This window comes from Cibotium barometz, chromosome 29 (genome assembly GCF_041138505.1).
Source record: "Cibotium barometz isolate CiBa-2024 chromosome 29, ASM4113850v1, whole genome shotgun sequence".
NCBI classification, from domain to species: Eukaryota; Viridiplantae; Streptophyta; class Polypodiopsida; order Cyatheales; family Cibotiaceae; genus Cibotium; species Cibotium barometz.
Window position 1 is genome coordinate 12,307,815 of NC_141074.1, and position 72,089 is coordinate 12,379,903.

General features: G+C 40.2%; 2 protein-coding genes across 3 annotated transcripts; both read right to left on the reverse strand.

Moving 5' to 3' along the window:
* Positions 1–41,860: 41,860 nt before the first annotated feature.
* LOC147621853 (pentatricopeptide repeat-containing protein At4g18520, chloroplastic-like) lies at positions 41,861–46,380 on the reverse strand. Of its 2 annotated transcripts, XM_086822877.1 has the most exons (3): positions 45,779–46,380; positions 45,470–45,625; positions 41,929–45,335 (listed from the first exon to the last, which is right to left on the reverse strand). In XM_086822877.1, the coding sequence occupies exons 1-3, from the start codon at positions 46,186–46,188 to the stop codon at positions 45,326–45,328; spliced, it is 576 nt and encodes a 191-aa protein (XP_086679003.1). In that variant the 5' UTR covers positions 46,189–46,380; the 3' UTR covers positions 41,929–45,325. The 2 variants fall into 2 exon arrangements, with proteins under 2 accessions (XP_086679002.1, XP_086679003.1); XM_086822876.1 differs by having other exon boundaries at positions 41,861–45,335; positions 45,470–46,380.
* Positions 42,442–45,270, reverse strand: LOC147621854 (pentatricopeptide repeat-containing protein At2g03380, mitochondrial-like). Its single transcript, XM_086823511.1, has one exon. It carries the CDS (start codon positions 45,268–45,270, stop codon positions 42,442–42,444), a length of 2,829 nt encoding a protein of 942 aa, XP_086679637.1.
* Positions 46,381–72,089: the final 25,709 nt, after the last annotated feature.

Here is a 72,089-nt window from a genome sequence, read left to right on the forward strand (position 1 = left end):
TCCATTATGGATTAATAATCCAATTAGAGATTATTTTAATTATTCCTTAATGATAAGCATTATCCCTTAGAAAAATTGAGATTTATCAGTCATAGCAGCGGAGCTATGGCAAAATTTTTATAAAAATTATGCATAAAATAATCTCATTCAAAGCATAAAAAGAGGACTTCCTACCATATTCTAGGAATTATCATCCTAGATTAATTGAAAGAATTTCATTACAATCATGGAGAAATTGAATTTTAATATCATGCATAAAGGATAAGTTTTTATATCAAAAGTGTTATTTTTACCATTTTTATTTCATGCATAGAAGTATGCATAATGGATAAATTTTTATATCAAAAGTGTTATTTTTATCATTTTTAATTTTCATGCATAGAAGTATGCATAAAGGAAAAATTTTTATGTCAAAAGTGTTACTTTTATCATTTTTAATTTTCATGCATAGAAGTATGCATAAAGGAAAAATTTTTATATCAAAAGTGTTACTTTTATCATTTTTAATTTTCATGTATAAAAGTATGCATAAAGAAAAATTTTTATATCAAAAGTGTTACTTTTATCATTTTTAATTTTCATGCATAGAAGTATGCATAAAGGAAAAAAATTTATATCAAAAGTGTTACTTTTATCATTTTTAATTTTCATGCATAGAAGTATGCATAAAGGAAAATTTTTTTATATCAAAAGTGTTACTTTTATCATTTTTAATTTTCATGCATAGAAGTATGCATAAAGGAAAAAATTTTATATCAAAAGTGTTACTTTTATCATATTGGATTTCATGCATATAGGTATGCATAAAAGATATTCTTTTTATACTAAAAGTGTGATTTTCCTCATAAATGGATTTTATGCTTAACTTAGTTGCATAAGAGAAATTCTTTTATTCTAAAAGTGTAATTTCCTACCAAACTGAATTTATGCATAAGAAGATGCATAAAAGATTGATTTTAATTTCGAAAGTGTTAGTCTCCTTAAATGGAATTTTTGTATAAATAAATGTGTAGAGAAATCTTATATTAAATATAAGAATTCTCTTTTAAAAAAAAAAGATATGAAATGTGATAAGATGTGATAAGAGGTGTATGAGATGTGATAAGAATTGATAAGATGCGTATGGAAAGTGATAGGATGTGATAAGATGTGTATGGGATGAGGTAAGAAGTGTATGTGATAGAATAGGATGTATATGGTTGTGATAGGGTGAGAATGGATGTGATGTAAAAGATTAGATGTGAAGACATATGGGGTTACATGAATGGGAATGTGGATGTGGATGTATGTATGTGGATGTGTGGATGTGGAGATGGGAGTATGGATGTATGAATGTGAAAGTGGATGTATGAATGTGAAAATGGATGTATGCATGAAGATGTATATGCATAGATGTGAATGTGGATGTAGATGTGGATGTATAGATGTGAATGGGAATGTGGATGTGGATGTATGTATGTGGATGTGTGGATGTGGAGATGGGAGTATGGATGTATGAATGTGAAAGTGGATGTATGAATGTGAAAATGGATGTATGCATGAAGATATATATGCATAGATGTGAATGTGGATGTAGATGTGGATGTATAGATGTGAATGGGAATGTGGATGTGGATGTATATGAATGTGGATGTAGATGTGGATGTATAGATGTGAATGGGAATGTGGATGTGGATGTATGTATGTATGTGGATGTAGATGTGGATGTATAGATGTGAATGGGAATGTGGATGTAGATGTATGTATGTATGTGGATGTGGATGTATGTATGTATGTGGATGTGGATGTATGAATGAGGACGTGATAATGGATGTATGCATGTAGATGTGGATATATGGATGTGAATATGAATGTGGATGTGGATGTGGATGTATGGATGTGGATATGGATGTGGATGTGGATGTATGGATGTGGATATGGATGTGTATGTATGAATGTAGATAAGGGATGTGGATGTATAAATGAGGATGTGAAAATGGAGGTATGCATGTAGATGTGGATGTATGGATGTGAATATGGATGTGGATGTGGATGTATAAATGAGGATGTGAAAATGGATGTATCCATGTAAATGTGGATGTATGAATGTGAATGTGAATTAATGTGTCGTCGATATGAGGAAATGGATGAGAATGAGTACACATTGAATGGAATGTGGAATAAGTAATGTGGACTAAGGAGGGATAATGTGGAAAGACGAGAGTTTGATTTAGAAACTGTATTTTGTGACTGTTTGTAAATGACTGTTTTATGTCAAGAATGCTGGGGAAGCATTTTGACCATCTTGTGGATTAAGGTCATGAAGACCTAACTGTTAAAGTTGCAACTGCTGACGGAGAGTCAATGGAGGACGTCTCGCGTAGCAAGGTCGACCGAGGTCTTGACCAGCCTCGGTTCGATTTAAATGGTGAGCTTCCGGTACGGTGGATGAGGGACCAAGGAAGCGGCCTATGAGTGGAGCGCTAGGTCACCTGCGAAGGATCCTAGAGGGTGCTGACCATACGGTGCTCGGGCTCTGGGTCGCCCAGGATACCCACGCGTGCGTCGAGGAAGATATTGGAACAAGGAGTAAGAGTTGTTTTCTGGAACCGGGCATGGATCTGGTTGACTGACCTTGCTGGTCCTCAACGGATGAGTCCATGGCTCTTTTATATGGATCTGTTGGTTGATCTTGCTGATCTTCAACGAGAGTCCATCTTGATAAGTGATTATATTGTTGAGTATTATGGGCTAGGAACTATTGAAACGGCCCCTGTGTGGACAGGTGGTGAGCGTTCTAGTTGCCAATGATGCCATAGATACTCTGATGAAGGAATGATGGGAAATTATGAATCAACTGGATAATTTGGGAGATTGTGATCAGTGGTACTATGGTTTCATTAAAGGATTGTTTTAAAGTTAGCTGATGCTAAGAAAAAGGCAATTTTCATATTGGGTGTGTAAGTGGTGTGGCTAGTTTTATGTTTGCATGAAATTCCGGCTAGGGGGCCTTGGAACTCTTTTCCTTGGTACCCGGGACAAAACCTAACCAAATTCCAAATTGGATCCCATCACTACAGTGGTTGGGCGGTTGGCTAACCCATGGGATCGGATGGGGTTAGGCTGGACTGATGGATCCGTAAATCGAGACTCAATTTCTGTTATTACGATAGATAAAGTAAATCCCGGATAGTAATTGTTCTATGGATAGGAATCAATGGCTGTGCCTCCTTGGTGGGGAAAAAAGCGTTGATCCCAATGATCCAAGTGCAAGTTTCTTCCTTGATCTGACCAAGTATCTTTATAGATGCAGTCGGATCTGTTTGATCAGTAAGAGTTTTGACTACGTTAGAGTAAAAATTATCCTGGTGGAATCGCCCGTGCTTTCCAGATAAGGGAAGTTTTTCCGGGTCTGGTTTTGGAAAAACCGACGGATTAGTCTTTTGTCCGGATATCCGTGGACGAGGCCCCGAGTGTGGGACCCTGCCTCGCGCAAGAAGTGCTACTTCCGCTGCTAGTACCCCGAATCCGTTGCGCGGTGGGAACAGGGATCTCACATCACGGATGAACCAAAGCTTAATCATTCCACAAGGCAAAAGAAGAACAAAGAGTTAATCTAGAAAGACAGCGAAGCTAAAGTTGCAGCTAAGGTAGCTGAACAAAATCAGGAGCCAAAACCTGACTTGCGCCTTGCCTCATAACACTATAAATCTTTTACAATTGGGGACCACAAGTTATTGTTTGATAATTCCATAGGCAAACCAACAAGTGAGTGTTAACCACATATGGTTAACACATTTCTATGACAATTATGTCCGCACACTTATGTAATGGGCACCTGCAGTATATTGTAAATCCTATCATTTGATGAGGGAAATGCCCAAAAGATGCTCCCAACTCTTGAGCTTTGAAAGACAGAGAAGAAGATCTCGGTTAGTTAGCCAAACCATAAAGAATAGCCTTGTAACTATGTTTTGGGTGCCTCGAGTCACTTACTCCCGGGCGGCGCAGCCTAGTGGAAAAATGCTTGGAATTATAAAAGCCAATTTCTCTTGTTTGTAATTCATTCCCCCATTTATGCAATAGAAGTGGAGTGTTCTTTCTCCCTCTCTTGCAACTCTAATCTAGCATGTGTGGTGTGCTTAGGGTTAGGGTTAGGGTTTGAGTGTGATTAGTGCTAATCACTCGTTCTCTCATACTTCCCTCTTGCTTCTCCTCTCCCTCTTGCTTGAGTGATTAGGCTAGATCCCACACGATCTTTGCGAGAGAGGTTACATCGCCCGTAGGATTAGCAATTGCCTCGGTGTGACGACGAGTGTGGGAGGATCGCGGCCAGCAAACGAGTGGCTACAATGAAGCTCTTGAACATAGCTTGAGCTTTGCAAATTGGCAACTTCCCACCATGACACGCTAGGGTGAGTTTAATATCTTTGTTGCCGCTGTCCAGGCGCACCAATCCTCTTCTTGTCGAAGCCGTCCTTGTTCAAATTCGACAGAGTCTCCATTGCCCGGTGCCAAGTAACTATGGCATTCGGTTTTGGTTTGTTTGATTTGTTTTGTTAGTTTTCTTTGCTATTTTTGTTTTGATTTTATGCATAATAGCTTGTGGTTGCGAGTAGGATTAGCAAGAGTTTAAGCAAAAAAAAAAACGAGATTTGAGTGATTAGAGAGCTCAAAAGAGAGGGTTTTTGCTTAAACCTAGAGATTTTTTTGCTAATTTTTTTAGCTTTCACTCATGTTTTTAGTTAGATTTGTGTGCATAGGTAGCTTAGGAATGTAAGATAAAACCCTAATCAACCCAAAAACATAAAAAATCACAAATAATCTTTTAATTTTTATTAATTATCACTAATATATTGGTTAATGTGATTAGTGAGCTTAAAGAGAGCTAAAAACCAAAAAAATTTAGCCAAATTAGAGTGGCATTAGTGTTCTAAATACTTGCCCCATGCCTAGACCACTCCCATTAGGTCATAATTAGTGATAATTAGCACTAATTAAGTCTCAATTGCCTAATTTTTTCTCTTTTGAGTGGGCTAATTAAAGAATCAATTAGTAAGATTAATTGGGGATGATCATATCATTAGATTAGCCTTAACATTGCTAATCCACCTATCAAATCTCCATCTTAAAACTCCTTACCATTAGGGAGTAATTAGAGAGCAAAGAAGAGAATTAAAGAGTGATTAATAGTAAGATTAGGACAGATTAAATTTTAATTAAGTTAGAGTGTCTCTAGATTAGTTGAAAACCACTTATCTAGAGTTAACCTCTAACTTTAGCTTCTTCCCACCTACTTGTCATTAATGAGGAAATCTTAGTTATCCCTCACTCAAAAGTTCAAATCTCTACTCAACCCAAATTCAAAATTGCATGGCGTATGGACATACGGATGTAATCAACACCCAAAAAAAAATCTTAAGCCATTACCGTTCACACCTAAGCCATGATTGCTGTTCACACCTAAGCCACAGTCGTTCACACCGAAGCCATAACCGTTCACACCACCTAAGCCACGGCTGTTCACTCCTAGGCCCACCTAAGCCATGGTCGTTCACTCCAAGGCCCACGATCGTTCACTCAATAAGCGTACGGACGTACGCTCCCAAAAAAAGTTTTCTTGAAATAAAAATATCTCGAAAAAAAAAACTTAAGTCATTGTCGCCGTTCACACCTAAGCCACGGTCGTTCACTCCTAAGCCCACCACGATCGTTCACTCCTAAGCCCATGATCGTTCACTCATAAGCATATGGACGTTCACTCCTAAGCCCACGACCGTTCACTCATAAGCGTATTGATGTTTACTCCTAAGCCCACGATCACTCACTCATAATCATACGGACATATGCTATAAAAAAAACACTTAAGCCATGGTCGTTCATACCTATGGTAGGAACGACCATTTACTCCATAAGTGTATGGATGTATGCTCCAAAAAAAATCTCATAAAAAAAAACTTAAGCCACGCCATTTAAGCTACGATTGTTCACTCCTAAGCCCACAGACTCCTAAGCCCACAGTCGTTCACTCCTAAGTGTACGAACGTACGGTCCCCAAAAAAAAACTTAAGCCACGGTCGTTCACACCTAAGCCATGGCCGTTCATTCCTAAGCATACGAATGTACGCTCGTGGAAAAAAATTCTTTTTAAAAAAGTAAAAATTTCTAAATTTCTAAATCTTTAGAGGTGCTTAAGGTCTACCTTCCCGACTCACTAGGGTGGTTTTTACACACATGAAACACCTAAAAAGACCTTATTTCACCTTTAGGGTGCGTTATGCAAGGAAAAAGAGCACCAAAACTTCTATTTTTGCTCCGCGCGCGCATTGTTAAAGCTTTTCTAAGCCTCAATGCACACTGTGGACACTTTTTGGTCATGGTTGCACTAATTAAGTCTCAATTGCCTAATTTTTTCTCTTTTGAGTGGGCTAATTAAAGAATCAATTAGTAAGATTAATTGGGGATGATCATATCATTAGATTAGCCTTAACATTGCTAATCCACCTATCAAATCTCCATCTTAAAACTCCTTACCATTAGGGAGTAATTAGAGAGCAAAGAAGAGAATTAAAGAGTGATTAATAGTAAGATTAGGATAGATTAAATTTTAATTAAGTTAGAGTGTCTCTAGATTAGTTGAAAACCACTTATCTAGAGTTAACCTCTAACTTTAGCTTCTTCCCACCTACTTGTCATTAATGAGGAAATCTTAGTTATCCCTCACTCAAAAGTTCAAATCTCTACTCAACCCAAATTCAAAATTGCATGGCGTATGGACATACGGATGTAATCAACACCCAAAAAAAAATCTTAAGCCATTACCGTTCACACCTAAGCCATGATTGCTGTTCACACCTAAGCCACAGTCGTTCACACCGAAGCCATAACCGTTCACACCACCTAAGCCACGGCTGTTCACTCCTAGGCCCACCTAAGCCATGGTCGTTCACTCCGAGGCCCACGATCGTTCACTCAATAAGCGTACGGACGTACGCTCCCAAAAAAAGTTTTCTTGAAATAAAAATATCTCGAAAAAAAAACTTAAGTCATTGTCGCCGTTCACACCTAAGCCACGGTCGTTCACTCCTAAGCCCACCACGATCGTTCACTCCTAAGCCCATGATCGTTCACTCATAAGCATATGGACGTTCACTCCTAAGCCCACGACCGTTCACTCATAAGCGTATTGATGTTTACTCCTAAGCCCACGATCACTCACTCATAATCATACGGACATATGCTATAAAAAAAACACTTAAGCCATGGTCGTTCATACCTATGGTAGGAACGGCCATTTACTCCATAAGTGTACGGATGTATGCTCCAAAAAAAAATCTCGTAAAAAAAAACTTAAGCCACGCCATTTAAGCTACGATTGTTCACTCCTAAGCCCACAGACTCCTAAGCCCACAGTCGTTCACTCCTAAGTGTACGAACGTACGGTCCCCAAAAAAAAACTTAAGCCACGGTCGTTCACACCTAAGCCATGGCCGTTCATTCCTAAGCATACGAATGTACGCTCGTGGAAAAAAATTCTTTTTAAAAAAGTAAAAATTTCTAAATTTCTAAATCTTTAGAGGTGCTTAAGGTCTACCTTCCCGACTCACTAGGGTGGTTTTTACACACATGAAACACCTAAAAAGACCTTATTTCACCTTTAGGGTGCGTTATGCAAGGAAAAAGAGCACCAAAACTTCTATTTTTGCTCCGCGCGCGCATTGTTAAAGCTTTTCTAAGCCTCAATGCACACTGTGGACACTTTTTGGTCATGGTTGCATGCCCCAAGTTCCCCCATTCCATCGGGAGGCACCTCGGACATTGTCCATTCACATGTGGCCACCACCATGCCACATACGCCCGACTATGAAGGTGAAATGATTTATGAAGAGCCCTCATCTAGTGGTGCACCTCGATTTGAATAGATGCCCCGAGCACTCACACATGCCTTCTTCGATAACCACGGGCCTATTCCCACCCCCACCCACACACCATCTCCTCTTGATTCCTAAATTGTCATTATGAGCTTAGCACAAGCTATAGGAAGGGGAGTGGCACAACAATTACACCCACGGACATCACATACCCCAAGTGCTCCCATTCCATTGGGAGATACCCCAGCCATTGTCCATCCACATGTGGCCGCCATGCCAAACACATTTGTCTGTGAGGGTGAAATGATTTATGAAGAGCCCTTATCTAGTGGTACACCTCCGTGCATGCACCCCGATGTGAATCGACACCCCTCACACATATCTCCTTCAATAACCACGGGCCCATTCCCACCCCCACCCACATACCACCTCCCCTTGATTCCCACCCCCACCCATGTACCACCTCCCCTTGACATTGTGACCTTATCACAAGCTATAGGAAGGGGAGTGGCACAACAATTGCACCCACCACAAACATCACGTACACAACCAATGTAGGCGAAAATTTTCAAACTTATGCCGAAATTCCACAGAGTTGGAGACCCCGTATCCCACCTAGAGATCTTTAACCGAATCTGTCAAGCATTTGAAATTTTTGATGATGCAACAAAGGTCTATCTCTTTGGACTTAGCCTTGAAGGCAAAGTGGTACAATGGTACAATGGTTCCAAGCCTTGGACCCTTGGCACAAAGGCACCTTGAAGGCAAAGTGGTACAATGGTTCCAAGCCTTGGACCCTTGGCACAAAGGCACCTTAAAAGTAGTACGAGAGGCCTTCACTCTTGGATTCGCACCATACGGGCCCAAATGAAGCCCTGTTATCCAATTGTTCTAACTAGAACAAAACTAAAGGAAACCTTAATGTGTGGTGCAACTACATCATAAACATTAAGTACCTCGATTCGCATTACAAAGAAAGGGAAAAGTTGAGTAACAAGTAATTAATGGACTGTTTCCTCTCTTAGGTTTACACAATCCCTTTAAACCTTCATGACTATCTGTTAGTGAAGGACCCCTCAACCTTTGATCAAGCCTACAAATGGGCGATCTTTCTTGATGACAATATGCAAGAAAGTCATTCCATTCAATTGGCCATTGAGCCAATGAATACCCAAATCTGATTTGTAACATTACCCTCATCTCCTCCCGGGCACCATGCATTAATGTTGGCACCACTCCCAACCAACCACTCACACATAGAACTACCGTGACCTTCTACATTGCCCATCTTTCCATTCCTACTGTTGCCTCTCAAGGCAAACCCCAGTGATCATGGAAAGATCCAAACATGGTCCATTGCTAAGCCCATGGAGCCCATGCACTTTGACACATCGTATTCCTTTTCCTGTGCCTCACATGGACCCTAAACCAATTGTACACACGACATGTGCACCCATCGGGAAACCACCTCTTTAGTGTTTCCTCTGCCATCATAGACCCCATAGAGTGGTTGAATGCCCTAAGAAGAAAAGCCTGCCCCATTGACACCACAATGTCACGGCGGCTATGGAATCGACCATTACTTTAAAGATTGCCATCAATTTCACTCCACGATCGAAGGCATGCCATCTCTCAACTTCTTGAGCATTCAACATGGGAAGATATCCACTGTCGCATTGAATGTGGTCACATTGCAAGCCAAACTCAAGAAGGAAAAAAAATCAAAGCTAACCCCCAACACCTTAGCTATACTAAATGTGCCACATCCAAGAGGAAACAATGCTTTAAGCACATTGGCACAGGTGAAGATCGGGTTACCGTGAGAAGTGGCTCAACAAAGACCACATCATCCTCCTCCAAGAGAGATGATTATGCCAAAATGTCACTTCCACAAGTAGCCCCGAGGACTTAAGCCAAATTACCAAAGCGACTGACCGAATATCCCAACCCCATCTTGGAGAAGCAATGTCTTTAAGAAGCTAAAGCACTGGTTCAACTCGAAGAACAGCTAGTACACGTGTTCTATCCACAAATACTCAAGGACACACAATCCCCCATTGATCTATTTACTTGATGGCCCAGGAGAAGAATTTGAACTTCTGCCAGGTATAGATAGAGCCTGAGCTTATGCTCGAGGCTGAGGAAGATCCATTCACCTGACATTGAGACAAACAAAGATCTTGCCCCATCGGTGCCTCTCCTAACCCTCCATTGCCTATTCCATAGGAGGCCAAGACTAAATCCCACGTTTACATCAAAGAACTCGATGTGAAAAGTGACATAGAGTCCGACGAAGACTCACAAGGTGTCCATACAAAATTTGCTGAGGTATTTTACCCTCCTATGGCACCCAATTCTCGACCTCAACAGCCATCAAATTATGGACCACATTGAACTTCCATATACCATTGATGGTCCAACCTATGCACCAGGCCCTGAACATGAGGAAGCTCCTCATCAACACAACCTTGCCAGCCTATCAGCCTTTCTTTTATCCCAAATCTAAATGCCCATTGGAACCTTGTTAAAAGGACATCCAAATTTATGGAATGACCTTAGGGATTAGATGGAACAAAAACTACGAGCTCCCATAGCGGAGATGGATAACTCAGATTCCTCGAATGAATTTGAACCCCATCATCTTGAATTACCCCATGAGAAAAACCCATAACCCAAAGGCATAAAAGACAATTTGAGTAAATGAACTGGGTCACTACTTAAAGTGATGACACAAATGCAACCCTGCCCATTTTGTATGTGACGAACATGTGTTAGCCACATGTGGTTAACACATTCCTACGACAACTATGTCCTCACACTTATATAATGGGCACCCACACTATATTGTAAATCCCATCATTTGATGAGAGAAATGCCCTAAAGACGCTCCCAGGTCTTGAGCTTCGAAGGTCAGATAAGAGGATCTTGGTTAGTTAGCCAAACCATAGATAAAAGCCTTGTAACTATGTTTTGGGTACCTCGGGTCACTTACTCTCAGGCGGCCTAGTGGGAAAAGGCTTGGAACTATAAAAGCCAATTTCTCTTATTTGTAACTCATTCTCCCATTTGTGCAGTGGAGTGTTCTCTCTCCCTCTCTCTTACAACTCTAATCTAGCAACTCATTCTCTTATTTGTAACTCATTCTCCCATTTGTGCAGTGGAGTGTTCTCTCTCCCTCTCTCTTGCAACTCTAATCTAGCATGTGTGGTGTACTTAGGGTTAAGGTTTGAGAGTGATTAGTGCTACTTACTTTTTCTCTCTTGCAACTCTAATCTAGCATGTGTGGTGTACTTAGGGTTAAGGTTTGAGAGTGATTAGTGCTAATTACTTTTTCTCTCTTGCTTCTTCTCTCCCTCTTGCTTGAGTGATTAGGCTATCACCACGATCTTCTTCCATGGATATCCCACACAATCTTCGCAAGAGAGGATACACCACCCATTGGATTAGCAACCACCTTGGTGTGACAATGAGTGCGGGAGGATAGCGGCGAACGAGCGGTTACAGTGGAGCTCTTGAGCATCGCTCAAGCTTGGTGGATCGGTAACTTCACATGACATGTTAGGGTGAGCTTAATATCTAGGTGTGCCCATGGTCCTAATCACCTAGCGACTCTCTGTTTTTTTTGGGTTCTCATGTGGGTGAGGACTTACATGTGTTTATTGATCAGCACCCCAAAAGAGGGTTTTTAACTGATTAGCCTATTTGGCTAGATTGGTGAGCTTACCCTTGATGTTATCTTTGAGTGGCTAAATAAGCTCTGACATTTAAGGCACTGCCCCTTGGTATGGTGACAAAGTTGAGGGGCGGGGGGAGCTTTATGTACGAGGCTCTTGCCCTTGAAAGGACTGGGCGAATTGAGCTTTTGAGTGCCCATGGTTTGTGTGTGGGAAAGTTTGTAGGATTTACTTGATGAAGAGGGGACTTGCTTGATTTTTGGTCACCAAACCATCTATGTTAATTGGACAGGTAGTACTGGCTTGATTTGTGTGGTTTGGGCCAACTATTGAGGGTCATGTCGTGGGATCCAAATGATGGAGTTTCCATCATTGAAGCTATGGGATTTTAATAGATGTTTGGGCACCCATCGTTGCCTAGTGATGATGAGGGCTTGTGGGGTTGATGAGGCTTCTTGGTTTTTGGTCGATGGGGTTTAATCTACGAGTTGGTTGTCGACGCTGAGGAAAAGCGTTGGATTGTGGCTTTGGGAAGAACCACAGGTGTGTGTTTCCTTCATGGAAACCTTGAGCTACTATGAGGATGTTGGTAGGCACCCAACGTTGTTGGCTTCATTGTGCTTGGGTGTTATATGCACATTATGTGTGCATATACTAGGAGGCTAACCCACATTAAGCTTGTGAGCATGGGAGCATGGGAACAAGCTCTAGTGGAGCATGGGAACAAGCTCTAGTGGAGCATGGGTTAGGACTAACCTTAAGGGTTAAGGTTAGGGTCAAGCATCCAAGGGTCACACATGGGAAATGGAGAGTCAAGAGTCACTCCCTCCTATATAATAGGGGCATGGGGCACACTCAACAAGGGAGGCTTGGGGCTTGTGAGGCAAATGCTATGTTATGCTCTCTTGTGTGTGTAGAGGTTCATATCTACTCACCTACCATTTCACACTATAGCTACATGCTATTGGATTGGAGTTATACCTCCTCTTGATGGTATGGGACATCAAGGTAGAGGTATGATGTATTTCATTATATTTCATGTGTGTATCCCTTGGGCTCGGGGGTGGTCAGGTGGATGAGTTTATGCCTGATTTATGTTTATGTATAACACTTATCTAGAGAGATCTTAGGGTTTTAACATTGGGGTTGCCTAACCTTTGGCTTCAGCTCCTTGGGGAGTTGTTGTGGTGGATGAGCACAAGAGGTGTTCTTGGGTAGCTAGAGGCAAGTGTTGCCTCCATAGTAGCCTTGTGCTCAGGTGGTCGAGGATGAGCCAATATTGAATTTTTGGATAAGGGTTGGTTTTTGTTGGCTTTGTTTGCCTCTTGCACTTGGGTTTCTAAGATGGCTATTTTGGGATCCAGAGTTCTACGTAGCCATCATAGAATCCTTGAGCAACAAGAAGATTTTTGGTCACTCACCATTGATTGTCATGATAATGGTAAGAGATTGGGGTGCTTTGTGCTGGTGGTCGAGGATTTAGAGTTGAGGGTGATTGTCAACGATGACGAGGCTTGATTGTCAATGTTGGATGGTGTCGGCACATTGCCCTTTTGATTGGCTTTGGTGAGGCACGAGGTGTGGTAATAACAGGTGAGACCGCTGGTGTGATGAGGATGGGATTGGAATGGAAAGGGTAGTCGAGGGTGAGGCTATGTGGAGGATTTCCTCTTAGGGACACAAGAGGACTGTGGGCTTTTTGTTGTTAACTCACGGTGGCCATTTCTTCTCACCAATTGATTTGGCAATGAGTGGCATCAATCCACTCTTTTCCAATTATAATCCGGCCTTAGAGTGCTCCCGAATCTATGACATGAAATTTGCACTTCAACTGGTTATTTCCTATAGACATTTTAGGAATGAAATACCCAACACTCATTAGATGCATTTCATGTGAAATTTGAATGTAAGTATTTTCTTGTGTAAATGTGGGTTTTCCAAGAGTTTTCCATGCCTCCAAGAATATGAGATTAGTGTGGACCATAGGATATATGTGGGCTTGCCACTGTTGTAGACCATTCTCAGTCACGAGTCCAATCCATATTCTTGGTGGGTTTAGTTCTAGTGGTAGTTCGGGGGTGGTGGAAGACTTGCTAGTTATTGTTGGGGGTGAGAGAGTACTCTTTGTGGAAGCAGTTGGTGCTAGCAGAGGATCAGATTCAATGCACTCCTTATCCCAAAAAGGATCATCGTTACCTTGCCCTTGGGAAGCTCAAGGGTAGCTGTGTTGTTAGCTGAGTTGATTGTACATGTGGAATTCATGACCCATCTTCCTTCAAAGATGACTGCTTCTTAGGTCACTTGTGGGAACCACATAAACCTTACAAGCCAATGAATTAGAGATAGTATGTACCGCTTGTGTAAAAGACCCAAGGCTTTGTATATGTTGTCCCACTAGGTAGTTGAATTTTGGCATGGGCGCTGTGAAGAGATGGTTTGCCTAGGGAGACCCATGTTTCCCATGGCAAAAGATTGTGGCTAGCTGTGGGAGACAACAAGGCATGCTTTCTTTGCATATTTCTGGCAACAAAGGGAAAATCTAACCATACCTGAAGGGTTGCCGTTTCATGTTGGGGAGCTACACTTACACTCATGATGTTGAGCAAAGCAAAGGCCTTGTAGGATGCATGAAGGTACTAGGAGGGTGGGACCACAAATTGCATTCCTAGTTTGCAATCTAGGAGTGCATCAAGTATAGCTGCTAGGATATTCATCCAGTCATGGTTGGCTTTTTCGTCATTGACAGAAGAGCGATTGGGGATGGCTTCCGTGCGTCATCAAGGGTTTGATGTGACAAGATTCACAAACAAAGAGATCATTAGTCCTATCTGTGATCACATAATCTTTGGCGAAGGGACCTCTGATCATGACTACAAATGTGTGTTGAAGGTCATATCACTGACTCTAATCTTGAGGTCCTTCACTAGGCCAAGGGGTTGTCCTAGCATGTTCTTGTGAGGATACTTACGCCAGCACCCCCATCCAGGATGGCTTTGACAGCATGTCCGTCGTAGGAAATGGGCATGGCTGTGTTTGTGTCATCACCTTCAAAGTAGTGGCCTAGCGCGTTTACTCAAATTGTTAATGCACCTTTGGGTTATGGGTTGTGCTCATGGAGTTCAGGATGATGGAGCTCAAATTCATCCGAGGATCTAAGTTATCTCTCCCCTCTATAGAAGCTAGTAGTCTTTGTTCCATCCAATCTGTTAGGTCATTCCATAAATTTGTTGGAATTAGGGTTAGGGCTGTAACAATGCACACACACAAGATAGAGAAGCTTGAGAGTACACAAACTCACTAGATTAGAATAAATAAATGTGTGCCAATACAAAAGATAGAGAAGCTTGAGAGTACACAAGATAGAGAAGCTTGAGAGTACACAAACTCACTAGATTAGAATAAATAAATGTGTGCCAATACAAAAGATAAGTACATAGCCCAAAATGAGTAGATAAGAGGGTGTACATACGCACAGGGGAAAAAACCTCCTAGTGAGGGAAAAAGTGCCCCGATGGTCCTAAGTGTGTTCACGTGCATCACTATCATATAATGCTACAAATCGCCCCTGGAGTGATGATGTGAATATATACAGGGTATGGCCGATCAATCCTGAAAAGGCAATAAGCCCAAATCTTTATGAAAAGCTTCAGACTTTTCACGAAGAGCCGTCGTGAATAAATTTGCCATGTTGTCATGTGTAGGCATATAGACCAAGCTGATCTCTGCTGTAGTCTTTCCCTGAGACATAGTGGTAATACACCTTAATGTGCTTAGTGCGAGCATGAAACACTGGGTTCCTTGCAATTGCTAATGCGCTCTGGCTATCAGTGAAAATCGTAGTGTGCTAGACGACTGTCCAACACCCAAATCAGCCATAAGACGTCTAAGCCACACACACTCAACTGTAGCTATAAAAGCTACCCTATACTCACCTTCACAGTTGGAAGTGGCCACTGTACTCAGTTGGAAGTGGCCACTGTAGGTTGCTTCCTAAGCCATGATATACATGAATCAGCAAGGCAAAAGCAAAACCCGCTAGTGGACACTCGTGTGTCATGACATCCAGCACAATCCGAATCACTGAAAGCATGCAGCTGTGACTCAACCCCCTTTGGATAAAATAATCCAAAATACTTAGTGCCCTATAAATAGCTGAAAACCTGCTTAACAACCTACCAATGCTTCTTCGTACCTGGGCTATGCATAAATTTACTCAACTGTGAGACCGCATACTATATATCTGGCCTTGTGTTGCACACATAAAGAAGAGATCCAACAGCCTACTAATACAAACTAGCATCAAAAGAGTCTCCTGCATCTTGAAGTCAAAATCAAGTACCTGTCTCCATAAGTGTAGCCACAGGTTTACAATCTTCAAGATTAAACCTCTTCAATAGCTTCTATATATATTTAGACTACAACATAACAATGGCATCATTGCGCTGCATAAACTAAATCCCCAAATAGTAATGCAAGGGCCCCAAATCTGACATCTCAAGCGATGACTGTAAATCAGCCTTAAAGGTTGAAATTTGATCTATATCGGTCCCGTGAGCAGCATGTTATCAACGTATAGAATGATGACCAAAAATGTATCCTTACTCCTCTTTGCATAGAGGGTACTCTCTGTTGGACTGTTGCAAAAATCATTTGCAACAACCAAGTATGCATCCATGAATCTTCTCATACCATGCTCTAGGAGCCTGCTTAAGGCCATAAAGAGCCTTTTTCAATCTACATACTTTAGACTCTTCTTCTTTCACAGCAAATCCAGGAGGCTGATACATACGCCTCCTCATGTAAATCACCATTCAAGAATGGAGTCTTAATGTCCAACTGATGTACATTAACTGATGTACATTAACTGATGTACATTCCACCCATGATGTACTGCCAAAGCAATGAGACACCTAATGGTAGTCATATGAGATGTGGGTGCAAAGGTCACATCATAATCAATGCCCTTTTGCTGGGCATACCCCTTTGCAACAAGTTTGGTCGCCTTGTAGCGATCAATGCTACCGTCTACTTTGCATTTTAACTTGTAAACCCACTTAGTACCAATGGCCTTCTTGCCATTGTAAGATTCCTCCCCAGCCTTTCAAGAAGTCTAGTATCTTCCCCTGTAATCAAACCCCTCTTCAGAAATATAAAAGATCTTGTTTCTACCTGTTTTGACCTAGAGAGAGAAAATCTTCTAGAGAGAGGTGATTCAGTTTTTAAATATTTTTGGATGGAAAAATATCTCATCTTATTAAAATAAATTTCCCCGAAACAGAAGTTCAAAAAGATTTTCAGAAGGTGCATTAGAAATAAATTATAATCTGTTCAAAAGGCCTTATCCTAAGGGTCCAGATTTTTTGAAAATTTTAAATTAAGGTTCCTATGGACCAATAAGATTAATCCAAATGTAGGGAGGAGGTAATTTGAAGAAATAAAGAAAATCCCCCCAAAAATGAGTAAATACTTACATAAGATGAAGAGTGGACTAAGGACCAAACGAAATACTAAAAAAATAAATTTTTGATACTTCAGAGTGGGGATTCCCCCTCATTAAGTAGGCGCCTTTTTCCCATCATTGATTTTGAATTTTAAATCAATAAAACTAGATATTTCATCTCTCCTCTCTCCTAATTCAAAACTGGATCCAAATAGTGAACTAAACTGGATCCAAATAGTGAACTAAACTGACCCAAAAATGGTCAAAAATTGACTAAACTGATCTAGAAAATTCTAGAATCAGTTTGCTTGGTTAGAAGCTCACTTTTTCCTATAAATAGAAGCCTCCCCCTTTGTAAAAGCTTAAAAGTGTTTTATGCACTACTACTCTACTCCTTCCCAGAGCCAAAAATAGTGAATTTATTGATAATTCATTAGTTTTTGACCATTTCCTCTTCAAAAGAATTGGTGGCCACTCTTGTTGCAAACAAGAGTAGATCCCTCAAACCATAAAGCCAAAGTAAAGCTCACAAAAATTCATGTAAGCTAGAAATCCTACTTTTTCTTTATTTCATTTAATGCTTTCCCCCTCTCTTCATTCTTGAATTCAGTCTTTCTTTATCCTAGATATGTAATCAAATTTTTAGAATTAAACTTTTCATATTGTTTCTCTTTAAAAAGTGGAATTTGATTAGTTTAGAATGCTTTAAACCATTTGGGATAATTTCTAAGTAACTTGAGAATGAAAAAAAAATTAAAAAATGGTCAGCCATACAAAGGAGGTTATGGCAAAAAAATTTTAAATTTTGTGAAATAAGTTTTATCTTTTATTATTCAAAAAGAGTAATCCCCACCGTTTGTGTATTCTAAAAGTGTTATTTTCATTCTAAGCATAAAAAATGCATATTTGAAATATTTTTATTATAAAAGTGTTATTTCCATTAGAATTAATTTCTATGCATAGAAAGATGCATATTGGAGAATTTTTTTTAATTATAAGAGTGTTACTTTTATCAAAAATGATTTTTATGCATAAATAGATGCATAAAAGAATTTTTTTTATTATAAAAGTATTACTTTCATCAAAATTGATTTTTATGCATAAAAGAATTTCTTTATTCTAAAAGTGTTACTTTCATCAAAATTGATTTTTATGCAAAAATAGATGCATAAAATTTTTTTATTATTATAAGAGTGTTACTTTCATTAAAATTGATTTTTATGCATAAATAGATGCATAAAAGAAGTGTTACTTTCATCAAAATTGATTTTTATGCATAAATAGATGCATAAAAGGATTCTCTTTTATATAAAAGTATTTTTTCCATAGAAGTTGGATTTTATGCATAAATAGATGCATACATAATTTTTATATCAAAATAAGAGTTCTCTTTAATCCTATGTTTAAATCCCATGAATATTGGTAAATGAATAAGTAAATACTCTGTGAGATTCCTCCCCAGCCTCTCAAGAAGTCCAGTATCTTCGAAGCCCTGTAATCAAATCCCTCTTCAGAAATATAAAAGATCTTGTTTCTACCCGTTTTGGTCTAGAGAGAGAAAATCTTCTAGAGAGAGGTGATTCAGTTTTTAAATATTTTTGGATGGAAAAATATCTCATCTTATTAAAATAAATTCCCCCGAAACAGAAGTTCAAAAAGATTTTCAGAAGGTGCATTAGAAATAAATTATAATCTGTTCAAAAGGCCTTATCCTAAGGGTCCAGATTTTCTCAAAATTTTAAATTAAGGTTCCTATGGACCAATAAGATTAATACAAATGTAGGGAGGAGGTAATTTGAAGAAATAAAGAAAATCCCCCCAAAAATGAGTAAATACTCACATAAGATGAAGAGTGGACTAAGGACCAAAGGAAATACTAAAAAAATAAATTTTTGACACCTCAGAGTGGGGATTCCCCCTCATTAAGTAGGTGCCTTTTTGAATTTTAAATCAATAAAACTAGATATTTCATCTCTCCTCTCTCCTAATTCAAAACTGGATCCAAATAGTGAACTAAACTGACCCAAAAATGGTCAAAAATTGACCAAATTGATCTCGAAAATTCTAGAATCAGTTTGCTTGGTTAGAAGCTCACTTTTTCCTATAAATAGAAGCCTCCCCCTTTGTAGAAACTTAATAGTGTTTTATGCATTGCTCCTCTACTCCTCCCCAGAGCCAAAAACAGTGAATTTATTGATAATTCATTAGTTTTTGACCATTTCCTCTTCAAAAGAATTGGTGGCCACTCTTGTTGCAAACAAGAGTAGATCCCTCAAACCATCAAGCCAAAGGAAAGCTCACAAAAATTACTCTTTTTGAATAATAAAAGATAAAACTTATTTCACAAAATTTAAGAAAATTTTGCCATAACCTCCTTTGTATGGCTGACCATTCTTTAAATTTTTTTTTCATTCTCAAGTTACTTAGAAATTATCCCAAATGGTTTAAAGCATTCTAAACTAATCAAATTTCACTTTTTAAAGAGAAACAATATGAAAAGTTTAATTCTAAGAATTTGATTACATATCTAGGATAAAGAAAGGCTGAATTCAAGAATGAAGAGAGGGGGAAAGCCTTTCCAACAATGAATTGTGTATTCTAAAAGTGTTATTTTCATTCTAGGCATAGCAAAATGCATATTAGAAATATTTTTATTATAAAAGTGTTATTTCCATTAGAATTAATTTCTATGCATAGAAATACGCATATTGGAGAATTTTTTATTATTATAAAAGTGTTACTTTCATCAAAATTGATTTTTATGCATAAATAGATGCATAAAAGATTTTTTTAATTCTAAAAGTGTTACTTTCATCAAAATTGGTTTTTATACATAAATAGATGCATAAAAGAATTTTTTTATTCCAAAAGTGTTACTTTCATCAAAATTGATTTTTATGCATAAATAGATGCATAAAAGAATTTTATTTATTATAAAAGTGTTACTTTTATCAAAATTGATTTTTATGCATAAATAGATGCATAAAAGAATTGTTTTACTTATAAAAGTGTTACTTTCATCAAAATTGATTTTTATGCATAAATAGATGCATAAAAGATTTTTTAATTATAAAAGTATTACTTTCATCAAAATTGATTTTTATGCATAAAAGGATTTTCTTTTATATAAAAGTGTTATTTCCATAAAAGTTGGATTTTATGCATAAATAGATGCATACAGAATTTTATATCAAAATAAGAGTTCTCTTTAATCCTATGTTTAAATCCCGCGAATATTGGTAATGGATAAGTAAATACTCTGTGAGAGAAAATTCTACCGTTTCATATTCTCTAAGATGGTAATGAGAAAACTCAGAAAAACTATCAAAGTCGGAATTTTAGATAAATGATTAATTTATTCCTTATAGGAATTCGTGGATTAGTTTAAAAATTAGTTAAGCAAAGATTCTATGAATGAAATTCAGAATAATAGTAATTGAAATCTCACCTCCTTTTCGAGAAAGGTAGTTCTACCTTACACCAGACTCGAACCCAGAATCAGACTTTGACCAAGACCAAAACAACCTCTTCGTCAGTTTCAAGGAAAGACGATGTGACCAGTTTAGGAAAATACACTCAAATCACCCACCAAATCTGAAACTAAGTTGAGACCCTTTGATTTTGATATGGGGATCAAGGTTACAGAATTCGAGGAATTCTGTTTGGAATTCAGACCTGCGAGATCAGAAAGTCTTGGGATATGGATTTAAGATATACTCATTGTATTCAAAAGAAACTCAAAATTGAAAACTTGCATAGAAACCCTATTTTCTTAAAGGACTGTCTTACGCTAGAATGCTGGAAGGAGCATTTGGTATATGTGTTTTTCTAAGGGAAGTTCGATTGCAACAGCTGGCAGGGAGTGTTCAAAGGATGGCTCACGCGGCAAAAACCTACCTAGGTCTTGACCAGCCTTGGTATGGTGAAAAATGGTGTGTTTCCGGTACGATGGGCAAGGGCCGACGAAGTAGTCCCTCTGAGTGAAGTGCCAAGACACCTAAGGAGGATCCTGGAGGGTTCTGACCAGGCGATGCACGGGCTCGCGGTGCTTAGGATACCCATGCGTATGTCGTGGAAGATATATATGTATGATGATAAAAAATTATTGTAATCTGTTATTACTGGATCTCATTGCTGACCAGCTGGTCTCGACGGAGAGTCCAGAGTGATACCTGTTTTTGAGAAACAAAAAACTGGATGAAAATTTTGAGTTATGATATCTGTAACCAAATTGTTTGTTAATGGATTGTTTGATAAGTTAAAGTTTAAAGAGGAGTGTGTGCGTATCTGTATTCTAAAGCAAAAGTTAAGAAAGGCATTCAATTATGAGTGGGTGAGTACTTGTCTGGTTCTACCAATTCTAGTGGTTGGGCGGTGGCTAAAAACCCATGGGCCGGATAGGCTAGAATAAATTGATTAATAGGAATACGCTTAGAACTTGAATAGTTAAATAATAACCTGAAGACTTCTCAAACGAATAGATCAACGGCTGTGCCTAATTCAATTAGGAAAAAAGCGTTGATTCCTTTCAAGATAAGTCTGTAATAGTTTTCCTTCTATCTGGTTTAATCAGATGAAGGTTAGTTCAGTATCTTGACCTCGTTAGAAAAATTCGTTAAGAAATTCAAAATGGTGGAATTATCCCCGTTTTTCGAGCATGGAAAATTTTCTCGGTTTCAATTTTCGGAATAACCACCAGCTTAGTCTCGTGCCCAGACATTCGAGGGCGAGGCCCCGAGTGGGAAACCCTGCCCCACGCATGAGGGAGCTGCTTCCGCTGCTGCCAGCTACCGGGAATCCGGTGTGCGAAGGGGCAGTGGGATCTCACACATGAGGTAGATTTGTCAAATATGAGGTGTCATTCTTGAGTATAGAGTTATACTCATCTTGCATAGCATGCATACAATGATCATTATCCTATGCTTCCTCAAAGGAAATAGGTTTCTCCTCATTACTACATAAAGTAGAAATGAGAACATGATCCACATGAGAATAATCTGCATGATGAGAACCTGCACGAGTTCTGCTAGGTAAAGGAGCTGCCAACTTGCTATCCCTCAATGTTTGCACAAGCCATTTTGGCATACGCCTAGATTCTTCTATGGCTGCTCTCTCCTCATCCACTACATCCTCAATAATTGCCCCATCAAAAGGCTGATTTGCAGGCTGATTATGCACCTATAAAGGCTGAATTTCAGCACTTGGTTGAGCATTCAATTGCTCTACATATGGCTGCCCTCCATTAAACAAAGGTAGGAACGAATCAAACATGTATTGTTGTGAGCATACATTCTACTGTTTTTACATGAAAACATAGGCTGAACCGAGTTTTTGACAAAAACAACATCTCTACTTACCAAAATCCTCTTTGCGCGGCCAGATGGTAGAGTCTATATCCCTTGCTTTCTGAGCTGTATCCCACAAATATGCATTTAACTGCCTTATCATCAAGCTTACTATGTTGTTGCTCAGGCATGAGAGCATATGCAAGACAACCAAAAACACACAAATGAGCAACAGAAGGCTTCCTGCCATGCCAAGCTTTATAAGGAGTTTTAGACTAGCATGCTGCAACTTCTCAAATACATCCATCTTGTATAGGCCATGAAACAAGGTACTTGAGGCAATGATAGAATAACCATCATTTCTATCCTGAACTGTACATCTATCATCCACAAATTTCACCATCAAGCCTAACAAGGCTAAGGCTGAAATTGACAGCAAGTTCTTCTTAATGCCTGACACGTATAAAACTTTAGAAAGAGGGCACTACATAAATGAGTGCAAGAAAAATCTAGAGAAGAAGAAAAAGAAAGAATCGGGCATGGATGTGGCTGATGCATCTACACCAAGTGCAAAGAAGAAGGAATCTATAAGTTTTGCTCAAGATGATTGGGCATGGACTGTACATTGCAGTTATGACCCTTCTTTTCATGATGTATGCACGTCAGTGGAAGAATTAGATGCTTGGTACTTTGACAATGGTGCAGGTAAGCACATTACTTCACCAAAAAAAATTATTCTCAACTCTGGAATCTGTCCCAAGTGTAGGAACCATCACATGTGCAAATGGTTCCTCATATCATGTCAAAGGAGTTGGTAGAGTTGTGCTCACTTTTGCAAATGGGGGTGCATTTATTGGTTTCCTGCAATAGTGACACTTGCACTTCTTTTTAGGCTTATAACCTTCTTTCTCTACATCCTTACTTGAGGATTCTCATTTTGGCTTATAGCCACCATGAGAAGAAGCTTTACCTTTGCCTTTCTGATGAGACTAGCAACAAAAGCTTGGTCACCAACTCGCATAACAGATCTATTTTGCCTAGATTGCTCTTCTTGCAAGAGTATTGAAACCAGCTCATCAAATGTAAGGGAATTTGGTTTTGCCTTATGAGTCTAAGGGTAGAGGCAAAACTTTGATAAGAATCCAAAAATGCATTGAGAACTGTGGACACCAATGTACTATCAGGATATAGCTACTCCTTAAAATCTTTTGTAAGATTCCTCCTCAGCCTGAATAACAAATAAGCCTCTACTTCAATCCCTTGTAATCATTCTATGTTTCTGAATACAAGAAAATATGATTTTTCCTTGTTTGGCCTAGTGAGATAAAAATTTCTAGAAAGTGGTAAATCAATATTGGGATATTTTTGGATAAATAAATTCTACAAATATCAAAAAAATGTTTCCCTGAAACAGAAAATCAAAATAGATTTTCCAAGGTGCAATTAGAATTAATTAAAAATGATTTAGAAGACCTTAGCCTAAGAGTCAAGATTTTCTAAAATTTTTGGATTATGGTCCAATTAAGGTTCCTATGGACCAATAAGATTAATCCAAGTGTTGGGATAAGATAAATCTAAAGAATAAAAGTAAATATCCAAAAATGAGTAAATGCCCACATAATCTTGATGAAGAGTTGACTGAGTACTAGATTTATTAGTTAAAAATTTTGAAGTATTAATAAAAAAAAGAGATATTTTGGAGTAGTCATTCATTTTTGACACATTGGTAAGGAGAAGGGAGCCCTTCAAGGAGGTGCCAATTTCACATGTGTGGATGAGTTTTAAACTAAAAAATAATAGGATATTTTTATCTCTCCTCTCTCCTAGATCAAACCAAATAAAAAAGGGAGCCAAACTGGTCCAAATCTTGTCCAAATTCAGCCAAACTGAAGTTGGAAAATTCTAGAACTCAGTTGGACTCAGTTAGTGGCCTCCCTCACCTATAAATAGACCCTCATTCTTTTGTATTCTCATCTGTGAACTAAACTATGTCGGTATTACTCTAAGATAAGCTTATTTTCTATTATCCTCTTAAAATCCTCTACAAATTGAAGAGATTGGAGCTTCTCTCTCTCTTCAATCTTCCTTGGAGTCTTCATCAACATACCAAACCAATTGATTGGTTGAGGGCCTCTACTTCGATCAAAGAATCAAGCAAGAGGTAAAGTGTGGTTTATGGTCTTTTTTTTTAAATCTCCAAATGTTTCTTTCTTCTCAACCCCTCTTAAGCTTGAGAAGCATTCAATTGAATGGCTTTTTAATACAATTGAAGTTCTTTAATGAATTGTAATGATAAAACACATAAATTTTCATTTGTGCTTAAATTATAATGTTTTTTTTAAGCGTTTCTCTCTCTCCCCCAAAGAATTGTCATTCCTATGACCTATTCTATATTCAAATGAAGCTTCTCATGAAGCAATTATCTAATCTAAAAGTAATTTCTATGCTTGTCAAATTGAGGCCAAATAAGTGGCCTTTTATTGCTTTTATGCTATTTAATTCATGGAAAAATTAGAAAACAAGTCCATAATTGGATATTGATCCAATTAATGGTTATTCTATCATATGATATTACTAAACTTTATGTTTTCAAAATTATTGAGAATTATCAGTAATAGCAGTGGAGCTATGGTAAAATTTTTAAAAAATTAACACATAAATCATTTTCATTCATAATATGAAAAAAGAACTTCCTACCATATTCTAGGATTAATCACCCTAGATTAATTGAATGATTCTCATTATAATCATGGAAAATTTGATTTTTATGTTTATGCATAAATAATTAATTAGAAAAAAGAGAAATTTCTAGTAATCCATTTTTATGTTAAAAGAGTAATCCCCATGACAATGGAAATCCATGTATTCCAATGAAGTAAGAGAAAAATTGGGATGCTAAAATAATGTATATTTTATTTAAATTTTAAGAGAAAATTTAGTTAAATTTATCTTTTTGCATAGATAAGTTTAAATGATGAAAGAGGAATTCCCACCATATCGAAATTCAAATATTTAAATGAGAAAAGTGTAATTCCTAGTGTAAAGAAATTAATGGAGATTTTTATTTAAATTTTAAGAGAAAGTTTAGTTAAATTTATTTTTTTGGATAGATAAGTTTAAATGATGAAAGATGAATTCCCACCATATTGGAATTCAAATATTTAAATGAGGAAAGTGTAATTCCTAGTGTAAAGGAGTTAATGGAGATTTTTTATTTAAATTTTAAGAAAAAATTTAGTTAAATTTATCTTTTTGCATAGATAAGTTTAAATGATGAAAGAGGAATTCCCACCATATTGGAATTCAAATATTTAAATGAGGAAAGTTTAATTCCTAGTGTAAAGGAATTAATGGATATTTTTATTTAAATTTTAACACTAGTTCTGTAATTGGACACTAAAGTGTCCTGAGGACACTTTAGTGTCCTGAAAAGTTAGCATTTTTCTTGAATTTTTGTGGGCAATCTATTAAGAGTTTTGAAATGCTTAACATCCACAGATGTTCCTCAAGACCCAAAAAGTCCTTGAGATTTTTTAAATTGCACTTTTCTTAGCTTTTGCAAGGCAATATTTTAATTTTCTTAGACACATGATGCTGATAAAACGCATGATTTTTGCTGTTTTTAAAATAGTAGTAATTTGGACATAACTTTTAGAAGGGACATAGTTTGATCATGAAAGTTGGCTTGATGGAAAGCCCATGATGTAAACTAAATCCTGGAATCATCAAACGACAATTATTGGATAAATTTTTGACTCGCTAATATTGAAATGACGTTTTTTATACAGGTGGAGCATGAATTTTTCTCCTTCCATATGCAAGCTAATAATGTAAAACTTGAGGTGCACCCATGTTATATAGGGTAAATACTACTTTGTTTTGAATTTTCCAAAACTTTAGAGCCACTTTTTGGGCCTCTTCTTATACATGGCCTTTTGCGCAACCTATTTTTAATACATAAAATGTCTAATTATGAGCCTAATTTTATCAAAGGGGAAAGCTGTGTAAGTGCATTATTTATTGTAACTATAGGTGTAGACTACTTGTGCAAGCATAGTTGTGATTAGTTTTTGATAAAAGATGATCAAATTTTGCATTTTTTTTTACAGTTTTTTTAGAACTAGGTGATAAGAACCTACTTAAGTGGAGGCTAAGTTAGTGTCATACACATCAAATTATGGCTTATTTATCTCATCTCAAGCATGAAAACCAATAATCAACATTCTCATTGATAGGGCTACATTATTTTTTAGTGGCGTGATTGAGTTTTGATAATACGCGTTACTTTTGCTGATTTTATGCAACTTTTTTGGAAAAAAATCTAGGAAAGAAAAATGATTTTTTTGGTGAACTTCTACCTCGTTGGACTGATGTATGCTATCAAAATATCTTGGGAAAAATGCTATTGATATCATTGGATTTTTTTTTTGAGAGAATGATGCTTGCATATTTGGAAAAATCCTGAAAAATGTTCATTTTCAAGACATATGCTACTTTGTTGCTTATGTACTTCCAAATAAAAAGGCATTTTATATGTTTAGCATTTTTTACATAAGCATAGGCTATGTTCTACATGCCCAATGAAGCATTTTGGTTTTCAAAGCCTACATTAGGAGTTTGATTTTTTTTCGCAACCCCCAAAAAAGGACACTCAAGTGTCCTGTTTTGGTACCAAACTAGTGTTAAGAGAAAATTTAGTTAAATTTATCTTTTTGCATAGATAAGTTTAAATGATAAAAGAGGAATTTCCACCATATTGGAATTCAAATATTTAAATGAGAAAAGTGAAATTTTTAGCTTAATGGAAATAATAGATATTTTTATATAATTTTTAAGAAGAATTTTAAATAGATTTAATTTATGGTAAAAGAGGAATTCACATGATAATTGGATTGCACTCATTAAAATGAGAAAAAGAGGGATTTCAAGTTTATTGAAAAAAATAGGTATGATATTTAGTTAAAAAGAAGAATTTTATGATAATTAAGAAAAGATGGATTTGAATTAAATTTTAGTGTCAAAAGATGAATTTCCACCATAATTTTACCTAATGAATTAAGGTTGAGAAATTATGTGATAGAAGGAATATCTTGGATCTTCTTCTCCTAACAGGGTATATACCTTCTTCTCCTAACAGGGTATATACCTTCGTATACGTCACACTACAGTATATACCTTCTTCTCCTAACAGGGTATCTCAATCGGAGATAGAAAACAGGGTCGTGAGTGAGGAGGGAGGCAGACTACTACATCAAGTGTCAAGGAAGCTAGCTTTGATACCAATTGTTCGAATTAGGGTTAGGGTTGCAACAATGCACACACACAAGATAGAGAAGCTTGAGAGCACACAAACTCACTAGATTAGAATAAACAAATATGTGCCAGATACAAAAGATAAGTACACACCCCAAAATGAGTAGATAAGAGGATGTACATACGCACGGGGGGAAAAAACCTCCTAGTGAGGGAAAAAGTGCCCCGGCGGTCCTAAGTGTGTTCACACACATCACTAATATAATGATACAAAATTCGGATTAAAATTTTCTTTTAAGGGAATTTGGATTTGGGAAGAAAGAAAGGCCGAGAGGTTGGCAAGGTGGCTTCCTTATTTTCAGGGCCTTGTTCATAGGGTGAACCTGCAATGGTATATGGAAGGTCAATTTGGTCCTTATTTGATGGGGGTTAAGGTCGAGACTTGGGTGCCATGGGAGGGTAAAATACCTCATCAGAATTTGTATGGGAACCTTGTGAGTCTTTAATGGACTCTGTGTCACTGTCCACATCAAGTTGTTCGATGTGGATGTGGGATTTGGTCTTGGCCGCTTGTGGAATAGGCAATGGAGGATTAGGAGGCACACATGAGGTAAGATCTTTGTTTGTTAACATCATGTTGGCAAACGGATCTTCCTTGGCCTTGAGCATAAGCTAGGGCTCCTACCTTACCTAGTGCAGAAGTTCAGGTTCTTGTCTCACGAACATCGAGTAAATAGTTCGATGGGGGGTTATGCGTCCTCTGGTATTGGTTCAAAGGTCATAAAAATGGGTGGTTCTTCGAGTTAAGCCTGGTAGTGCTGTACCAGTGCTTGGGCCTCTTGAAGACGTTGCTTCTCAATGATGGGATTGGGATATGCGGGCAGTCGCTTTTGTCATTTGGTTAGATTCTATGGGCCTGCTTGGGGGAGTGGCATTTTGGCACGATCATCACTCCCAGAGGAGGAGGATGTCGTCTTTGTTGAGCCACTTTTGATGGTAACCCGATCGTCACCTTGGCCAATGTGCTTAGAGAGTTGTTTCTTTTTGGATGGGGCACATTTGGTAGCTAAGGTGCTAGATTGCTTTGGCTTATTGGACTTCTTGAATTTGGCTTGCAAAACCATGTGACTACATTCAATGGGACAGTGAATATCTTCCCATGTTGAATACTCAACACATTGACGAATGGCATGCCTTCCACCATGGAGTGAGAAACTGATTGCAAAAGGGAAATTCTTGAAGTAATGGTCGATTTCACAGCCAGCCGTGACATTATGGTGTCACTGGTGGTGGCATGCTTTTCTTTTGAGGGCATTCAGCCACTCTATGGGATCCCTTGGCAGAGGAAACATTGAAGAGGTGGTTTCCCTCTCTGTGCACCTATGGTTTAGGGTCCATGTGAGGCACAAGCAAAGGAATATGATGTGTTATGGGTGCCTCAGGGGTGTTGGCGCACATGGGCTCTAGGGGCTTAGCAATGGACCGGGTTTTTATCTTTCTATGATCAATGGGGCTTGCCTTGAGAGGTAACGGTTGGAATGGAAAGATGGGCACTGTAGAAGGTGGTCTGATGTGTCAGTGTGATTAGTTGGGGGTGGTGCCACTAGTAATGCATGGTGCCCAGGAGGAGAGGAGAGTACTGTTACAAATGAGCTTTGGGTTGTCATTAGGTCAGTGGGCCAATTGCATGGAATGGCTTTCTCACATGTTGTCATTGAGAAAGATCACCCATTTGCAGGCTTGATCAAAGGTTGAGGGGTCCTTCACTAACATATGGTCGTGAAGCTTTGGATTGTGCAAACCCAAGAGGAAACAATCCATTGTCACTCAATTTTTCCTTTCTTTGCAACAGGAATCTAGGTACTTAATGTGTGCTATGTAGTCGCGTCCGTAAGGTTTCCTTTGGTTTTTGTTCCAGTTGGAACTATTGGATAACGAGGCTCCATTTGGGCCTATAGGGTGCAAATCCAAGAGTGAAGGCCTCTCTCACTGCTTTGAAAGTGCCTTTGTGCCGAGGGTCCAAGGATTGGAACCATTGCACCACCTAGCCTTAAAGGTTGAGTCCAAAGAGATGGACCTTTCTTGCATCATTGAAGATTTCAAATGCATGACAGATTTAGTTAAAGACTTCAAGGTGGGATACAGGGTCTCCAACTTAATGGAATTTGGGCATAAGCTTGAAAATTTTTGCCCACATCGGTGGTGTATGTGATGTCTGTGGGTGCAATTGTTATGCCAGTCCCTTTCCTATAGCTTGTGCTAAGCTCGCAATGTCAATTTGGGGATAAAGGGGAGTTGGTAAATGGGTGGGGGTGGGGAATAGGCATGTGGGTATAGAAGGAGGTACATGTATGTGCTCGGGGTGTCTAGTCACGTCAGGGTGCATGTACGGAGGTGCACCACTGAGGGGCTCTTCATAAATTGTTTTGCCCTCACGACCAAACATGTTTGGCATGGCCGCCACATGTGAATGTACCCAAGGTGCCGCCCAATAGAATGGAGGCACTTGGGGCATGCAACCATGACCGAATGGTGTCCATGGTGTGCGTTGAGGCTTAAAAAAGCTTAAACGATGCGTGGAGCGGACCCTCGAAATAGAAGTTTTAGTTATCTTTTTTCTTGCATGCGCATGAATGCATCCTTAAGTTGAAAAAAAGGTCTTTTAGGTGTTTTGCATGCGTAAAACCACCCTATGAGTCGGGGAGGTAGACCTTAAGCATGTCAAAAGATTTGAAAATTTTAGAATTTTTGAATTTTTTTCTAAGACTTTTTTTAAAATTAAAAAATTAAAAAAAAACTTAGTCACGACGACTATTCACACCTACGCCACGACCGTTCACTCCTAAGCCATGCTTGTTTGCTCATAAGCGTACGGGCGTACGCTCTCGAAAAAAAATTTCCAAAAAAACTTAGCCACGATCATTCACACCTAAGCTACGATTTTTCACTCCTAAGCCACGACCATTCACTCAAGCACGTACGAACGTAACGGCCGTGACTTTTTTTTCGAGAGCGTACGCCCATACGCTTATGAGCGAGTGGCCGTGGCTTAGGAGTGAACGGCCGTGGCTTAGGTGTGAACGGTTGTGGCTAAGTTTTAGTGTGAACGGTTGTGGCTAAGTTTTGTTTTTAAATTTTTTTTCTTAAGATTTTTTTTGGGTGTCGGTTATGTCCGTGCATCTATATGTATGCGATTTTGAATTTGGATTGGGTGGAGATTTGAATTTTTGAGTGAGGGGACAACTAAGATTCCCTCATTAATGTCAAGTAGGTGGGAAGAGGCTAACTCTAGATTAGTGGTTTTCAACTAATCTAGAGGCACTCTAACTTAACTAAAAATTAATCTTCCTTAATCAATCCCACTGTTAATCACCCTTTAACCCTCTTTTTTGCTCTCTAATTACTCCCTAATGGTGAGGATTTTTGAGATTGGCATTTGATAGGTGTATTAGCAATGTTAAGGCTAATCCAATGATGTAATCATTCTCAATTAATCTTACTAATTAAGTCTCTAATCAACCCACTCAAAAAAGAAGAAAAATTAGGCAAATGAGACCTAATTAGTGCTAATTCTCACTAATTGTGACCTAATGGGAGTGGTCTAGGGATGGAGTTAGGTCAAGGAAAGTGTTTAGAACACTAATGCCACTCCAATTAGTGTTTAGAACACTAATGCCACTCCAATTAGTCCAATTGCAAGCAATTAGGCTTAATTTTTATTTTTAGCTCTCTTTAAGCTCACTTATCACACTAACCAATAGAATTAGTAAAATTTAAGAGATTGTTTGTGATTTCTTTGGGTTTTTTGGTTGATTAGGACTCTTACATTCCTAAGCTACCTATGTACACTAATCTAACAAAAAACATGATTAAAAGCTAAAAATTAGCAAAAACACTCTAGGTTTAAGCAAAAACCCTCTTCTTTGAGCTCTCTAATCACTCAAATCTCTAGTTTTTTTTGGCTTAAACTCTTGCTAATCCTAATCCCAACCACAAGCTATGTAAAAAATCAAAACAAAAACAACAAAACAAATCAAACAAACGAAGAACCGAATGCCATAGTTACTTACTTGGCACCAGGCAGCAATGGAGACTCCATCGGATTCGAATTAAGGAAGGTTACCGATTCGTCAAGCTCAAGCGATGCTCAAGAGCTCCATCGTTAGCTGCTTATCGCGCTGCTATCCTCCTGCACTCATTGTGACACTGAGGCAGTTGCTAATCCAATGGGTGGTGCAACCTCTCTCGCAAAGATCGTGTGAGATCTCCGTGGAAGACGATCATTAGCGATAGCCTAATCACTCAAGCAATAGGGAGAGAAGAAGCAAGAACGAAGCAAGAGAGAACAAGTGATTAGCACTCCCTAACCCTAAACACACCACACATGCTAGATTAGAGTTGCAAGAGAGAGGGAGAGAGAACACTCCACTTCTATTGCACAAATGGGAGAATAAGTTACAAACAAGAGAAATTAGCTTTTATAGTTCCAAGCCTTTTCCCACTAGGCAACCCGGGAGTAAGTGACCCGAGGTGCCCAAAACATAGTTACAAGGCTTTTCTTTTGGCCAACTGACAAAGATCCTCTTGTCTGTCCTTCAAAGCTTAAAACTTGGAAGAGTCTTTAGGACCTTTGGCAGAAATATGCAAAGAAAGCATGCCTTACTATCTCCTACAGCTAGCCACAATCTTTTTCCATGGGAAACATGGGTCTCTCTAGGCAAACAATCTCGTCACACAGTGCTCATGCAAAAATTCAACTGCCTAGCAAAAAATGGATAAGAAGCCTTGGGTCTTTTACACAAACAATACATACTATCTCTAACTCATTGGCTTGTAAGTTTTATGTGGTTCCCATAGGTGAGACCTAAGAAGCAATCATCTTTGGAGGGAGATGGCTTGTAAGTTTTATGTGGTTCCCATAGGTGAGACCTAAGAAGCAATCATCTTTGGAGGGAGATGGGTCACGAATGCCACATGTACAATCAACTCAGCTGACAACACACCTACACTCAAACTTCCCAAGGGCAAGGTAATGATGATACTTTGGGATGAGGAGTGCACTGAATCCGATCCTCTTCTAGCACCACCTCCTTCCACAAAGGGTACTCTCTCACCCCCAACAATAATGGGTAAGTCTTCCACCGCCCCCGAACTACCACTAGAACTAAACCCACCAAGAATATGGACCGGACTCGTGATTGAGAATGGTCTACAACGGTGGCAAGCCCAAATATATCCTATGGCCCACACCAATCTCATATTATTGGAGGCGTGGATAACTCTTGGAAAACCCACACTTACACCTGCAAACACTTACATTCAAATTTCACATGCATCTAATGAGTGTTGGGTATATCATTCCTAAAATATCTATCAAAAATAATGAGTTGAAGTGCATAATTCATGTCATAGATGCAGGAGCACTCCAAGGCCAAATTATAATTGGAAAAGGGTGGATTGATGTCACTCACTGCCAAATCAATTGGTCAGAAGAAACGACCACCATGGAAGTCAATGGCAAACTAGCCACAGTCCTCTTGTGCCCACAAGAGGATAGCCTCACCCTCAACTTCCCTCCACATTCCAATCCCATCCTTAACTCCCCTCCACATTCCAATCCCGTCCTCAACTCCCCTCCACATTCCAATCCCATCCTCATAACCGGTAGTCTCCCCTATTATCACACCCCATGCCTCACCAAAGCTGGTCAAAAGGGCACTATTGGCACCATCAAACACCGACAATCAAGCCTCACTGTCGACAATCATCCTTAACCCTACATCCTCGACCATCCACACCACAAGAATCTCGATTTCTTTCCACTATCATAATAATGAATGGTGGGTGCCCAAGAATCTTCTTGTAGCTCTTAAGGATTCTACGATGGCTACAGAACTTTGGATCCCAAAATGGCCACCTCAGAAACACAAGAGTAAAAAGCAAACCAATCTGAAAAAAACCAATCCTAAGCCAAAACTTCAACGTTGGTTCATCCCTGACTGCCTGCTAGGAGCAAAAGGCTACTATGAAGGCAACACTCACCTTTGGCTACCCACCACAAATGCAGCCTATGCTCCCCCACCATAACAAATCCCCAAGGAGCTGTGACACATGGCCCAATGGCCGAAGGTTAGGTAACCCCAAGCACAGTGAAGCCAACAACACTCGCTGCCTACCAACGTGCTCACAGCTCAAGGCTTCCATGAAGGCAACACACACCTGTGGCTCCCAAAGCCACAATCAAACGCTTGTCCTCCTCAACGTCGACAACCAACTTGTAGATTAAAGCCCCGTTGACCAAAAACCAAGAAGCCTCGTTAACCATGGGCCCTGATCATCACTAGAAGGCAACAATGGGTGCCCAAACATCTCTTAGAATCCCAAAGCTTCAATGATGGCATCTCCATTATTTGGAATCCACACCTTGACCCTCAATAGTTGGCTCAAACCACACAAATCAAGCCAATACCTGTCCAATCAATGCAGATGGTTTGGCGACTAACTAGCAAGAAAGTCCCCTCTTCATCAAGTAAATCCTACGGACTTGCCCACACACAAACCATGGGCACTCAAAAGCTCAATTAGCCCAGTCCTTTCAACCAAAAGAGCCTCGTCCAACGAAGCTCCACCCTACCCCTTGACTTCATCACACCAAACTAAGGGGCAGTGCCACAAAAGTCAAAGCTTATACAGCCACTCAAAGACAACCTCAAGGGTAAGCTCACAAATCTTGCCAAATGGGCTAATGAGTACAAAACCCTCTTTTGGGGTGCTGACCAATAAACACATGTAAGTCCTCACCCACAATGAGGACCAAAAAAAGAGAGTCTCTAGGTGATTAGGAATGTCTAGGTAATTAGGAGACCATGGGCACACCTTTCACCCTCGCCCATGTACGGCACTTGTAATTCTCACTGGGCTCTATCATCATATGGGCACACACTGCACAAAGCTTCATCATCAACAGCCATCCAAGTACATCTCTAGATGGGGGGACCATGGAGGGTGCAAGCCTAGTCAATGGTACGACCCATTACCTGGAATCTCTTAATCACCCCTGCTTCTCTTGAATAATGGTGCTTTATGCCTACTTAATCCTACCCATAACTTCTTCTTATGCTACCTTAGATTTGGACGCCAAATAATCCAAAGTAGCTTTAATTTCCATACTCAAAAGCTACTACTCCTATGGATCCTCGACGTTATAACTACCACTCTCATCATCAACACAGGATCATAATCCCATGAGCTACAACGATCGAAGAAGACAAACCACTAAAAGAGAAAGAGAGAAAACCGATCCCCAATAAATCAACAACCACGGGAGCCAAGACACCCATTAAGGTGTCTTGATGAAGATGCTATAGTTACATGTACATCACCATTGAAATATAGCATCTTAGAGCACAAGCGGTATTCATGCGAGTTACCTCCTTGTCCCTCCGAAATTCCCCCCTCGCCACTTGCTTACTAACACCATTGTTTTACTAACCCCTCATTAACACCACCACCTACCACACTTGGATACTGGTTATTAAGTATTCCATTCTAATCTACTCATTCAAGTACTCTAATTCCTCTCATGAGGATGTTCAAGCCGTAAAAGCGACAAAATAGAAAAATACCAAAAATAAAATAAAGAGTACTACTGGGCCCATACAAGAAAGCAAATTCATAAGAGCCTATACTACTAGATGAGTAATTAATTTCCATTATTCCACTAACTTCTTTCCAGCTTATTAACCCTCCTAACCCCTCTCATTTCTGGAGAGACATGAGGACCAACCAATTGTGACACTTCCCAGTGTGCCTCACCAACCTCTTACCAATCACTAGGATGAGATCGAGTTTAGGAAGGGGAGTATGTTAACCACATATGGTTAACACATTTCTATGACAACTATGTATGCACACTTATGTAATGGGCGCCCGCACTATATTGTAAATCCTGTCATTTGATGAAGGAACACCCTAAAGACGCTCCCAAGTCTTAAGCTTCAGAGAGGACAGACAAGAGGATCTCGGTTAGTTGGCCAAACCATAAAGAAAAGCCTTGTAACTATGTTTTGGGCACCTCGGGTCACTTACTCTTGGGGGGGCCTAGTCGGAAAAGACTTGGAACTATAAAAGCCAATTTCTCTTGTTTGTAACTCATTCTCCCATTTATGCAATAGAAGTGGAGTGTTCTCTCTCCCTCTCTTGCAACTCTAACCTAGCATGTGTGGTGTGCTTAGGGTTAGGGTTTGGGTTTGATTAGTGCTAATCTCTTATTCTCTCTTGCTTCCCTCTTGCTTCTCCTCTCTCCCTCTTGCTTGAATGATTAGGCTATCAATGCGATCGTCTTCCACGGAGATCCCACATGATCTTCACGAGAGAGGCCTATAGGATTAATAACCGCCTGGTTGTGACAATGAGTGTGGGAGGATTGCAACAGACAAGTGACTACGGTGGAGGTCTTGAGCATAGCTCGAGCTCTAACCTAGCATGTGTGGTGTGCTTAGGGTTAGGGTTTGGGTGTGATTAGTGCTAATCTCTTATTCTCTCTTGCTTCCCTCTTGCTTCTCCTCTCTCCCTCTTGCTTGAATGATTAGGCTATCAATGCGATCGTCTTCCACGGAGATCCCACATGATCTTCACGAGAGAGGCCTATAGGATTAATAACCGCCTGTTGGTTGTGACAATGAGTGTGGGAGGATTGCAACAGACAAGTGACTACGGTGGAGGTCTTGAGCATAGCTCGAGCTTGGCAAATCGGAAACTTCCCACAACACGCTAGGGTGAGCTTAACAGTGAGGTAGAAGGAGTTTATGATGGTCCTTTTGAAGCAAAAGAAGTAGACTTGACTGAACCTAGGGAAGACCCTAAGTCAGTCTTCATAGCAAAATACCTTACTCCAAATCAGGAAGCTAAACTTATTGATCTCCTCAAGGAACATAAGGATTTCTTTGCATGTACTTACCATGATATGAATGGAGTACCTGTGCTGAGGTTGTGCATCACACAATCCCCATGGTACCAAATGCTAAACTTATCCATCAGCAACCTTATCCAATTAATCCAAATTATGCTAACATTGTTAAAGAAGAGATAGACAACCTCATTGAATGTGGATTCATCTATGAGATTGAACATTCGGACTAGGTATCACCCATTATGGTTGTGCCTAAAACAATGGGAGATTACAAGTATGTCTCAATCTCAAAAAGGTCAATGTAGTAACAAGACGAGATCTAGCTATGAACCACCCTAGAGAAAATGGAAAGATGTCCACCACCTCTTGCTTGACTCCACCCTTAGTTCATGGCCTTTCTCTTGCTGAGTCGCTTTCATATCATTAAGGCCTTTCTCTACCCAATCTTTTTGGAGTCTCCAAAGATCTTGACTTATGCAAAGAAGACCTCCCTTGGGCATCCCTTAGCACTTCACTTGGAAAGGGTGCAAGTAGGTCTTTGTCTCTCTCAATCTCGCATGGTTTATTCTTCTTCTTAGGATTGAGGGAATGGCCTTGGCACATGAGTTAGTTCTTTATCTACTAAATCGTTCTTTGGTTGTTCTTTCAATACCCATACTTGGACTAGCCAAGCTATCTAGGCATTGTTCAAGACCAAGAAGCAAAGCATCATATGCATCAAAATGGTTCATTCCCTTTTGAGATGACTCCTTTCTAACTAATAGTTCCATTTTTAAGCTGTCGTTATTCTCTTATGCTTGTGCTTGATCCTCAGGTGTCGGCTTCACATCTTTAACTTCTTTGACTGCAGCATTTTGTATAATGATGACTTCGAACATAGTTGTGAGATTTATGTGCTACTACTGTAAATCTAAAAACAGAGAATATAACAACATATATGTGTAGACAATAGATTGCTGATGATCAAGAACCTGAATACAATTGAAGTTACAACACGAGGGAGGCCCATGAGTGTTGGTATGTACAAATCAAGGTTGAAATGAGAGATAATATTGAAGAGGAATGAGGCACCTATTATATAGGGCCTTGAGAGCTAGTCGGCCAGGTCCTATAGAACCGACCAGGACATAAGTCTATAAAATGCTAAAAAGGCTCCGAAAAAGGTATAAAAATAGCCAAAAAAAAAAAAGATCTCACCATCTCCTTCATAGTCTCTCAACTACTTCATTCTGCTGAGGAGTATAAGGAGCTATTGTCTATCATTGAATACCTTTCAATGCAATAAACTCATTAAAGGGTACAAATTCACCACCATTATCAGTCTGTAAAAATGAAATTGTAGAGCGAGACTGATACCATGGCTATCCAAGTCCTAAAACTAACAAAAGCATCAGACTTCCAAGCCAAAAAATATAGCCACACACTTTTCGAGTAAAATCATCCACCAAAAGCATGAAGTACTTTGCCCCTCCATGGGACTCAACCTCCATAGGTTGTCAAGTCTGCATGTATAAGCTTGAGCTTTCGTGTAACCTGGTGTGTAACCTCCTTTGGAAACGCATCTCTGTGATGTTTGCCCATCATGCAAGACGAGCATATATGTGGTAGATGACGGAGCGTAGGTAAACCAAGAACCAACCGCTGGGAAAAACATTTTTGCAAAGCAGAAACAGGTACATGACCAAAGCGTGAATGCCACAAAGAGGTCTCATCTCAACGGAGACTAAGGCATGAGAAGGAGAGAATAATTGATGGATATGAGAGTCGGATGATGGAATTTGTGAGGAGAAAGTGGTGATTTTGTAGAGGCCTCCATCATGAACTCCATTGGCCACAATCGAGAGTGTCTTAATGACCTCAACCACCTCAGCATAAAAATAAACTCCAAGTCCCTTCTTTCGAGTAACCATGTGAATTGAAAACAAGTTCTTTGAAAACCAAGGCACGTGTAAGGAGAGTAGCAGAGGAACCAAAAGTAACATTACCAATACCAATTAACGGGTAAGGAGGAGTCATCTTCAATGTGAACCAAAGAGGAGAGCAACTGGTAATCCTCCAAAATATGTGAATGTTTGGTCATATGGGCAGAAGCACCGCCATCACTAACCCACTCAACCTCTATAGGTGTGTCACTAACCTCTGCAGGAGAAGTTATATCTGTGATCACGAGGAAAGTATCTTGTGGAAGAAGTTATATCTGTTTGATCACGAGGAAATTATCTTGTGGAGAGGTAGGGGGAGAATCTATAATTGCCATGTATGCAACTTGAGAAGATCTCCATCAGTGAATCTGACAATATCATTGATAAGATTGGGGATTTTACTCATCAAGTGGCAACTTGAAGAATATGGGAGCACAATCAACAACCTGATCCACAAGCTAGTTGGTAAATTGCCTCTCTCTTTGGATTCCTTCAAAGATCATATTTACTTTCACCAGCCTTTCCTATCTTTTGAAGAAGCTGTGAGTTATCTGCATGACAAGTGTTTGATGAGAGGCAAAGGAAAGTTAGAATATGCTTTTATTGCCCAAGATAAGGGTAAGAACAAAGGAGGACGAGGAGGCCACAACAACAACAAAAACAAAGCTGCCCAACAAAAAGGCAAGAAGGATGCTATAGGGGCCAAAGGTAACAAAACCTTGGAGGTGGCAGATCAGGCCATACCGGAGGAACGGTGCTTTGCTTGACATGACAGTTCTCGGGCAGCCAAAGCCAAATACAAAGCCAAAGATAACTCTAAGGATTCTGTGATAAGAACAAAGGCAAGGAAAAGGTGAAGGACGAGGGCAATGCTCCGCCTCCAGCTTAGCAATCTTCACGAAAGAAACAGCACCAAACCTCCTCTAAATCTCAAGCCACATCTGTCAAGCATTACTACTTGTGGAAATAACTTGTGCATGTATGTCAGGAGTCGTGCTATGAATGATGAATGATGAACGATGAATGATGAATGAGGAATGCGCAAGCATCCAAAACTCCCCATAAAGTTGGATCCACCAAGGCAGGTGTCATAATTGATGTCCATACACCAACACCTTCAAGAAGCAACTGGGTATAATAAGACCAAGTATGATAATTGGTGGCTATAAGCTTCATGGAATCACTGATTTAGGGAGGAGAGTAGGATGGAACATGAGAGAAAGAAGGGGAGAGGTGACAAACAAGAGAAGAAGTGGTTGCAGGAAAGGATGGGGGAGACCACCACAGGGGTGGAGGGAGAGGGTACCAATGAAGTGGTAGCCTGAGAATTAGGGGATAGAATTCCCTGGGAGGAGAAAAGAAGTCCAGAGAAGTTAGAATATTGATCTCTTGAAGCCATATCCTCCAAACGTAGAATCCTCCTCTTCAAATAGGGCTAGAAGCACCTAGATCTCCTCTAAAAGTGAGCACAATTAGTATGAGGATGAAGAAGAAGGAACGTAGGATAGGAGGGTGGGAAAAAACGAGAAGGGTAGAAAGGAAATGGTTCTCCAAGGTTTAATGGCACACAAATACTGAAAACACAGCTCTCTGAAGAAAAACGCAACACTACTGAGAAAACGCAGCTCTATGATGAAAAGCACAACTCCCAGATGTAAACACAACTCCCAAATCTGAAAATACAGGTCTTTATGTGTTGAAATCTGTAAACAACAGGTTTATGAAGGAAAATGTAGGTCCTATTGCAGTTCTAGGCTGTGATACCATGTGAGATTTACGTGCTACTGCAATAAATATGAAAATAGAGAATAAAACAGCATAAATATGTAGACAATAGACTACAGATGATCAAGAACTTGAATACGATTGAAGGTACCACACGAGGGAGGCCCGTGAGTGCTGGTATGTACAAATCAGGCCTGAAATGAGAGATAATAATGAAGAGGACTAAGGCACCTATTATATATGGTCTCTGGAGCTGGTCTGCCAGGTCCTACAGGCCACAAAGACATAAGTCCATAAAATGCTTAAAATGTTAAAAAGGCTCCCAAAAAATGGTGCAAAAATGCCGCAAAAAAAGAGTGATGCAAGGCCTTATAAATGGGCCAGAGACAAGCATGCAGGGAGTCCATCTGGGGATGAACAATAGTTCCAAAACAGCTTCTTCATGGTTCTTATCTTGCAGTTTAAGGGTATTGTTTGAGAGTTAAAAGGTTGACAATGTAAAATTTCATTCATATTCTTTGCTATGACCCTAGGACTGTTAATGGAAATGGATTTGAAATTGTATCCCACTAGTGGAAAAGGGAGAGGTTTTTGTGGATACGGAAGTCATGTCTATCTAATCCTTACAAGTGGAGCCATTCTTTGGAAAATTGGCATCCACCCATATTCTTTGTAAAGCCTCTAGCGAGATCAATGTACTTCCATATATTGGATAACCTTGTGTCATCCATTTTTATCCTCTTATTATACAAAGATTTGAGCCAATCTTATTGAAGGCCCACCAATATGTTCTAGCAACCTTAGCTTAGTGGGTCATTCGGCAAGTGGTGCTTGCACAACAAGAGGTTGCTTTTTAATTTCGTTGGCACTCACTACTGTCATAATTTAACCTTTGATTTTGAAATGGGACACGGCGTTAAGTGATGGTCTAAGTACAGGAAATTGATGTCCTCCAAAATAGAGACACCACACATGTTTTCTCCTTAGATTAATAGGTTGTAGGCTCATCATAGACTCAACCTCCCCCCACCCTTATTCTCCCTCTTGTTCCAAAGCTCTTTTAGCAAAATCTTGTCAAGTCAGCCCTTCCCCATGGGTTTGGACCGTGCCTGGCAGCAATGTCTACAATTTGTTTGTAATCGGTTATGTTGCTGCTGATTTGGCTACAAGATCTTGATTGTGGCTCCCAAAGCACCTCCAGATTGCATGATTCACTAGTGTTTCAGGACAATGGCCGTTTGAGATGGTGCTTTTTAATTTCTATGGCTCTTTTGATTGATTTTTCTTTGTGCTTGAACAGATTTCTTCTTTCTAAGACAAGTGAGACTTCAAATTCTTATCCATTGCATGCATCCTCATTAATGGGTACTCTTTTTCAGTAAATTACTCTCCTACATCATATAATTCATTGTGTGTCTCACAGTACATACTTACTTTACCTTTTCTAAATGTAGCTAAAAACCGTATTCATTATCTCCTCTTCAAATACCCTTCTACTAATACCTTATGGTGCATGGCACGAGAGGTATAGATGAGAACTGACCTCTTTCGAGGGTAGAGAGGAAAAAGATAGTTTTCATGTTAGCTAATCCCCATTGGGAAGTTGGCCACAAATTTGGGGAGTTCAAAGTTCCCTTTATTTTTGTGCCAAAAATGGTTGAAGAAGCTATGGTGTGTCTGAAAATTCAGCAGATACACAATCAATTGCGCTAACCCCAAACCTTAGAACTCGTATTGATGAGGATTATCTCATGCCGTTCTATTTTTTTAGAAACTAAGTTGCTTGGTAATTTGGTCTTGTTTAGGCTTTGTCTATCACAAAATATGTGTAAGTGATTAAGTGAATTATTGAAATCCAAAGGACCAGATGATGGGCAAAGGATGCATGAAAAGACATACATCCATCGAATGGTTTATAAGTAATTACACTTCGACCATTCTTAAAATTCATCTAGTAGCAAATAATTAGCTGGTTATTACCGGGCCTCCACTGTGGTTTGTTTTAAGGCTTTTGATTACCCCATTAACATGGATGGCTTTTGATTACCCAATTGATCATGAGCATTCCTCGTCTGTACAGATGGTGAAGGAGCCTTTCTTGCTAGGTCTTACGGACTTGCTTGATTGTCATGAAAGCCACTTAGGAGAAGGTTGCTACTTTCTTCTTCGGCAATGGGCAAATTGCCACAGTTGAATATCTCCAAACCTTGTAACTCTAGAATATCTACACACCTGTGACTCTAATATCAGCTTGATAGCGCTGCTATGTAGTTCGCAGCACTAGTCACTGTTGGTTATAGATTGATCAATCCACATCCCAAGGCCAGCTTTTGTAGATCATAATACAAAACAGCCTGCTGTGTGATGATACCACTTTCCAATCACAAAAGAGTGGGATTTGACCTGATCAGGCTCAGGTTTATCACATCATTTGCCTGATCGTGTAGCCCAGCATCGGCATAAATATTTGACATCAAGACATATGCTGAGGCATTATTAGGCTCTAGGTGCACTGCATGATCAAATGCATATTTTCCCAGCTGCACTTTGCCATGCTTTTGACATGCACCAAGCAAGCACAACCACATAGCTATACTAGGTTGCACTGGCATTCTATGTAGCATGCCTTCTACCCTAGTGAATTCTCCTGCTCGCACAAGGAGGTCTAAAAACCCGACATAGTGTCCAATCTCTGGAATGATGCCATAATCTCTACCCATGGATTCAAAGTACTCAAAACCTTTGTCCACAAGGCCACCATGACTACAAGCAGCAAGAATGGACAAAAACGTAGTTCCATCTGGTTTGAAACCCTCAAGCTGCATTTCCTCATATAGTTGCAAAATTGACGCAAAGTCTCCTTCTCTGGCATAACCAGCCATTAAGGCATTCCATGACAATGCATTAAGCTCAGGGAGTTGATCAAACACGCTGTGAGCATCCACCATGTTTAGATGTCTCCCATATATTTGAATGAGAGTGTTTGCCAAGGGAAGACAGAAATCATAACCAGCAGCAACGACAATACAATGAATCTCCTTGCAGATCTCCACACATCCCTGCTCATTGCAGGCATGCAAAATGCACACAAGTGTTATAGCATTGAGGGCAGCACTTTCCTCCTGCATTTGTCTGTACAGTTGTAAAGCCTTCTCTGCTAGGCCCTGCTCAACATAAGCAGAAAGCATCACAGTCCATGATGCAACATCAAGATGTGACAGTCCACCAAACACATTCTCTGCTTCTGCAATGCTCCCACACTTACCATACATGGTCATGAGACTGTTGCCAACAAAAACATTTAAATCAAAGCCCATCTTCAAGGCATCAATATGTAATGCCCGGCCAATCTTTAAAGAAATCAACTTAACGGATTGTCCATCCACAGCCACAACTTCCTTCTCTACGAGCACACAACATGCTTGAAGAGCAATCACAAATGCATAATCATTTGGACTTGTGCCTTCAATTTGCATTTCTCTAAACAACTGTAAAGCCTTCTCTCCTTGGCTTTGCTCATTATATGCCGAGAGCATCGCAGTCCACGACACCACATCATGCTGAAGCAACTTACAAAATACTGACTCTGCGTCCGCAATGCTCCCACATTTTCCATAAAAACTCAAAAGAGTGCTGCCCACAAAGACATCAGATTCAAAACCCTTCCTCCTAGCATCCACATGCAAAGCCTGACCAATTTCATGAAGCACTTTTTTACTCAGTTGTTTATCCGCATTTTCTTCCTCGTCTGCAAGGACAAAGCATGCTTGGATGGCAGTTACAAATGTCCATTTATTTGGGCTCATACCTTCATCTTGTATACGTCTGAACAGCTGTAAAGCCTTCTCAGGTTGGCCCTGCTCAACATAGGCTGAAAGCATTGCTGTCCATGACATGACATCAACCTCAGTCAACCCACTGAACACAGTCTCTGCTTCCATGATGTTCCCACACTTGCCATACAAATTCACAAGAGTGCTTCCAACATAGACATTAGAATCAAAGCCATTCCTTCGGGCATCATCATGTACTGCTCGGGCAATATCCAGAGACATTAATCTGGTTGATTGCCCTTCCACAAGAAAAGATTTCTCTTTTTCTGCAAAATTACAACATGCTTGAAGTGCTATCACTAAGGTCCGCTCATTTGGACTCACACCTTCTTCTTGCATCTGTCTGTATAAACGTAAAGCCTTCTCTTCTTGGCCCTGCTCAACATACACCGAGAGTAATAGAGTCCACGACACAACACTGCGCTGAGACAACCTTCCAAAAACATTCTCTGCTTCCGTAGTGTTCCCACACCTTCCATACATACTTATGAGAGTATTACTAATGAATTTATCTGATTCAAGGGCCTTCCTGTCAGCATCCCAATGTAATGCCTGGCCAATTTCAAAAGACGTCTTTTTAATGGGTTGCCCCTCTACAACAATGGCATCTTCTTTTACTGTAAGCATGCAACATGCTTGAAGGGCCATCACAAGGGTCCGATCATTGGAACTCACACCCTTATCATGCATTTGTTTGTACAGCTGTAAAGCCTTCTCTGCTTGACCTTGCTCCACGTATGCTGAAAGCATCGCAGTCCATGACACCACATTATGCTGAGACAACCCAATAAATACAATCTCTGCTTCTGAAGTGCCCCCACATTTGCCATACATACTTACGAGCGTGCTACCAAGAAATACATCAGAATCTAAGCCCCTCTTTCGTGCATCTGCATGCAATGCCTGACCAATTTTCAAAGACATTGGTTTGGCCAATTGACCATCGATGGCAATGACTTCTTCCTTATCTGCAAGTATAAGGCATGCTTTGAGGGCAGTCACAAAGGTCAGGTCGTTTGGAGTCACTCCTTCATCTTCCATTTGTCTGTAAAGCTGCAAAGCCTTTTCTCCTTCGCCTTGATCGACGTATGCTGAGAGCATTGCAGTCCATGACACCACATCCTGTTGAGACAACCCACCAAACACATTCTCTGCCTCCACAATGCTCCCACATTTGCCATACATCTTCACAAGAATGCTGCCAACGAAGACGTCTGCATTGAAGCCTATGCTCTGAGCATCCCCATGTACTTTCTTGCCACTTTCCAAAGATTTCACCTTAGTGGGTCGCCCATGCACAACAACTGCTTCTTCCTTTTCTGCAAGGATGCAACACGCCTTAAGTGCGCTCACGAAGGTCTGATCATCGGGATGCATTCCTTCATCTTGCATTTGAGTGTAGAGCAGCAAAGCCTTCTCTGGTTCGCCTTGCTCAACATATGCTGAAATCAGAACATTCCATGTCACTTCATCACGCTGGGATAAACAATCAAACACTTTCTGTGCATCTACAATGCTCCCACATTTTGAATACATGTCAACTAAGCACGAGCCCAAAAACAGATCAGATTCATACCTGTATTTCAATGCTTCAGCATGCAGACGCTGGCCATCCTCCAAGTCTACCAAGCTGGTACAAGCCTTGAGCAGGCTAACAAAGGTAAATCCATTTGGTGATACACCTTCCTCTTGCATAGACCGATACATTTCAAGAGCTTCAAGGTATTTTTGCCTGCGAACGCAAGCAGAAATCACGGCAGTCCAGGCGAAAACAGTGCGATGGGACAAGCTGTGAAGTGCCTGGATGGCTTCTTCCAGGGCACCACATTTTGCTAGAGTGATCACCAAGTCTTGGCCTAGAAAGCCGGTGGAGTCCAAGTGATACCTGGCCATGTGAGCTTGTACTGTTTTCGCCTGAGCAAGGCCCTTCTTACTTTTGCAAGCGTTCAGCAGAGAACCGTACATCTTTTTAGAAAGCACCAACCCTTGTTTGTCCATGAGCAGAAGCACATCCAGCGCCATATCCACATCCCCCTTCTCGCAGAGAGTTAAAAGCTCGAATCCTAACTGGGCCGCAGGCGAGCTGCAGGGATGCTGGAGCCCTACTTTCGCCACAGAAGGATCGCCGGGATGCGTCGCACACAAATCGCTGGAAAGATCAAACCCTAACTGCACAGCAGTTAAACCGCAGGAATGTCCAAACCCTAGTTTCGCCACATAAGAATTGCATGGAAGTGCCTCCTCTGCAGATGAATTGCAAGAAAAGCAAGGAAGCTCTAATACTAATGTCGCCATGGAGGATTCACAAAGCGTTCCAGACTCTGAATGTGCAGCAGACAATAAAACAAAATTGCCCCGCAGATGACTCGCAGTCGTGCACAAGAGGAATCAAAATTCGTCTTTTGGGAATCGAGAATTGCTCGCTGAGAGCTTGGCCTGCCCTGAAAAGTTCGCCATGGCTTTTGATGACACGTACCGGGTGTTGCACAAGAAACATTACATCTAGCACACTAATGTGGGTCAAACTTTCAAAAGGCAGCAACCACAAGTCATAGTGGCCTCTCAAGGGGTGGTCCAGGGTAGAAGTTGCTAAAATGCCACTAAAGTCATAGTGGCTAGGTGATGTAGGAGGAGTCCTAGGAAGTCCAGAAGGCAGACCCGAACATGTTTTTGAAGGTGATGAATTGCCAGCCTTGGAGCCAATGCACTCATGTTAGTAGTCGAACACATGTCTAAGAATGTGGCCTTTGCTTAGGCCGAAAGCGAGGCCTTGGGGACCCTTGTCGTAGTAGCGGTGCCAATGTCGGAACTCAACTAAAAGGGTGATGATGTGCTTAGAGAGGAAGGAGCAGATTTATGATATCACCTTAATTGATGACACACATGTTCTTCATGGTGTTACTTACATGGATCATAGTCATGATGATCATGACTATGATCATCATGCTTCAAGCACATATGTTTCTTAAGGGTACTCCTTGTGCTATGCAGTGAATAGGGAGGAAGGAGCAGATTTATGATATCACCTTAATTGATGAAACACATGTTCTTCATGGTGTTGCTTATATGGATCATAGTCATGATGATCATGATGACGATAATTCTTTTGATGATGATATCTATTATGATGTTGTGTTCAAATTAGAGTATTATGTTGCTCTAGATGATATTCTAGTAGAAGATCAGACTCTTGATCTTGTACCTTTGGTGGATCATTCAAATTTGATGATATTTTCTTTGGAGGATGATTTGACCATCCATGAGTTGCTGATGTAGTTGCTGACATCCTATTTGGCATGGTTTTATGGTGATGATCTTTCACCATGTTCTTCGTCGACTTCTTCTTTTGGTGGTATGCCTTTCTTGGCATGTGTATCAACATTGTTATATGTACCAACTCGATATATCTTTATGGTGATAGGCTATTTCTGGCCTATGATGCAAATGCTGGTGCTTCAGACAGATTTTTATGGTCCACTCTATACTCTTGGAGTGTAGATATCATCATTGATTCATGGCTCCATATATTCATATTGTATGATATAGCATGGTATTGCACATACCTCATATGATTTCATTTTTGGCATACATCTATCATCTATGTGGGTTCGATCTTCGAATTGGGAATTCGACCCACCAGGTGCGCCAGGTGTTGACGCGGTGTGTGCACGCACTCTTATTACTTTAGGGCTTGTTCACATAGGGGGATATGAAGAGGCACTATGAGGAGTCATATACCTATTGATGTACGAGAGGATAATTGCGGATTATTCAGTTATGCAGCGTTCATGTCTCTCTCTCTCTCTCTCTCTCTCTCTCTCTCTCTCTCTCTCTCTCTCTCTCTCTCTCTCTCTCTCTCTCTCTCTCTCTCTCTCTCTCTCTTGCATTTCCTATATGAGTACATTTATGCGTATACATACATTAAGTACATGCTTTATGTGGCTAAAAAGCCTTATCTTTGACACATCACATTAAGTGGGGCAATGACACATGGCTAAATGTAAATGCCACCCCAATTTGGTGGCAAAAACTAGCGGCCAACACAGTTCATGGCTTTGGACAAGTGACAATGGCTCCATGTGACAACAGTCCAGCACTGAGGCAGTTATGCTGGTCCAATAGCTATAATACCACTTGTTGGCCCAGTTTGGTTGAGCTGAAGCAACTGCTATGGAGGCTTAAAGATATTCATGGTGGTGTGTGTAGAAGAGAGAGAATGAGAGAAAGATGTAACAAACACAAAGAGAGATAGTGATTTCATGACTCGATGATGATGTTGATTAATTGGTCAATATTAGAGTGAGTACATGCTTTTATAGGCTAAAAAGCCTTATCTTTGACACACCACATATCACACACTCATAAAAGCGGCTATAAGAGGTGGTTCACACACATAAACACACTAAGCTATCTAAGGGGGGGCTGGTTCACACACATGAGGCTCCGAATACCCAACTGGGCGCCTAATCCTTAGCAAAAGCATAGCAATATTTCTTCCAATGGGTTGTGCTCCCATCATTTTATGGGTGATGTGGTGGGCATTGGCATGAGGCATCTTGTATCCTCCATGATCTTTGGGGTGGTGGTGGGTCTTCTTCTCCAGGGCTTCAATTTCTCCTCGAGGGAGATGTCATTTCTCTTAGTCCTTGAGGGAGATGTCATTTCTCTTCGTGATGAGATTGGGATCCTCTGGCCTGCTAGGCAAAAGGTGGTTTCAGCCATGATAGTAGAGGGTTCAGCTAAAGAGGATTCTCCTCCCACCGAGGGAGGGCATGGATGTGTAGGAGGTGTGCTGTCTAAACCGTATTGGCCTTGGCAATGAGGTGATCGTGCTGGTGGGGACCTTGGTGAGGATGCAGTTGAAGTCAAGGAAGTACTCACCTCCTCCTTGATAAATATATTCTATTGGAGGAGGTTGAGCTAGAGGAAGTAATGGTGCAGATCTGGTTGTGGGGGCATGGAGAGGCCAAGAAGTTTAGTGGAGGTGTCCACGAGGACATTCAGCTTATGTTCTGTTTCCACTCTGACATGCTCCTCTTCTGGCTAGGCTCTAGCTTAAATGGTGCGGGTGAAGAGATTGGCCCCTTGGCCAAGCTAGATACAAGAAGAATATTGAAATCCTTGCCAGTTGCATCTTGGGATGTAGTTGATGTTGGATAGAATGTCCACCCTCTCGAAGTTTGGTAGGCTTCCCATTATTCGTTGGCTCCATTTTCTCGTTCCCTGTTAGTTGCATGCAGTTCTGGTTCCAATGGGGTCTTTTTGTGTGGTGATTGACTTTTGGAGAGGTATGGAGGGTATAGAATTTGATGCTATAGATTTGGGCAACCAAGTGTGATTTCTACCTTCAATATACCCTTGTGGTTCAAGTACCCAAGTGTGGGTCGAGCTTGCGGGGTTCGTGGTGGTAAGGGTAGTAAGGAGGTCGTGCTGATGCCATGGCGAGCCATAGTAGAGTGTTACCTTCCTACTAGCCTTGACAGAGCAATAACTTGTCATTAACCCACCATGTTTGTGGAGCTCATGTACATACATGATGGTGGTGCTTTGGTGTTGGATACAGGTTTGATTCCTAGTAGAGTGTTACCTTCATACTAGCCTTGGAAATAGCCTTGTCATTAACCCACCATGTTTGTGGAGCTCATGTGCATGCATGGTGGTGCTTTAGTGTTGGATACGAGTTTGAGTCGTCGCTTAGGCAATCATTCCCTTGGTAGTATCCATGTACCTGAAGGATGCTCTTGGGCACCCACCATGTGTTTCCTTCATGGTAATAGTTTTTGTAATGGTGATATGGTGTGTTGACGCACGAGGAGTATTTTCTATTGTCTAAGTTGTGTTAGCAAAGGTGGTGTTAATGGTGTTAGAGTGTGAATACAGTAATTTTGCAAGAGAATGCAGAGGAGAAGCCACGAGCTTTTTGGAAAAGGATTTTGAGGAACTAGGTACCTTACCTCTACCGTGAGTTGAAGGCTTTTTTATGGAACTAGGCACCTTACCTTTGCTATGAGTTGAAGCAAAGACCTCTTTTTGAGACGCATCGATGATTGTGAGGGTTCCTTGTTGTTCTCTTGTGGTTCCTCTATCTTTAGGGTTTCTGGTTATCATTGGTACCATTACTTGCCTAGAGGCAAGTTGGAGTGAGCCCATCTACCATCACTGAACCGCCACCACTGAATCCCACTTGATTTGCCATCTACTATATGCTCCATTCATCCCCTTCCAAGGACTTGTATGGTTCCTACATGCATTACATAAAACTTACCTTCTAGGATTATTTCCAGTGTGGAGCATAGTAATACTCCTAGACAAGTAACTTTATATGTGCGAGCCTACCGTTTTGACTAGGGGTGACTATCATAGTCCTATTGAGCACCATGTTGCATAAGACATAAGGTTGTGGTTGCCACATCAAGGCAAGATTTTCTTCAAATATAGTCTCTATGGTCATGCACAGCCAGAGTCGGTGTTTACTTCCCATTCTTCTTCTTCTTCCAAGTCAATGGCTCGGCAAGATTTTCTTCAAATATAGTCTCTATGGTCATGCACAGCCAGAGTCGGTGTTTACTTCCCATTCTTCTTCCAAGTCAATGACTTGGGCCATATTAATAGAGATGTGACTTGTGTAGCTTCTCTTCCCTGGCCTTCTTGCCGAGCTTCCCTTTTCATCTCAACTTCTCATTTCTTATGTTCTTTCTTTTCACGGATTATCCTTAGGGAATTCTGAGTTAAAGAGGAATCGACTATACATAGGGACCATATTGTTGACCTTAATGTATTTCTCTTTGAGCTTGTTGTCAACAAAGCATTACTTACGTTATAGTTTCTCAACAATCGTGTTGTAGACTATGCAGCCTAGCCTCTTCTAATCTCTCAAGCTCAAAAAGAAAGTCTTGTCATTTAGAATGTTGCCCATTAACCTTGCCCTAGCTGTAATTCTTAGACTTAGCACCAAGAATTCCATTGCCATAACTGTGTTGGTCACATAGGTCAGGTCGAATGGAGTGGTGCTAATTGCCACCTCCTAATCATAAAATGTTCCCTTTAAACTCAGGTGCGAGCCACTGCTACTCATTGTTTCTACATTGTGAGCATGTAAAGGAAGTGACTCTTGGCCATTTGAAGTGTAATAATGTGTGCCAGTCCCAATATGAAGGATATCCATGGTTGTTGCAAGGATATGCACCTAGTTCTCAAAGTCTAATTTCTTGTGGATGTTCTGAGGTGAATGTTCATAGTCACAACCTTAAGGTCATGCCTTGTCAAAAGGGCCTCTACGCTTGGGATGGGATCTCCATGTGTGCATAAGTCGACTTTATGTGTCTGGTCCCTCTTTTGAATTTAGATATGATCCATGTCCACTAGTCATGGAGATAGCCTTGCTTCTCGCATATAGGGTTTGCCTAGAATGCAGTCTCATAAGAGTTGGGTTGTTAGTGTGGAAACTAAAATTTAGGCCAAAAGTTTTGATTTTAGCTAAGTGCAAAAGGCCCATGGGCTTTGATTTAGCGCCTAGACCAGCCTGATCAAATATTGATTGCCCCCATTTTTCCCAAGACTACTTGGTGAGATGAGGATGCTAACCCCAGCACCTCCTTCCAAAATTGTTGTGTTGTGAGCCCTTGTATTTCACAGGCAGTGCCACATTCATGTTGTTACTTTCAAAAATATGGACCTATCTCGTGGGAGGGTCTAGAATTCTCTCAGTTCCCCAACACGTTCTTCATTCTTGCACTCATGTGAGGAGTTCAGAGGTGGATGTTCATCCATGCTCTAGTCTTTTATCCATCCACTCATTCAAGTCTTTCCATAAGCTTGGGCTTCCTTGAAGAAAGGAGCCAATCGGGATCATCTGGACATGAGATGAGAAGAAGGCCTGCAATGGTGTAAGGGATTTTTTAGTGTTCCCTACTCTAGTGTCAAAAGCAATGGCATCTAGACTCTTGTCAAAAGCAATGGCATCTAGACTCTTGTCAAATGGATCTGAGCCAAGTTCTGAGAGTTTTCCTCTTAAAGAGGTTCTTCTTTGATTATGGAGAGAGCAAGTTCTTCTCTGATTATCAAAGAGATCAGGTTCTTTTCTTGGTCTCCTTTTGCATAATGTAACGTTGGTGCCTAGAAGACTGTGTGTTCCCATAGTGAGTGAACAGATGTCGGATGCTCCCCTACTCTTGGCAGGCTCTAACCAATTCTTGAGCATCTTCTAGCCTACTCTTCTCCTCTATGGGGTTCAGGTATTCTACCAGCTTTTTCTGTAGGCTATTTGGGTCTATGGACTCCTTATTCTTGCTCTTGCTCTAGTTGTAAAATCAATTCCTCTTCAAATAAAGATGATGAAATATTGCCTAAGCCCTCTTCAAACAAAGATGATGAAATATTGCCTAAGCCCTCTTGGACTATCATTTGGACCTCCTCTCTCCCCTCCCCTCTCTGTATCTTCTTGGTAGGCCTTAGAGGTGATTTTTTCTTGTTAAGAGACTTCATCCTAAGTAAACCCTATATATGAGAAGTAAGGCTAGTCTATGACTGGACAAGCCCGAGTACTTTTTTATTCTTGCCTTGAAGGGTACTGTGCCAAAGGATGCTTCTAACTCTTTAAAAGCTGCTATCCTAAAGGATGCTTCCAATGGATGGTGTTGTGCAAAAGGACGCTTCTAATGGAGGATGTTGTGCCAAAGGAAGCTTCTAACCCTTCAGAAGTTACTATGTCAAAGGATACTTTTAATGGAGTCCCTTTAGAGAGTTTGTGAGGGAGTTCTCATCAAAGTTGATTGCTTCGACAGCAGCGGCTACATCTTTGTTAATGGATGAAGTGGAAGAACCAACCTCCTCCACTTGATGGGGTTTTCCTTACCTCAAGATTGTATAAGCCTCCTTCATGGTAAAAACTTTACTCAAGGCCATATAGTTAGTAAATCATTGCCTCCATATTAGACCCTAGGAAGATATACATTCTGCTTTTGGGATCCCATTTGGTCCTCTCATTCTACTTTTGGGATCCCATTTGGTCCTTAATGAGTTTGGAACATCCTTCTTGTCTCATTCTCTCTCAACCAACTTATGCCAAAACTTAAACTTTCCAAAAGTATGTGCCTTATCTTGAAGAAAGTACACCCACATATTCCTACTAAAGTCATTGATAAGTAACAAAAATAGCAAGAACCTCCCAGTGCAGTGGTAGGCATCTTACCACAAATATTAGCATGTCCAAGCTCTCATCACGTATAAGCATGAGGAGACTTTTCTCTATTGTTGCTTTGTAAGGATACTTTGCTCTCATGTACAAGCTCTAAAGGAGAATTTGCTCTATTGTTTCTCTCTTGGAGAAAGGGTTGTCGATGTTTCTTTCCCATATACAAGCTTCACATGCATATGACATCTATGCAAATGCTAGTAGATGTGCCATAATCGCATAATTTTGTATCTCTTTCAAGATCACATAGTTCAATTTTGTTTAAATTGTACATGTATAGAATGTGCCTCCTGAGAAGTTGTATAGTGTAATTTGATATTGTATGTTGTATAGATCAAAAAGCAATCGATAATTTAAAAATGTGGAAGTCATACATGGGGTAATTGAACTTGTTTGTTAAACCATTGGTTTGGGCTCTAGGTATCTGCACATTACGTTTAAATTGGAATTGGAATTGGACTTTTTTGTTAAACCATTGGTTTGGTCTCTAGATACCTGCACATTACATTTGAATTGGAATTGTGTCAAACCATTGGTTTGAGCTCTAAATATCTATGTATACCATTTGTATGTTAGACCATTTTTGGATAAGTTGATTTTTCTAATGCACAATTTGAGAATGTTGTATCAAATAATGTTTGTACATGTACAATTGGAATCATATATTATACAAATGACATTATACATCATAGGGAATGATTTTGTATGCATACCATTGTAGACTTAGAAACGTTTTGGCCCTAGCTTTGATTTTGCATTTTTTTGTACTTAGTCAATCTTAGCACCTATTGTGTTGCTTCCAAACATTGAAGTTTTGCTTTATTATGGCCCCCTAAAATTCCTGAGTAATTAGAACTTGTTGCATCCATGCCCATTAGATGGGACTCTTTATGTGTATTCTTGTATATCATGGTTTTTTTGGGCATAGTTCTTGTGGGTCTCCTATCGTGAATTTTGTTCATCCCTCCCAACACGGTCTTGAATTGAGAGTTTCCCTTGGCGGCTCAAAATTTTACTTTAATGTAGAGGGATGGGTCAATATAGGTCCTTGTAATTTTTGGGTCACAAGTTCTTGTGTTTTTATAATAAGCTTCTTACCCTTCTTGGAGCTTGTATTTTTTACATGTTTTACCCAAGAGTTGATAGGTTCTTATGGTAACTTATTATTTTTAGTCAAGCGTTCTTATGGAGCTCTCAAAGGATTAGGTTTCAGAATCTGATGCTTTTATTATGTTCTGGATGTTCTTTGAATCACATAAATGATAGCTTCCTATGATTTCATATCTTGCTTGGGCACCCAAATGCCATAATTTCTTTAGTAAAAACATTAGGGGCTTAAAGCACATGATTTGGTATATCCACCCTTACTGGTTGTAATGGCAAGATTATACTTTGGAGGTTCTTGATAGTGATTGATTTCCTTGATGCAATACACGCCTTATTACCTTTATGGTTGAGAAGAATCTAGGGGAGAGAGTGAGCTTGAGCTCCTTACAAGAAACCTTCTTTACACACACACACACGAGTAGACAAGCACATAGAGAGAGAGAGATGGATGGTTGAATTTTCTTCTATATTCTTCACTTCTCTACTATAAATAACATAAAGAGTACATATATGGGAAAGTACCCTACTACTAAAACATACAAGATCCATAGTGTGAACTTGACTATATGAGTTAGTGTTATAACTACGCCATAACTTTAGTAAACCAAATCATACAGCCTATAAACCTAGCATATCAATTATAATCTCACCAACCATGCTAGTGGTGTAAGTGAAGAGGTGTCATCCTGGCGTGTCATCTATATCCGCACCACTAGTTAAGCTCTATATCTCAACACTCCCACTCGATCTCAACTCCATACCCGTCACTTCAAGTGATATTCTATACCAACGAAGCTTCTCTAGTAGCTCCCAAAAGAGAACATAAAGCCACTAGTTGTTAATCCCAGTTAGGATTAACAATTATGCTCCTCCATTTAAGGACATTAATAAGTGTCATGTAAAGGCATCGTAAAGGTTATAACAGTATGAGAGATTGGCCACCCAAGGCCTTAGTTAGTAAGTTTTGGGCGCCCCAGTGTGAATAAGGGCCAATTGTATATAAGGTATTTTCTCATAAATAAAGAGACACAATCCCCCTTTGTGCTATGAGAGACACAATCCCCCTTTGTGCTATGAGAGTTCTTGCTTTTGTCTTGAGAGAGAGTGTGTGTGAGAGATTACTCTAGCACATGTGTCTTCTCTATACTTGTATGCTTGCATGCTTGTGTGGTGAAGTGAGAGAGAGAGATTACTCTAGCACATGTGTCTTCTCTATACTTGTATGCTTGCATGCTTGTCTTTTCTATGCTTTCATGCTTGTGTGGTGAAGTGAGAGAGAGAGATTGTCTTGTGTGGTGGTGTGAGCGACTCTACGGTGACAACTTGGAGGTTAAGCTTAGAGGATTGGAGCTTCTCAAGCGAGCTTGGAGACCTCAAGGGACACGAGCTCAAAGTATTGGTGGTAAGTTTCCTATGACAGTTGTGTTCTATTGCTTCTTCCAAAGGTGAATGTGTAGAGTTCCTTCTTGGAGGTGTGGTAGCCCATAACATTTTTGGCGCCGCTCTACTGGGGAAACACCTTTGTTTCTTCCATCCTCTTTGAGTTTTTGCTCCCATTACACAAGCTTCATCATTACCTTTGCATTCTGGTTGTGCATAGTGTATGGAATGAATGGATAAGGTTTGAGTGGAACTGAAGGTTTATGAGAATTTGGTCGTTTTTTTTGTGTGGGTGATTTTTTCTTTTCAATTTTGATGTTTGTATCACCAAATTTGTGAACATGAATGAGCAGGGTGATACTCTGTTTTTGTTTTTTTGAAAATTTCCATAAAAATCATAAAAATAAGGAGCCATTGGTTGTGTTTTGAACTCAGATTACATTCCTTATGTCTAGCACAATCATTTTGGAGCATCTGGATAGGTAATTTGCACCCAAACTCATCTATGTCGATGCGGGAACTTCACACATAAAAGTGTTGGAAAATAGTTCACGACGTACTACTTCCTGCTATCTCACGGCGGCGTGAACCACTCCCACAATCAGCACTACAAATCACGGGATTACCTTGTTAAAAATAAGTCATCTTATCCTCACATTTCTGACACAACAGGTCCAACAAAATCGTAAACCATAAACTAGCAAAGAATGCTTCACAATGTGAAACACTATATAGTTCATGACGTGAACGATTTAGATCTCACGACGTGAACAGTTCTTGGACATCTCACGGCAGGAACCAATTGGATCTCGCGATGTGAATGATGTAGCTTTTCACAGCGTGTACGGCTTACCATTTCACGACATGAACGATTTGGATCTCACAACGTGAACGATTCTCTGACATCTCACAACGTGAACAAAGAAAATCATATCGATAGTACCTTACCAAAATTCAATTGGGGTAGCAAATTAGCTTATCAAATCACATTCACATGCACTTGAGGTCTGGAAAGCTCATCGGAGACGACCTCACTCCCAAACAATGACAGTGCATCAAATCATCCACGATTTTTTCTATCAAAAGAGTGTTGGTTCAGGCCACTTAGTGAGCACTCAATTGAGTGTCTTAAGGAATCTAACCACTGTCGAGACAAGTAGTGAAGAATCCATGGAAGAAGGGCTACGATTCTCTAGGTTTGGGGAAGAGGAGAAACCACACTCCCCTACAAGATCTAGTGGTATCATTGATATAGCTCGGGGATTTTTCAATCTCCAAACCAGCAATGATGAGGAAGTGCAATCTGCGAGCACGGGTCCATCAATTAGCACTAGACTAGGTCCAAGGTAGGAATTACCAACCCAACCTTCAAGTTCTAGGCTGTCTAACACTAGCACCCCCGCAGAATGAGAAGAGACTTGGAAAGCACATCCAAGATAGGTCAAGTATTCTTCCAACCTCAGAGGAAGTGGAATTAGATTTGAAAAGGGTTGAAGCAGAACAACAACTGTGAGAATTGAGCTTAAGGAAACAAGATCTTGATACTCGAAGGGCTAGGGCTGAACAAAAGGAAATGGAAAATGTAAATCTATTTCAATCACATGGCAAGGAACCAGAGATAGTTATGGGTAGGACTGAGGAAGACATTCCAAATTTAGAGCCCATTAATGAAGAGCCAAGAACCAGGAAAAAACCATACAGATGAATCCTAAATATGCAGCAATTTCAAACGAGGAAATTGATAAACTCATTGATGCAGACTTCATCTACAAGATAAACGAAGTGGTTAGGGTCTGTGTCAATCTCAAAAAGGTTAATGCAGCTACTAAGGAAGGACCATTACCCACTGCCTTACGGAACATGTTTTGGAGAGAGTAGTCGGTGAAGAAGTTTATAGCTTCTTAGATGGATTTTCAAGTTACAATTAGGTGTCTATAGCACCCAAGGACCAGCATAGAATGGCCTTCAATACAATGTGGGGGACGTTTTCTTTCAAAGTTATACCTTTCGGTCTCACCAATTCCCCAACAAAGTTCCAACGGTTAATGTGCACAGCCTTCAAAGACTACATGGCAAAAGTCGTAGAGGTATTTATTGATGACCTATGTGCACACTCCCGATGGTCATACCATTTGGCTTGCTTTTGAGAAAGGTGTTTGAGCGATGTAGATTGTATCGTATATCCTTAAACCTTTTAAAATGCCAATTTTGCGGTGTGATCTTGGGACACATTGTCTCTAAGAATGGTATCTCCACAAACGAAGGAAAAGTTAAATTGATTTTAAAATTGCCCCCACCCACTAATTACAAAGGGGGACATAGTTTTATGGGGCACATTGGGTACTATCGCTGCTACATAGTATTTTATACTGAAATTGCTAGACCATTATATAGGTTACTCATTGTCTTCGAATGGACTGAAAAATGTCAAGAAGCATATGATAGATTGAAGCAAGCACTGGCCAGTGCACCCATTCTGAGACCACCCAATTGGGACTTTATATTCCACGTACACATCGATGCATCGAACTTCGCATAAGATGTGTATTGGCACAGCCTGGTGAGTTCAAAACTAGACTACCTAGTCTGCTTCACCAATTGAATGATGCAGAGGTGAATTATACCACCACATAATGAGAAGGGTTGGCCATGGTTTATGCTGTCAAGAAGTATCGACATTACCTATTGGTGGCCAATAAATTTGTATTCTTTGTGGACCATCCGGCCTTATTATACTTGGTGAGCAAGCCTTGCACCACGAAGAATCACACGCTGGTTGTTCTTACTATTGAAATTTGACTTCATGTGGTTACAGTAACAAAGAGAACACAACATGTGTTGGCCGATCATATGTCAAGAATTCCAAATGGGAAACCGGCTGGTGTTGATGATGACCTCCCAGATGCTTGTTTGTTCAAAAACTAGACATGGTGCCTGAATGGAGCGAAGAAATATCAGATTATCTAGCTTATGGTTTTCCATAAGAACGACCCTTTAACAAAGATAAAATGCGTCAGCTTATTAAGATGGCTGCACCTTATCAATTAATTGCTGAAGAGCTATACAAGGTAGGTAAGGACAATGTCTTAAGGAGATGTGTGCGGGAAGACGAATTTCTCACAATATTAGATGGAGCACACTCAGGGATAGCTAGAGAACATTTTGCTGGGGAAATTATAGCTCACAAGGTGCTTCAAGCAGGACGCCATGGAGTTTATTAAAAGGTGCAAAGAGTGTCAGCAATTTGCTATTCCACAACAAAGGGACGGGATGCCACCTACCCCTATTATTGTAAGACAACCTTTTGAGAAATGGGAAATTGATTTTGTTGGACCTATTAGTCCAGCTACGCATCCATCACAAGCCCGATATGTTATCGTGGCCACAAACTATTTCATGAAATAGGCAGAGGGCTAGAGCCTCTAAGCGAGCTAATCCACGAACAACAGCTAAGTTCTTATATGAACAAATCATTTCAAGATTCGGCTGCCCATTAGAATTAGTCAGGGATTACGGTTCACACTTCATTAAAATGAGGTGATTGATCACTTACTTTGCTAGATTCCTTGTAGTCCACCGGAATTCATCCCCTTATTATCCATAGGCTAATGGTCAAGCGGAGAGTACAAACAAGATTTTGTGTACCGTCTTGACAAAAACATTAGAAGCAAGTCGAACAGATTGGAAACATAAGCTAACGGTAGCTCTATGGGCATATCGAACATTGTATAAGGTAGCGACAGGATATACTCCCTTCCGTCTAGCTTATGGGGTTGAGGCAGTAATGCCTATGGAGTACCTAGTTCCAAGCATGAGAATTGCATTGCAAAAGAACGATTTACTGAGAATACATTAGCCAAAAAGGCTAGTTGACTTGGAGAAACTTGATGAAACCCAACTTGACAAAAACATTAGAAGCAAGTCGAACAGATTGGAAACATAAGCTAACGATAGCTCTATGGGGTTGAGATAGTAATGCCTATGGAGTACCTAGTTCCAAGCATGAGAATTGCATTGCAAAAGAATGATTGACTGAGAATACATTAGCCAAAAAGGCTAGTTGACTTGGAGAAACTTGATGAAACCCAACTTGACAAAAACATTAGAAGCAAGTCGAACAGATTGGGAACATAAGCTAACGATAGCTCTATGGGCATATCAAACATTGTATATGGTAGCGACGGGATATACTCCCTTCCGTCTAGCTTATGGGGTTGAGGCAGTAATGCCTATGGAGTACCTAGTTCCAAGCCTGAGAATTGCATTGCAAAAGAATGATTGACTGAGAATACATTAGCCAAAAGGCTAGTTGACTTGGAGAAACTTGATGAAACCCAACTAATTACATCACATGGTCTTATGGTCAAAAAATTATGAAGAAAACGTTGGTTTGACAATAACTTGAAATAAAAAGAACTAGAAATGGGGGACCTTGTCCTCATGTATGGTGTGGGAAGCACAAAAAAAAAAGAAACTCAAGTACAGAGGATTAGGACCTTTTCAAGTGTCCGAAATCACACCTCAATGGTCAGTTAGAATTGAAACAATTGAGGGTGTACAAATGGAGGGTTACATCAATGGAAGCAAAGCTTAAAAAAATATTATGGACCACTGACCCAAGAGATGCTCGTGCAAGAGCATCTTTTAAAACAATAGAAGGGGCTAGCAAAAGAAAAAATTAAGCAAGCTTGAGAAGAAGCTAAGGCAAGAGAGGCCAAAGCTAAATAGATACTCCAAAAGAGAGTATTGCATGTGAACATGACTTCACTAACCCTTCTTGATGAGGATGAACTGGACATTGAGCCAGCACAGCTCAGGGTGAAAGTCTCTACGACTAAAAGTCATATGACGAGCATTATGTTAATAGATACGGGATCAAGTCATAATATGATCTCTTATGAGACATGGGTAGCTCTATACAAACCACACCTTGAGGCCACCAATGCACAAGTACGAAGTGTGCACTTGTCAACCACAAAAGTTGAGGGATCTCTAAGTGTTAATGTTTCCATCAGAAATAATCCCTTGGTTGGAAAGGTGTTTGTTATGCCTGTAGGATCTATGGAAGAAGAAATGATCTTGGGACGATCTTGGATTTGTGCCAGTAATTGTAATATCTAGTGGGAAAAGAGGTCGACACAACTAGACGAGGGCAACAATGTCATTATCGTGCCCTTATGGATCCCAACAAACTAGGGGAAGTAGGCTATGATTAATGGTATGGAAACACCAAGGGCAGTAACAGCAACTCACATACCAAAGAAGACATCAGCCCCACAATCCATACACAAAAAATATCCAAAGTCACCAAGTACTCAGCAGTGGGTGCCTAAGGATCAACTTGAAAGCCAACTATACAGTGATGCAAAGGGAGTAATTAAGAAATCATGGAAAAAAGATTAAATTACAGACAAGCGATAGAGATGGCCTTCAAATGTTAGCCTGATAGTGTTCCAAACGAAGCCGCAATCCACAAGTCACTCATAAGCAATGGATTCAAAGGGATTTGCTAGTGGCACAAGGCTATTACCAAGGCAATACAACAATATGGGTGCCAAAATCCCACCCAAAGTCCATCGTTTGCAAATACCTTCATAAACAAAGAAAGGATTAGTAAGAGCAACCAAAGCCAATTCCTGGCTAAAACAAGTGCTAGGAATGCACAAATATTGGTGTGGAGAAAGAAGCCAATTCAACATGATGAACTAAAGATAGCAATCCTGCCAATTGCACCCACCAAAATAGAGGAGCTGGGCAATGTTATTGAGAAGAAAAAAGAAAAGGTGCAACAAATGGAGACAGAGACAAATCCCAATCAACAAGATTCAGTAGAGGCACTCTTCAGTTGAATGGAAGGAAAGATCAAACACTCTCAGACGGAGTTAAAATGATTGCAACAACAAATGCCCAGAAGTGTGAAAGTACCACCTTGGTTTCCATGGCAATAAACAAAAAGGAAGTACAAAGGCATTCATTACTCAAAAGTGGATACAAGGTAAAAACAGTTTAAAATGAAACATGATCATTCACTTCATTCAACCAACTTTTGATTTCATAATCGAGTGTTTGAGCATGAAAGGAATGTAGGGTATCAACCTTGCACACACTCTATACAAAACAATTCACGCCGTGAACTAGTTCCAAAACAGTTCACGCCATGAAACAGTCCAAACAGTTCACACCGTGAACTGGTTCTAAATGGTTCACGACGTGAAACGGTCACCTTTTCTTCGACCAATCATTGAATGCCATGTGGCATACTTCATTAAGGCAGTCTCCCAATCCAACGACCGTGCCATAAAATCAAATTCCTTTCCTTTTTGTGCATTTTGTATTTGCGATTCTTCATCGTGTGACATCTCCTAGCATTGCATCTCCCTGCGCTTGATTTCCAACTCATTGTCTACTTGTGTATTCGACATCTTCGAGTTAAGGTGGGAGCTTGTGCCTTGCTTTTGTGTCTTTGTTGTTTTTTGTTTCTTTCCTTCTTTTACAAAATCAAGTTGCATGGTAGGATTGAATAATGCAAGAACCTGAGTGTGATTGACTGTATGCGCATGTTTGCTTCCCTTGTCTACACAAACCTACACTCTCATGGTTTCACGGAACCTTGCAATCACAATGTAACTCGTCAAAAAATAAAACAGAATTGGGTGCATGCACCTGCTATCTTACGGGTTTCGTACCCTACACTTTCACTGTTCCAAACTGACTCACGAGTTTCGTAACCTACACTTTCACGGTTCCAAACTTACTCAGGGGTTTTGTACCCTGCACTTTCACAATTTCAAACTGTTTCATGGGTTTAACCGTTTCATGGTTTTAGCCCATCTCACGGTTTTAGCCCATCTCATGGCTTTAACCTATCTCACGAAAAAACTGTTTTACAGGTTAATCGTTTCACAGTTTTAGTCCATCTCACGGTTTTAGCCCATCTCACGGGTTTCGTACCCTACAATTTCACGGCTTTAACCTATCTCATGGAAAAACTGTTTCACGAGTTTAACCATTTCACGGTTTTAGCCCATCTCACGGCTTTAACCTATCTCACGGAATAACTGTTTCACGGGTTTAACCGTTTCATGGTTTTAGCCCATCTCACGGGTTTAACTATTTCATGATTTTAACCCATCTCACACGGGTTTAACTATTTCATGATTTTAACCCATCTCACGGATTTAACTATTTCATGATTTTAACCCATCTCACACGGGTTTTGTACCCTGTCATCTCACGATGCATAAACCTACACTCTCACGGTGTGCACCTTCTCGCCTATAAACTCATACCTTCTTATTTGCTCACACCACTAACACACTTCTCATCAAATATAACCCTTACACACACTTCCACAAAAAAGAAGAAGAAGAAGAATAAGAAGAAAAAGAAAAAGAGGCACAAACACATGCTCTCACCAGTCGTAGGACTGACCTTCTTCTCATTCTTACAGATGTCGACCTCAGCTACTTCTAAACCAGAAGCCAAGGAGACTCCAACAGTAACACAAGCCAGTGCAACTGGGTCACCAATTAGCAGGAAGAAAAGACCCACAAGGAGGCCCAAAATTAAGCTATTTGGGACAGTATGCATAGACATTCCATGGATCAATCATAAGCACCAAAGCAGATGGAACAATAGAACAAGTACTACTCTCAAAGGATTTGACATGGGAAGCTCTACAGTTACCACCACCTATCAAAATCCACTCTCACAACTTCGAGAAGATGCCCCTGGACGCCATGCTGAAGAAAAGCTCTTACAACTCCAACAGGGCTGAATATGACAATATCAGAGGTGAGGTGACAGAGAAAGCTTGCAGAGCCATGTCCCTCACAATGCAGGTGAGGGACATGTCTTTCTCACAATGCAGGTAAAACCAGTGGATAGGTACAACATGGTTCCCCTTAACAGAATCACCAAGTACATGAAGAAAAAGAGGATGATTGGGCATGGTACATCCATAGGAAAATGGAAAACTATCTGAAGGCACACCAGTCAAAGGCCTACAATCCATACTTAATGACAAAAGTGTTGAATCATGTGGCACATCTACCTCTTCCAGGTCCAAAACAAGAAGAACAGATGTAGCAAGCAGCACAGCTAGAACCACCATCGCTTACCTCTGGAGAGCTGTTTAGAAGGACAAGCATTATTGAAGGACACCAAGGAAATCATGAAGGAACTCAAGAAAAGTAGAAGGAAAAACCAGGCAAGAAGATGTAGGGAATAATGCCCGGTGTCACGGAGGAATCACAACAACTAGAGGCAGAGCTAGCCCAGAAGATAGCATCTTATCAGGAATTATTGAAGCAACAAGAAGCAAAAAGCTTAAGTTTATCGAAAACTCCAGTTGGCACAGCAACATAAACACATCAACAAACCCCACCTCCTAGCCTAGCACAAATTATTTTCAGAAACCTTTCCCCTCTTCGGAATTCCATCATATCAGAGACACCTGCATCCACTGAGTTGGGTACAAAGAGAGCAATAGAACAGGAAAAGTTGCAAGAAGAAGGGCACCAAATCCAAGAAGGGGCAACCTCATTATAGGTAGAAATCCCTGAAGAACGATTGGATACAAGGGAAGAGAAAGAGAAGTGAGGAGGAGACTAGCAAATGTCAATGATTGGATGATGCGGGAGAATTCCAAAAAAGTATTTTCTTCATAACCTGGATTACGAGAAGTTCCTCACTGAGACTGTAGAGGGCCTGAACAGTCTCTTACAATTACCACACTTTGAATTGGAACAAGTGCTTCTATTTGGGAACAAGAGCAGAGGGTGTGGCGATGCCATCTTTTGACCACTCACATGCTTCAAGACAGAAATACAAAACTGTGGTGGAACCAGGTCTAGGATGCCACCAACCAAGTTCAGATGCTCCAAGAGCATTTAACAGTAGTAGCAGAAGCAACATGTAATCTTAAAAAGCTTAAAGGCTTCCAAAGAGCAAGAAGTAAGGTAACAAATGCTCAAAAGTAATAATCTCATTCTCAGCCAAACATTGGTACAAAGAATTAATGAGAATACAGACTTGAAGGCACAACTGGAGCAAGCCAAAGAACAAATTCAAAGAGAAGTGGCAGCCACATTCAACAGCTTCAGAAGGTCCAAAATACATTCTGGGCTAAGGAAGAGGAGTTACAAAACAACTTGACATCAATATCTACAGCTCTTGAGGATGCTGATCACAAAGTGCTCCAACTTCAAACAGAAAGGGAACAAATCAACAAAGCCAATGTAGAAAAAGTTCCAACCACGTTCAACAGCTTTAGGAGGTCCAAAATACATTCAAGGCTAAGGAAGAGGAGTTACAAAACAACTTGACAACATCAATATCTGCAGCTCTTAAGGATGTTGATCACAAAGTGCTCCAACTTCAAACAAAAAGGGAACAAATCAACAAAGCCAATGCAAAAAAAGTATGGGCACTGAATGAGACCATCAATGCCAAATCCTTGGAGATGTAGAAGCTGATGGACACCCACAAACAAGAAATGTTGCATATTACACAGCACCTCCAAGCTAGTCAATCTTTGGCCACTAAAAGGCTTCAAAAGATTGCAGAGACTCAAGAAATGGAAACTATGGCCAGACAAGCACAAGAAGCTGCCACAAGACACTTTGAAGAATTAGATGCAACAAAAATGGTACGAGAAACAGCCATCTCAGATCTTCTAAAAACCAAGGATTCTCATATACAGAAATTGGAGAGACAACTAGCAATCTAGGAACACAGCGAAAGACAAGAGCCTACTAACAACAAGTTGCATCTACTTCTTGAGCGAGCCTTGGAGATAGGTTCGTTTTGCCAGTAACTCCTCGGGCCCCTCCTCAAACTTTGACTCTCTTTTTGTCTACACTAATACTCTCTTTACTACTACAAAATGAAATTAATATGTCTGATGACTTGAGCCTAGGAGATTTAACACTAATTGAGTAAAATATTGAGTCTAGGAGATTTAACACTAATTGAGTAAAATATTGAGCCTAGGAGATTTAACACTAATTGAACAAAATATTGAGCGTGATGCTGACCCTACTATTATCATGGGGATTTTTCGGGGGGGGGGGGGGGGGGGGGGGACCTAGTACTAACTAATCCAAAGGATGTTTCCTTCTATGCATTATACCCTATTGTGATCAACCTTTGTGGTTGGTGTTGGGTGTTACAAAACTCGGACATCCTAGACACAGTGTTGACAAATTAGACGTGTTTGTACCAAATGATATTCCTGATACACCGGCCAATTACAAGGTTGTAGCTCATAGTTACCAATGGATCATCAGTCATTGGTGGTTAGAAGTGTATAATACCAATGGATCATCAGTCATGGGTGGTTAGAAGTGTATAATACCCATCAACATTTAAATCTCTGTGATTCTACACTCTATCATCCTTTTGGCATTCTTAAACTTTATCGCAATATACACAAACATCTAGAAGCCATGCTGACTACAGTACTCTATAATCTTTATAAAATACACATTGAATATTCTACAATATCTCCTGAGGATATCCTGGAGCTACAAGAATTTATGAAGCTCAACAAACCCACCCATCCACCCCCTAGTTTTAGAGAGGGTAAAGAGGAGAGACCAAGCTCATCTAATCTTCCTACTTGTTCGATGTTTTCATGCATACCCTAATATCCCTCTTAACAAATCTCAGGCAGATTGTATTTTCTCGCGTCTTCCTTCTCTTCCATTAAAATTTCCCACTAACACTCTTGTCGCTCGTGCTGAGGAGTTGTCGGCACCCAACCCATCTCCACCATGGCCAACTCAAGAGGTTAGTCACACTCTACCCCAAGATACTCTTGAGTCATTTACTGGTGATACTATTCTTGAGTCATTGTTTGCTGCTTCTGCAGAGTACGAAGGCTTCATCAAAGCAAGGAATCCTCTCCAAAATCCAAAGTTAATGTTCAAAGTGTTAATGCAAATAACACATTTTGAACCTACCCAGCGGATCCTGCTAGAGACATATTCTGATGTTTCTTCCAGAAAGCAGCCATATGTACCATACCCTCTCCAAGCACCAAAGCCAGAATTAGAAGAATTATTTCCCTTGGTTGGAGAGGGCACCTTATGGTCAAATGTGGCGTGGCATACAAAGCTAGCTAACGCACACTTAGCAGATTTACTTGACATCAGAATTGTTACATTCATGATCAACACTACTTCCGTAGGTGGAGAAAGGCGAATCCATTCCATAAATGAGGGGGATATACAACCATTGTCACAGACGATGCCAACCCCAAACTTGAAGATTTTGGTATACAGCCAACATGGCGGCAGGAGTACCTGACTATTACATAATATAGTCATTAGTATATATGTGTCCCACCCACACGTAGAGTAGACCCTTTGTATATGCCAATGAAAAGAATATGGACACCATTGGAATTCCATGAGGCCAAGAAAAGAGATTCACATGTCTGCTACAACTTTCCTTTATTCTTGCCAGCAACATTTTCAAATATAGGACAGGAAAGGAAGAAATTGTTGACCTAGGTCATGCATGGCATCGAATCCCAGACCCTGCTATTGTAGCCAGTGTCCGATTTTTGAAGTTGATCATGGTCCTAATTGATCAACCTAAAGAGAGATATGATGGATTGGATGCCAATCAACTACAATTCGACATGAATCAAGGCCCACTGATAGAGGGATGATGTTATATTATCATTGCCTAAGGTGTTTAGCATATGTGCATGTCACATTTGAAGATATGGTAGACATCGGTTCTGGAGATCTCACACTCTGCATTTAGAAGGACCCTAAAAAAGCTTCAATCATGCCATAACTTCTATCATCATGAGTTCAGTTTCAATCATGCCATAACTTCTATCATCATGACCAGGTCTTTAGGCCTTGGTGAGGTTTTGAGAACAGAACCTACATTAGGTAGGGGGGATGTTAATCCCAGTTAGGATTAACAATTATGCTCCTCCATTGAGGACATTAATAAGTGTCATGTAAAGGCACTATAAAGGTTGTAACATTATGAGAGATTGGCCACCCAAGGCCTTAGTTAGTAAGTTTTGGGCACCCAAGTGTAAATAAGGGCCAATTGTATATAAGGTGTTTTCTCATAATGAAGAGACACAATACCCCTTTGTGCTATGAGAGTTCTTGCTTTTGTCTTGAGAGAGAGTGTGTGTGAGAGAGTACTCTAGCACATGTGCCTTCTCTATACTTGTATGCTTGCATGCTTGTTTGGTGAAGTGAGAGAGAGAGAGATTGTTTTGTGTGGTGGTGTGAGCGACTCTACGGTGACAGTGTGGAGGTGAAGCTTGTAGGATTGGAACTTCTTCAGTGAGCTTGGAGACCTCAAGGGGCACGAGCTCGAAGCATTGGTAATTTCCCTATGATAGTTGTGTTCTATTGCTTCTTTCCAAAGGTGAATGCATGGAGTTCCTTCTTGGAGGTGTGGTAGCCCATAACACTAGTAGTTGTCCTATTTGAGACACTACTAGTCAAATCTACATTTGTGTACCCATGTGCCTATTTCTGTACTCCAACCTTATAAAAAATCTATAATATATTGCAATTGAGTACTCTACTAGCTGCATACAGATGTGGTTTCCTCGGGGCCTTAACTAACTCAATAATCCAAGTGAGTAGCTCAAATATGACATGGTGTGGGTGTTGAAATTTGAGCATAATGATGAGCTGTGGTGGATCGTACACTAGAATCAACATGATTAACAAAGTGATTAGCAAATGATTAAGACATAATTAGTGAATAATTAGCACATAGATTAATGTAGGCATGGATACTCAAAAACCAGCAAATTCTCATTAGGGCTATGCCTCAATTTATAGAGTTTACATCAAGCATCAAATCCCACTGATTTCTCCATGATTCACTCCCAGAATATCTCCACCTTTTGCCTGATTCTCTCCACCTCTTCTCTTTTCCCTGATTATCTCCCAGAATAACTCCACACTCCTAAATTCCCTCATGCTACCCATTATTCTCTCCCAGTAGATTCTTCTAACCTTTTCACAGGTTCTTTCACAATTACATCTTCTCTTTTACAGCCTCTATCTAAGAGCTTGTTCCCACACACACCCTATTCACTTGTATTTTCAACACCTCCCCTCAAGTGAATACTCCTAGTACACCTAGACCCTATACCAAGTTTGCCTCCCCTTACTTGGCAGTCCGCGACCAGTGTCTACTCCTCCCCTAAACTCCATAGTCCTTGACACTCTCTCTCTCTATGTGTCCAAGGCTACTATAAGTGCCCGCGACCTTGACTAAAGTGCTCACACATACATCTACCACGTGGCCTACATCATCGGTGGCTCAGAGGTGGTTTTACTTTATTGGGGCAGGTTACATTGGGTTGTGGGGTCTCTCTCTCTCTCTCTCTCTCTCTCTCTCTCTCTCTCTCTCTCTCTCTCTCTGAGATTTTCACATGGCTCCTCACTCTTTGGAGCCTCACATCTTCTCTTGTCTTCAGTCTTCTTGTCGTGGCAGCTTCTCTTCTCGTGTCCATGTCTTCCTTCAGATCTTCTTCTCGGTGTGGATCCTCTTCTTGGGAAGAGATATTCTTCTTCTTCCATGGCTGGGGCCATGAGCTCGTCCGTCAGGTCATTTTGCTCCATGTGAGCAACATGTTTCAATGTTTTGCTGACAGTTCCTTTGGGCTTTTTATGTTTATTTTGTATCATTATGCAATGCAAACCCAAATTTATGCGGGAGGTCTTACCTCTTGCCTTAATCTGGACAAGGGCAGTGTCTGTTCCCATTTTTACACTGATAAAATGTGCCCAATACATAATGCGTATAGCATTCATTCTCATGCACATTCCAAATGCAACTCTGGCTGTGAATAATCTTCAATTTGAGTGAGATTTACAGGCATTAACCAAGGGTTGAATGCAAAATGATGATTTTCACAAATTTTATCAGCTTTTACCAGAAATTACATTAAATTAAGGGTAACCAATTTGTACGAGATGGTTGGAGTATCAAACCAACTCTGATTTGAAATCTGAAGTTATAAGGATCTGTATCAGATACCTAATGGTTAATTTGAACCCTCAATTGCACCAAAGTACAGCGATTAGCACTGATTAATCACTGATTAGCAAATTAATGCTCTGGTTTGTGTGCAGAAAACAGAGTATGCGGGGAGCCCAGATCTGGTGCCTTCCACTTCAAATGAGCTCAAATGCTTTCAAAGGCATCAATAGCAATGTAGAGGATTAAGCCAAGAAACACAAGATTTGACCAAATAATGAAAGCTTAATCTCTGTTTTACCAAAGTCACCTGCAGATTTGATGAAGAGCTTTGATCTCAATGTAGACTTGATGAAACTGAATTCTGTCTTCACCAGCTTGTAGAGCATGCTTGATTACCCCTTGGGCTAAGAGGAATTAGAGAGCTTTGATCTGTGGAAGTTGCAATGTCAAAAACATCTCAGAAAAATGTAGCCTGCAAATCGAGCTCCCGCCGACGTTCTGAGTTGAATTAGCCCACAAGATTTGAGATGTGTGTAGCCCTATGAGTCTACTATGAGTACCTAAGAGGGCTTAGCCTAATGTTATGTGTGCAAGGAGAATGGAGTCCTCCACTGGCTGGGGGTGAAGGGGAGAAGTGAAAGCTTACTAAAAAATTGATTTTTTTGCTAATTATCTACTAATCCTCATTAATTAACTAATGGGCTCATAAATATGATTGATTCTAGGCATGGCTCTGATACCATGTTGAAATTTGAGCATAATGATGAGCTATGGTGGATCGTACACTAGAATCAACATGATTAACAAAGTGATTAGCAAATGATTAAGACGTAATTAGTGAATAATTAGCACATAGATTAATGTAGGCATGGATACTCAAAAACCAGCAAATTCTCATTAGGGCTATGCCTCAATTTATAGAGTTTACATCAAGCATCAAATCCCACTGATTTCTCCATGATTCACTCCCAGAATATCTCCACCTTTTGCCTGATTCTCTCCACCTCTTCTCTTTTCCCTGATTATCTCCCAGAATAACTCCACACTCCTAAATTCCCTCATGCTACCCATTATTCTCTCCCAGTAGATTCTTCTAACCTTTTCACAGGTTCTTTCACAATTGCATCTTCTCTTTTACAGCCTCTATCCAAGAGCTTGTTCCCACACACACCCTATTCACTTGTATTTTCAACAGTGGGTTGATAGGAGGGTCCTCCAAGAGATCACTTGTAAGTGCAAACAACCTCATGGTGTGTGTTGATAGGAGGGTCCTCCAAGAGATCACTTGTAAGTGCAAACAACCTCATGTTCTACTCTCTAATGGCACTGAGATTGGCTTACATGCTTTAGCTTACACGCTGTTATCCCATACTTGGACATCATATATCCAAAGCATACTGCCTCTGCACACCATCATGTAATCACCTCTAATGGCACTGAGATTGGCTTACACGACATTGTTATCCCATATTTGGATATCATATCCAAAGCATACTGCCTCTGCACACCATCACGTGATCTAACCACCTCTATACGTAGGAAGTATCATATCTCACCCAAATCTTTTGTTTTGAACTTCTTCTTAAGAAGCATCTTCACCTCATGAATGTTAACATCACTATCATCTGTGGCAATCAAGTCATCAACATAGATGACTTGATTGTGATGTGGTCATCAACATAGATGACCACATCACAATCCCCTTGTCAGTCTTTCTCACATAAAGTGAGCAATTAGCAAATCTAATAGTGACAAGATAGTCCCCTATCTTGTTTGACCATGCTCTAGGTGCCTGTTTCAATCCAAAAAGGCTTTACACAACCTACAAACAAAAATTAAGGTGCACATGATCTTCATATCCTGGTGGCTGCACCATATAGACTTCTTGTAAAGTCACCATGTAAAAATGCATTTTTTACATCCAAAATCATCCCTTAGCCATAGCAATGACTTCTCTCATGGTCATCATCCTAGCAATCGAGCTGAATGTCTTCTCATCGTCAATGTCATATGTTTGTGTATATCCCTTGGTAACCACTCTTGCCTTATACCTGCTAAGTGAACCATGTGAATTATGATTCACTTTGTAAACCCACTTTCATCCAATTGCCTTCTTTTCCTTAGGCAAAGGCACCAAATCCCATGCCTCATTAGCATTTAACGTAGCCATCTTTTCATCCATGGTATCTTCTCAATATGTATATCCAAGTGCCTCCACCTCTACCTCTTATATAGCTCTTGTGTAAGATTCCTCCTCAGCCTGAATAATGAATAAGCCTTTACTTCATTACCCTGTAATCATTCCCTGTTTCTGAATATAAGAAAATATTATTTTTCCTTGTTTTGCCTAGTGAGATAAAAATTTCTAGAGAGTGGTAAATCAATATTGAGATATTTTTGGATATATAAATTCTACAAATATCAAAAATATGTTTCCCTGAAACAAAAAATCAAAATAAATTTTCCAAGATGCAATTGGAATTAATTAAAAATGATTCAAAAGACCTTAGCCTAAGGGTCAAGATTTTTTGAAAAT

What these genes read in the sequence shown, in the direction of transcription:
- LOC147621854 (XM_086823511.1), bottom strand. Translation starts at nt 45,270, where the DNA reads ATGCATCCCGATGATCAGACCTTCGTGAGCGCACTTAAGGCGTGTTGC.
- LOC147621853 (XM_086822876.1), bottom strand. Translation starts at nt 46,188, where the DNA reads ATGGCGACATTAGTATTAGAGCTTCCTTGCTTTTCTTGCAATTCATCT.